This window comes from Solanum stenotomum, chromosome 12 (assembly GCF_019186545.1).
Source record: "Solanum stenotomum isolate F172 chromosome 12, ASM1918654v1, whole genome shotgun sequence".
NCBI classification, from domain to species: Eukaryota; Viridiplantae; Streptophyta; class Magnoliopsida; order Solanales; family Solanaceae; genus Solanum; species Solanum stenotomum.
Genome location: NC_064293.1, coordinates 37,425,244 through 37,497,023, shown reverse-complemented (window position 1 = coordinate 37,497,023; position 71,780 = coordinate 37,425,244). Strand labels below are relative to the sequence as shown.

The 71,780-nt window shown below is 31.8% G+C and overlaps 6 protein-coding genes across 15 annotated transcripts in view; 3 read left to right on the top strand and 3 right to left on the bottom strand.

Annotated features, from left to right (window-relative positions):
- LOC125848326 (lysine-specific demethylase JMJ25) overlaps nucleotides 1-1,075 on the top strand; it is a 9,352-nt gene extending 8,277 nt beyond the window's left edge. Inside the window, exons 11-12 of one of the 2 annotated variants that reach the window (XM_049528177.1) lie at nucleotides 570-689; nucleotides 995-1,075. In XM_049528177.1, coding sequence (XP_049384134.1) covers nucleotides 570-689; nucleotides 995-1,075 — 201 coding nt within the window. Of the gene's footprint in view, nucleotides 1-569; nucleotides 690-994 lie in introns of those variants that run through there. The other variant, XR_007444507.1, reaches the window with a different exon arrangement.
- Nucleotides 1,076-16,891: 15,816 nt separating this feature from the next.
- Nucleotides 16,892-18,490, bottom strand: LOC125847927 (transcription factor MYB74). The gene is made up of 3 exons (XM_049527650.1): nucleotides 18,233-18,490; nucleotides 18,006-18,135; nucleotides 16,892-17,836 (listed from the first exon to the last, which is right to left on the bottom strand). The coding sequence occupies exons 1-3, from the start codon at nucleotides 18,363-18,365 to the stop codon at nucleotides 16,990-16,992; spliced, it is 1,110 nt and encodes a 369-aa protein (XP_049383607.1). The 5' UTR covers nucleotides 18,366-18,490; the 3' UTR covers nucleotides 16,892-16,989.
- Nucleotides 18,491-26,978: 8,488 nt separating this feature from the next.
- Nucleotides 26,979-35,576, bottom strand: LOC125846513 (putative PAP-specific phosphatase, mitochondrial). Of its 2 annotated transcripts, none has more exons than XM_049525966.1 (9): nucleotides 35,397-35,576; nucleotides 35,205-35,307; nucleotides 34,108-34,210; nucleotides 33,415-33,623; nucleotides 33,174-33,233; nucleotides 30,650-31,032; nucleotides 29,109-29,187; nucleotides 28,160-28,231; nucleotides 26,979-27,385 (listed from the first exon to the last, which is right to left on the bottom strand). In XM_049525966.1, the coding sequence occupies exons 1-9, from the start codon at nucleotides 35,489-35,491 to the stop codon at nucleotides 27,236-27,238; spliced, it is 1,254 nt and encodes a 417-aa protein (XP_049381923.1). In that variant the 5' UTR covers nucleotides 35,492-35,576; the 3' UTR covers nucleotides 26,979-27,235. The 2 variants fall into 2 exon arrangements, with proteins under 2 accessions (XP_049381923.1, XP_049381924.1); XM_049525967.1 differs by lacking the exon at nucleotides 26,979-27,385 and adding an exon at nucleotides 27,686-27,935.
- Nucleotides 35,577-36,698: 1,122 nt separating this feature from the next.
- On the top strand, nucleotides 36,699-42,059 carry LOC125846511 (pentatricopeptide repeat-containing protein At4g13650). 7 transcript variants are annotated; one of them, XM_049525960.1, is made up of 4 exons: nucleotides 36,699-36,990; nucleotides 37,100-40,218; nucleotides 41,448-41,511; nucleotides 41,654-42,059. In XM_049525960.1, exons 1-3 carry the CDS (start codon nucleotides 36,940-36,942, stop codon nucleotides 41,500-41,502), a joined length of 3,225 nt encoding a protein of 1,074 aa, XP_049381917.1. In that variant the 5' UTR covers nucleotides 36,699-36,939; the 3' UTR covers nucleotides 41,503-41,511; nucleotides 41,654-42,059. The 7 variants fall into 7 exon arrangements, with proteins under 7 accessions (XP_049381917.1, XP_049381915.1, XP_049381916.1 ...); XM_049525959.1 differs by having other exon boundaries at nucleotides 36,700-36,990; nucleotides 41,645-42,055; XM_049525964.1 differs by having other exon boundaries at nucleotides 36,701-36,990; nucleotides 37,100-40,302; nucleotides 41,654-42,055.
- Nucleotides 42,060-43,943: 1,884 nt separating this feature from the next.
- On the bottom strand, nucleotides 43,944-51,005 carry LOC125846514 (putative PAP-specific phosphatase, mitochondrial). Of its 2 annotated transcripts, none has more exons than XM_049525968.1 (9): nucleotides 50,811-51,005; nucleotides 50,577-50,679; nucleotides 49,657-49,759; nucleotides 49,144-49,352; nucleotides 48,445-48,504; nucleotides 47,279-47,655; nucleotides 45,417-45,495; nucleotides 45,297-45,347; nucleotides 43,944-44,238 (listed from the first exon to the last, which is right to left on the bottom strand). In XM_049525968.1, exons 1-9 carry the CDS (start codon nucleotides 50,903-50,905, stop codon nucleotides 44,089-44,091), a joined length of 1,227 nt encoding a protein of 408 aa, XP_049381925.1. In that variant the 5' UTR covers nucleotides 50,906-51,005; the 3' UTR covers nucleotides 43,944-44,088. The 2 variants fall into 2 exon arrangements, with proteins under 2 accessions (XP_049381925.1, XP_049381926.1); XM_049525969.1 differs by lacking the exon at nucleotides 43,944-44,238 and adding an exon at nucleotides 44,386-44,576.
- Nucleotides 51,006-60,622: 9,617 nt separating this feature from the next.
- On the top strand, nucleotides 60,623-65,535 carry LOC125848915 (vesicle-associated protein 4-2). The gene is made up of 7 exons (XM_049528878.1): nucleotides 60,623-61,036; nucleotides 63,780-63,850; nucleotides 64,018-64,099; nucleotides 64,239-64,357; nucleotides 64,789-64,866; nucleotides 65,028-65,147; nucleotides 65,247-65,535. The coding sequence occupies exons 1-7, from the start codon at nucleotides 60,766-60,768 to the stop codon at nucleotides 65,307-65,309; spliced, it is 804 nt and encodes a 267-aa protein (XP_049384835.1). The 5' UTR covers nucleotides 60,623-60,765; the 3' UTR covers nucleotides 65,310-65,535.
- The last annotated feature ends 6,245 nt before the right edge of the window (nucleotides 65,536-71,780 follow it).

Below are 71,780 nucleotides of genomic sequence, written 5' to 3'. Positions count from 1 at the left end.
TATGAATGATTTGTCATGATTAGGAATAGGAATTTCTTTATAGGGTGAATTAGGATTAGGAAACTAGAAATCCAGTAAAAGAAAATAAGTCAGCATACCTGAATTTTAATAAATAAAATTGCAACTTTGCATCTGAATCATAAAATTATGGCTTTGCACTTGATTTTACAATATATTTACTACTATATCTTCTTTTTTTTTACCCCTCCCTAGTTGCTCCCTTCCTTTTTTTGTTCCTTGGTAAATCGAACTCACAACTTTCAAGTTGGAAGTGAGAGATGCTTACCATCCGAGCAACTCCCTCCCGTCATAGATTACTATATCTATTTTACTTTATCATAATTTTCAGTTCTGTTATCCATATTTTCTTGTTCTGATTTGACATGCTGTGAACTGTTCCATAGTTTCTTTAGCTCTTCTATGTCTTAAGAAGCCTTAAACCAGCCTAACATCGTTTTCTTTTGTTCATACTATATACTGACGCGATCCTAGTCTCAGATATAGCAGTATGGGACTTTATTTCTTTTAGTGCATAATAACTAACAAAAGATTCTATTCACTGACCGCAGTCATGCATCAACGTTGTTCTGCACTTCATCTCGCCTGAAAATGTTGCTGAATGTATCAACGCAACTGATGAAATTCGTCTACTTCCTGAGCACCACAAAGCCAGGGGAAAAATGCTGGAGGCAAGTTTCACAACGCTCCTTCTTTTAGTTGCTAGAATTAGGTTCACACTGCTATAATATAGAAATCTAAGCATGTCATCGTTTGATGAATTTACAAAAAACTTAATTCTGGGAGTAGGTATTATGCTTGTCTAGACTTCTGTTATCATTCATATTTGGTAGCGGAAAAGCATGTCTATTAGTCCTTCTCAAAAGAAAATGCTCCTTCATCAAGTTCTTTAATTTATGACAATGTCTATTAGTCCAAAATAGATGTCATGTTCATTTTCGTTTATGCTATCTAACTGTTATAATTTGACCAGCAGGTGAAGAAAATGGTTATTTGTGGGATGAAGAATGCAATTGCAGAAATTTGCGACCTCACGCGTACCAAACAGTCCTCTTGAAAGATGCATCTTTGTCAAAACTGATTTGATGCAGACTTTGCAGGTTCGTGCTTACATACTACTAGGGAGTAGGATCTACTTCTTTTTTTTAGACAAAAGGAGGGATGACTGGATATTGATTGCTTAAGATCTTTGTCACTCGGCAAAGATTTACTTATGTATATATATATTAGAATCATTAAGGTGCAACTCATAGATCTACCCAGTGACAGATTTAACTCATAAAAAGGCAATGTAAACATATAGTACTATTTAATATTGCATTGTACATGCTTTGATTGGCAAGCCAAACTAAATCCGAATTCGGGCTAGAAAGTCTCACATTACGCTCTCTAACAAAGGAGCCCTTGGGTACCCAAGGGGACTCGAATTCGAGATGTCTGGTTAAGAATGAAGGAGTACTTCATTCCACCACAACATTAAGGCAACTCTGGATATAACCAGGTTGTTTTTTCCCTCTAGAGAACTTTAGGAGACAAAATTGGAAAAAAAGTTCAAATATGCCATTGAATTTTAAGAAAAAACTTGTTTATTTCATTCGTTAAAAATTTGATCCATTTTTGTTTGAGAAGAACTCATCCATACCATTATCCATTAATAAATAATGGCATGGATGAACTATTCTCAAACAATAATGACATAGATAAATCAAACTTTTAACAGAGATATAAATAGCCCTTTTCTCGAAGTTCAATACATATGTTAGCTTATTTCTACATCCTATGCATTGTTGCCTCCCATGTGAAGTCAATATTCTTGAACACAAGAAATTATGTCAACTCAGAAACAAGTCATTAGATCAAACAGTACATGTATGTATTCTTATATATATAATGCACCTTACATAGACACAACTATGCTTAGATACTGATATATGCAAATTAAAGTATCAGTACAATACTAACAAGCATAAGCTAGTAATTACGTACATTGCTATGTATAGACTGATTTATGGTTGATACACCTATATGTAGCAACATGATAAATACACATNATATATGCAAATTAAAGTATCAGTACAATACTAACTAACAAGCATAAGCTAGTAATTACGTACATTGCTATGTATAGACTGATTTATGGTTGATACACCTATATGTAGCAACATGATAAATACACATTGTAAAGAGCTAGTGATGTTCCTTGTGTGAATTAAAGTAGAGAGCAGCCATAGGAAGACCAAGTCCATTGTCACTTGCAAACTGGCGAGTCCTTGTGGTGGTTTATGGGCTCTGCCTAAACAGAGTGAACACGTATCGATGTATCCCTGCTGGTGGCTGCGGTCCCATATATTCCCTCCCTGCACCAAGTGAACAATTAACGCGTAACAGTTTAAATTATATGCATCGACAGATAGACAAACGATAGAAATATTTAGATTGAGACAATGATAGTAATATGCATTAATATAACAACTTGGTAGCTACCCTGCAACTAGAAACTACAAAATGTTGTAATTAATGCTAATAATAATCTCAATTAATGTACCAATGGAGCCATTCTCTAAAAGTCGGTTCACTCGGGCTAGGAGCATCTGGATCAGCCATTACCTGTGAAACACAGCGGACCAAATAATAAGATCTTCTTGAAAAAGACACTCAATTGCATATTTATTTATTTATATCTAAAATAAAATACTCTAATTTTATGATCTCTCTTAAATGACTTAAGTAATTGAAATAGTAAATAATTAATCTTACAAGGGTGTAAAGATTATTAGAATTAGTAAATAATTAAAATGGGCAAATTATAGAAATAACATACTTTTAAGGCAAAATTACAATTTATCCCTTAAAAGTTTATAATTACAGAAATCCCTCAAACGGATACAATAATATAAGCGTTGATACATTAATCTGATGCGCGAGATACATTAATCGTTAAGTAAGATACATTATATTTTATACATGATACACTAATCTTATGCGCAATATACACTAATTTGATGCGCGAGATACACTAATCTGATGCACGAAAATGAGGGAATTTGGAGATTTGTAAAACTTATAAGGGATAATGGTAATAAGTAAACTAAAAGGTGGGATTTCTGTGATTTTTCCAATAATTGATCTTCTGCCGGTTTAATTTCAACTCCATTATTCCATATTGGGTGCTTTATGAAATTGCCCAAAAGATAATAAGGTGGGCTCAACCCAATACTAGGAAAAACATTAGGTACTCGTACTTTTTGTTGGGCCTAAAGTAGAAATCATCTTTTCTTAATATTGGCATCTAACACTTTAACTGATCATGCTTTTTATTTTTAAAAAAATTATTACATTGGAGGTAGAGGTAGGGGAAAATGGGAGACGAGGATTCGAACTTTCTCCAACATAGTGAAAGTTCAGATAGTCAATCAACTGACCTACTAAGATTTTTCCTTTAACAGATCATGCTACTTCGTAAACAATGGGAGATTTGGTTTTATAGCATTTACAAACTAGATTTAATTTTTTTGTCTTTTTTTACAATGGATCTTCATTTGTACATATTTGAGATCTGAAAATGTCTTTCATTTTCTTTTATTTAATTTGTAACTTGGTCATAAAAAATTATTATAGTTCAACATTCACCAATAATACATTAATGATAATTAGATTAAAAGAGTTATAACAAAGAAAATCAAAGTGAAATCTTTGCAAGGACGTTTCTAAATTAATCCCAAAATAAAAATCAAGACACATTTTGTGAAAAAGTTTTGTCTTGATTCTCTCCTGTTTCACGTTTTGTCTTTGAATAGATCTATCAAGCTAGCTAGTCTGACTAAAGTTCCACTAATTAATAGATATATGTCATTTTCTAAATAACAACGTTACATTTTTGGTTATATACACTGAACCTAAAATATTTTTCAACCAAGTGAAGATTTTGGTGATGGATGATATATGGCCGATTGATAGCTATGTATGGATTAATATAACTTTCATTAAATGTAAAAAACTAATAATTTTTACTGTCATGTTTATCTTAATCTATATGTCTTAGTCATAGAGTCAATTGTTGTGTTTAGGTCATGACATAAACAAAATCAAAGTGCATCCACAAAATCAAGTACATATATAGATTATCTATTTTATTTGTTTTAAATAATATATCTTGTTAGCCTCCCCAATCTGTTCTTCTTTAGGAGACCACAGAGGATAAATGTTTAAAATATTAAATTTAGTCATTTTGATTTATATATTGTCGTCTGATTTTAAGTACACTGAGTCTGAGCATGGTTTATAGATGATAATGATTAAAATGTTCAAGTTGTGGTTGATGAGCAAAATGTTTTTTTTTTTGGTAATTATTTTTTTATCAGTAGGAAAGTGTTGTCATTATACTTTTTGATACTAGCAAAAAAAGTCGATAACTTAACATTTCACATTGATTGTGTCATTTCCATCCTTTAAGATACCTCCTCTATATCCCCCTACGTAATTATGTCCCCCTATACCTTTTATTTTCACCTCCTATACTATTATTTCAGACCTTATATAAATATTTTTAGAATAATAATTTTTATTTATATACCAAACATAAAATTAAAACTATTTTACTAGAAAATGTTTTCAAACCGCATCATACCGAACACACCTTTTGTCTTTTCTTTTGAATTTGTATTGCATGCACTATCGAAAAGTTGATCCGTATTTTTCATATAAAGGCAATGACTATATGCCAGTAATAGCTAGGCATACATGTTGCTATCATGCCTAGATGTTTTCTTCGATTTGATTTTTGTATTATTCGTTGTTGATATTGTTATTTTTATTTTTTTCATAGCTTCTTCATTACTATATTTTTCATTTTTATGAATTTTGATATGTTTTATTTGAATCGAAAGCCTATTCAAAATAGTTTATCTACCTTCATAAGATAGAGATAAAATTACATAGGCTATGTTACTATTATTGTTATATTTTTGTTCATTCGAATTCACAATCTTATGTAATTATCTATAGATAAACTTGGTAGGCCAATTTAAAAAACAAAACAAAAAATATCTTTATGAATATGTTAGTGTGAAATGAAAAGAGAAGTGAGAAATGTAATCAAGTTATCTTGGATTTAATCAAACTTGAAATGATCCACAAAAGTTTTTGCTCTTCATCTTTGACTATAACTGAGAAATATTTTTAAAAAAATGTTTTGTCTATGTGCGGCAAAAAAGGTGCGTAAAAAAATGCCAATCATTTTCATGATTTTATCTCCTAGTTGGAAACATTGAATAGGTGTCATGTTCTTTTTCTTTTAGGCCGCAATTTCACTTTGCTTTAAACATGACTTTCATCGAGTGATCAAATCAAAAACCACGTATAATAAGAATTAATCAGCGGTATGTACAAATCTTAAAAACTTAATAGCGGATTAAAAGATACGTTATTTAAATATAAAATTAATACATAAGCAAAATGATATATCATAATATATAAATGTGATATGATAATATTTGTTTTAATATTAATTAAAATACTTAGGAGAAGAAATTTTAACTGCGTATTTCAATTTAAAACAGAAAAAAGGGTTTTTTTTTTTAATTTTATTTCTATGGACGGCCGATCGAGAGAAATAAAAGTATAAGAATATGACTCTTTTGTATGGTCGGTTTATCCTGTTTACTCCTACAATAATTAACATTTTGACACGTTTACTCGTTGATTATTAGTCTTATAAATCATTGCTATTATAAAGTTTTAAAAATGTTTGTATTAGTAAACATTTTGACACGTTTACACTTTGTAAGAACTACGTACGCTAGAGGGTCAATACACATCTTCTTTACGTAATGACTTATATATTGCGTTTTCGACTCATTTTGACATTAGCCTTTTTTAATTCATGTGTTTAGAGACTCCATATATAACGACTAAAAATAAAAGAGATGGTATAGTGGTGATATTTTCTTTGTTTATCATAAATATTTATGTGGTTAAAACAATTATTTGCTTAATCCTAACTCGATCGAGAGATATACATGTTAAGATGATATGAAATACTCCCTCTTTAAGTTTTTATAACATTTTAAAAAATATTTAGTAACTTTTTATTCTTAATATCCCGCATTGCATATTTAAAATCACAATATTCAATGATATTTTAATATATTATACATATCTTTAGTTTAAAAGTATATTTTTTTTATTATTATCTTTCCGTGTGTAAAAAGAAAAAGACACATAAAAATGTTTTATCAAATCAAGGATTTTTTTTTCTCATACTACCCTTAGTATTAAATAACTGCATAAAGAAATATTTGTCAAATTTAGAGCTTCAAAGCATCATTATTTTAGTATAATACACTTTTTTTAAGGGTGCATCTGGTCAACATGAGTCAAGTACTACAATACCGAGGGAGTAATATTTGGCTTACGTTTGGTTTACGTAGGGCTTACACGGCAAAAGTGGTGGGGTCTTATCTTGTAATTAATAATTAAGGGATGAAGATGACCTTAAGAAATACTAATATATCTTCGGATCGTACGATCAGTAGAAGGAAAATTGAGACACTTATAATTAATTCATGTGATGATTCATTGTTGTATTTATATGGTTTGTAGATGCTCTTCCTTTTTTTTAGTTCTTACTATACATTATATAGTTGACTATGTACAGTGTGTTCCACGCATGAATTTGGGGTCATACTTTGATAGCTTATTGCCTTTTCTTGTATAAGATCTCTCTCTTTTCTAATTTTCTTGCTATTGTATGTGTCATAGTTTGATCAAGTATAGAAAAAATTAAACTTTTATGGTCTTGAATTTTATGATTTGAACCAAATATATTTTTGAATTTGTGATCTTAACTACCATGTTATTTAATATGTTGAAATTAATTAAGAAATTACTAATCATAGAAAGTGATATATTCTATTTAAAATAAAAACTTGGTGGTAGATTTTGTCGGAAAAAGAATGTTTTTCAGCGGGAGTCTCATCTGGGTGGCTGGTTCAGTCGTTTTCGAGAAGGGTTTCCATTGGCTTGCATTGATTTGAAACTGCTACTATACTAAGCTGGCTGAAAGAGCGTAGTTTTGACCTAAATTCCTTACATGACAGGCTCCTCTCAATAAGACACAATATTAAAACGAAGTAATTAAGTACAATTTTTAGTGAACACGTGACCTTGAATAAGAATAATAATAGGGGAAAGGGAAAATGCTTAAGTACCCCCAGCCTATGCCCAAAATTCCTGAGACACACGTAACCTTTACTAAGGTCCTATTACCAGTGGCGGAGGCAGGAATTCTATCAAGGGGGTTCAAATAAAAAAAATGTTGTTGCCTGGAATTGAACCCGTGACACAAAGCTCACATAGGCTGAATCCTGACCCCCATAAACCATTGAGCTACTCCTTTGACATATGCTCAGGGGGTTCAATTTTAAATATATACACGTACACAAAAAAATTGATCTTATATATATAGTGTAATTTTTTTTCCGAGGGGGGTCGGATGACCCCCCTGGACACACTATAGATCCGCCCCTGGGATCGAGTAACAAAACAACCTTAAATCTATTAGAATTCATAAACTTTAAATTCTGGAAATTAAACAATTNAATTTATTTTTTTATCACTTTTCGACTTACGTGGTGCTAATTAAAAAGATTTACATCACATAATTGAGTGGTGCTAATTAAAAAGTTTACGACAAGAAATTGTTGGGATTACATATATAAGGGGGGAGGGGGATTTTTTTTGAGATAGTAGCATTGAATTTATTACTAATAATATAGAGAGTTTTTTTTTGTTTTGGTTAGAAAGCGTTTTACGCAGAATTTTTCGACACATATTTAAATTTAAGTGGGGATCTCCTCTAACTACAAATACCAGACGCAAAACCCCAAAAAATAAAATACCGATAATATAGGGATCAAGCTAGCGACATGTATCTCGCTTAACCCATGTAATTGCTTGGAACAATGTGTTGTCGGTAGGGGTGTTCACGGTTTGGATAAAAACCGATCTAAACCGAAAAATTGAACCAAACTGATAAAATAAAACCGATTTTATTTGGGTTTGGTTTTAGATTTTTGGAAACTGATAGTATTTGGTTTGGTTATGGTTTTATTCAAAAAAACCCGAAGAAATAACCGAACCAAACCGATGAATTATATACATATATTTTATTAATATACATACTTAAAAGATTGTTTTTATAAACAATTTTAAAGATCTTATACATATTTTCATTAAAATTTCTTTATAATTTACTTATTGAAAACAAAAATGCCTAAGATGAAACATTTATCTTATTGATTTCATGTATATGAGTGTCTATGACAATTCTTGTGGGACTGAAAATGTTATTGTCTCTTCCTTCCAGACAAATATAGTGAATTTTAAAGTTTTATTGATAGTAAATTTAGTGATCGAAAGTTCAGTAATAATTTAAGTCATTCTAACTATTTTCCGTTTTGAATGGATTGTTGTCACTTTTTTCACATTTTGAATGAATTGTTTCTTTTATTTTTGTGTATGGTTAATAACCGAACCAAACCAAACCGAAACCGATAAATGTATATTATATTTGGTTTGGTTTGGTTTTGATAATTTAAAAACCGATTAAGTTTGATTTGGTTTTGATTTTAATCAATAACCGATCCAAACCAACCCGTGAACACCCCTAGTTGTCGGCTTCTAAATAATTGTGTTGTCAATATCAAAATGTGGTAAAATATTTGATAACTTTTCACCAGAAGCAGGAGACTCGATTTCAAACTCAATAAATGGAAAATTTCTTATGTTTTATTTATGGAAAATCCATTTAACCTCCAGACATTTCCTCCTCTTGTACTCACAAACAATCAAGAAAACGCTTTTTCCTATGGCATGTAAGCAAGACCTAGTTATGATGAACAATGAATGAGAGGGGAAAACTAGTGAAACAAAACATCCTTTCTAAAGTAAATCTTGATTTACCCATAAGTGACAAAAAAAATGTTTTGTGAGAGACGTGTGGGACACAAAATTATTACCAAATTGAAACTTGTGGACCTGATCATATATGTCACGGTCAGACATGTTTATGGTTTGTCATAAAGACAATGTGTGCTTTCGATATACCACATCTCATCAATGATTTTCAAAATAAGGATATGTTTGATATGAACAAAATATTTTTCACTAAATATATTTTCTAGATGGACTTGTTACACCTAAATGGTTCAGCGTCCCGGGTCTATATGGTAAAGGGTGGGTGTCTGGGTCTAATTTTGGGGTCATAATATATATGTATAGATTATTTCTAAATGTTGTTTAGACAATATTTTCTCTTTATTCATCAAATAATCGAAAATAAGTAAGAATGTCTGAAAATATTTTCTAACTTTTTCATAATTAATTAGTCAAATTGTTTTATAAGGATACCTTGCTAGTAAAAAAATAAGTTTCTCAAAAGATAATTAGAACACTATTCATAAGTGACTTTCTACATTGATTATCTCCCTCACTCCAATTCCGGTACTCATCCCCACCTCCTGCCCCCTACCCACCCACCACCCCGAACACAATTTCCATGGATACCCTCATTTGGTAAAGGAATTCTATTCTCTTTAATTTTGAAGAAGAATCTAAATTTAAATATGATTTTTTGAATCTAAATAAAGTGCAGTAATTAAGAAATTTCAGTTGTGCTAAAAAATAATAATTTACCTGTTGCTTACTTGAAGTGTGTCATGGTCAAACCAGTCAAATCTTATTCAAAAATGCTAAATATTTCACAAGACTTTAGAAGTCTGCCAACTAATTAATTAAAAAGGGAAAGGAAGAACATAAGTCTATATGATAAAGTCCTTTATATTTTTTGAAAATGACACAAAAAATTAATTTAATAACATATAACCAGAATAATGGTCCACAATATTGATTTCGTAGAAAACAGGAAAATTGGGGTGTCTTTCAAACGAAAGGATAAAGTGGTTTTATTATATTGCAATTAAACATATATATTTTCACAATTATATAGGACTATTTTTCATGAGCAATGTCTTTTCATTTGATCTTTGTTGTGTACTGAGAAAAATATTCATATATTTTATAGAAAGTCATTGACTAAAAGCTCAAGGAAGTGGAATTACATTCTTCCAAATTCAACAAATTTTTGGTGCCAATATGTCAAATTAAAGAATAAATAAGAATAATTTAATCAAATTACCTATTTAGCTAATGTAACCTAAAGAGACACGTTAAAAAAATATGACAATAAATAGACCGATGAAAATAGTTCAATAGTCAAAACTTGACACTTGGAACAACGATATATGCTTATAGTAAGGAGGAGTGTGGTGAATAAAAGACTTTTGAGTAATTAAGTCTGCTAGTTAAAGTTTTGTCAACTCTATAATGAAATGAATTAATATGTCCTTACTCCTTACGCACAAGTGCTAAATTGTCAAGCACACAATAGTACAAGGACAAATAAAATTCAGAAAAAAACACTACAGCATTTTCTTCGAAAATATACCTCTTTATTTGAAAAATAAATAAAATAGATCTAAGACTTTCACCCCGTACGATTATTATTGGAGAATATTTAATTATTGCACTACTTGGTCATTTTGGTATTTGACTTTTGTGAATGTAAAAGTTTTTTGTTTTTTTTTTTAATATTTAATATTTTATGAGTGTTAAGTTTTTTTATTATTATTATTGTGTTTGGTGATGTTAAATACAGTAATGTTTTGGGTGAATTGAAGTGTATTGAAATTTGAAAGTAGCTACTATTTTTGTTAAATTACTAATTAATCCCTTTCAAGAAATTTACATGTAATGACTAAATAAATCACCTTGTTTTGTTTGTAAACATATCTTACCCCAGATAAAAATGAATCAATAAAAGAAATAATAAATGAACATAATTATGCAAATGTGAAAAGGGAATTATGAGATGTAATATAAGCTATGTAATATAAGCTAGTCTTCAATTATTACTCCTAGCTAGTGTAGCTATTTGAATTTGAGGTTGACCCCGAAAGGTTTTTCCTTTTGAGTTTTGTCTAACTTCATCCCATGCCGCCTATAAAATTGATAAGAAATAAATTATACTCTCTTCGTTTCAAAATAAATAAGATACATAAAAAATTAACTTAAAAGATAATTGACAAATGTATAATATGTAGATACTTGTATATAATCGATGTATACTGGTTAAAAAAAATAAACAATATATACATTCGACTATTTATGTAAGATCCCTTAAAACAAAAAACAAATATTAGATATAATTTACTATATTACCCCTATTAATTTAGATATTTCTTAAGAATTGAGCGTTATAATTAAGAAGAAATAAGTCTTTAGTATAAAAATATAGTTAAAAATAATTATTCGCTATGTTCCAATTTATGTAACACTTTATTAAACTTTGAGAATCAGCCAAATTTTTCTTTCATCGAAATTTCATCATATAACTATTTTTAGTTGGAAAAGAACGGATTTGGTTCCCCTCCATTACCCCTTCCCTCCATTTCGTCAAGTGCACATCTAGATGAGAGACATGTGTCTTATTTAAATTTTTAAGGTCAAGATTATACTACATTAACAAATATTATAACCATAGTTAAGTCAATCAATTTTGGAAAACTACCCCTAAATGTGGTAAGAACAAGATGTTTTCTATAAATTTTGATATTGATTGATTTCATTTTATATTTTTTACTTAAACATTAAATAGCACGATATTTAAAGTGAAAATCAATTAAATAATTTTTTGTGATAATAAACTATGTTCTTGAAATATTTTTTATATTAGAAAAACGAAATAAAAGATATGATGTGAATAATTATCAATGTAGACAAAAACCTTTAAAAAAAAACGGGAAATAAAAAAAAAAAAAAAGGAGGTGTGAAATATCAAAATTACCACACTTTAGTAAGAGGAGAAAGTGTGGCTACGTACTGCGTTTGAAGGGGAAAAAAAGAAGTATGTTTTAAAATTTGTTTGTTGGGAATAAAAGAAAATTCTAATATTTTAAATAAAAAATATAAAATGAAATGAATGAATATCAAATTTATAGAAAATATCTTGCTTTTACCAATTTAGGAATTAGTTTTTTAAAATTGGTTGACTTAACTATGGTTATAATATTTGTTAATGTAGTATAATTTTGACCTTAAAAATTTAAATAAGACACATATCTCTCAACTAGATGTGCACTTGACGAAATGGAGGGAAGGGGTAATGGAGGGGAGCCAAATCCAAAAAAAATCAGGTTTCTAAATCTCCCACCCACCCCACCAAAAAAAGAAAAAAAACTAGAAGTAGAAGAAAAATAACAGTTGAAGATCTCATATTGCAAAAAATGCGAGTGAAGATAGGTAATCATCCAAACAATTTACCAAAAAAAGAATTTCCACTAAAAGATACCATATATAGTCAATGTTTGTTCCTTTTGGATACGAATATATGCTTACTTCAAGTATGTGTTTTATTTAATTATTTTCTTGAGTGGTGTGCTGTCATCTAAAAGCTAGGCATGAAGAAAAAGAATATAAGAAACCACAAAGGGAAAAGAATCGTGAAAAATATATAGGTATTGGGAAGAAAAAGAAGAGGTAAATGGAAACGTAAATACAAATTAAAACAGAAAATGCACGTTTTATTCTTCTAAAAATTCAAAATACAAATTAGTGTTTTTTTCTTTGGACGGTCGACTTTTGATATAGTCATTGGTCGGTACGTAGTAAAAAGACTGGCTATCGTATCCTTTATCCTTTCTACTAATTGCAATTGCACGTTGACACCTATCTCTCGGTTAATCGTTCAGGAATGAAGCACATCGAGATTGAAATATCTTTAATACTTCTCTTTTTTAATATTTGTACTAAGTGTTCCTTTATTTTATTTTCATTATTTGATGCAGTGTCTTAAAAAAAAGGATGTTTTATTTAATATGGATCGAGTAAGCTTTGAAATACGAGGGCATAAGTTTTATATGAAACTTTAAATTTTTAATTCTAATATAGTAAAATAATATAACAATACAAAATTATAAAAATACACTAATAGTATAAAACTATTAAAAAATGCATTAAAATTCATAGAAAATAAGACTTTTAATATGATTTTACAAGTATAAATAATGTAATGTTATAAAATTTATTATGAGATACAAATCAATTCTAACATCTTAGCTTTCGAATAATAAAAATCACAATTTCTTAAAAATAAACTACTATCATACTATGCAATTTACCTCCCTAAAAGAAAATAATTAGTAAAGTTTATTAGTATTATACTATAACACTACTCCATCATAAATAAAAATAAAATTACTTTCAAACCGTTAAACAATAAAATACATGACAAAAATATGATGGATGCAGGGCGATGATTATTGAAGATATAAAATTTTACTATATATGTATTTTGCGCGTAATTTTTATCTGTCTACTAGATAGCTAGAAAATTTGTGTATGTTTAACTAATGTAACATTTTATCATAAAGTTAAGGTGTTCAACTAGAACATAACTTAATTTGAATTTTTAAGGAGTTGATTATGTATTAAACCTTTCGAGAACACAATTGTTTACATACGTATGTTTGACGTAGGGCTTACATGCATGGAGAAAAACTTTGTTTGACCTAAGATAGCGACGTATAATTACTCGGATCGTACGAGTAGAAGGTAAATATAGACAAACTTATGTGGCGAATGGACATTAATTGTCGTGTAAGATTTATAGAGGCTCAAATAATTCTTTCACCTATATGTACATAGTTGACTATATTTGAGGTATATATAGTGTGTGTACACATTCCAATTGATAGGTTATATAGACTTTGCTACAAGTTTAATTTCTTTGACCTTTAATTTAAACTTTACTAGTCAACTACAAAAAGAAATTAAACCCCACATCTTTAAATACTCCTTTTATTTCTATTTATTTATTAAATTTTGACTAGACACACTTATTAAAAAAATAATTATTGATATAATTAATGAATTTATCTTTTTATCTCTATTAATTGATAAGGTTCCGAACATGTTTACTCACTATATTTTTCAAAAACATTAATTCAATACTAATAAATGGAGGGTATAATAGGAAAAAAATATCATTTTTTAATCTATCAAAAATTTCATATAAAAAGAGAAATCAAATTAAAAAATATTTGACCTAGGGACAGAGGGAGAGAGTACTTTTGTAATAATTATTGGATTGATGAGGATGGGTGAATAGCTAGTCAAATAAGAGATGGCATATGAATTTGCTTCTTTTAATTATATATTTTTATGGTATGGTTTATTTGTTATTAGTTGCATATATTTCTAACAAAAATAAATAATTGAGAGGTGTTTCAAGAAAGAAAAAAAATAGAACTAAAATGTTTGATTAGGTAAGTAAGAAAAATGGTGCACTTTAATTTTTTAAAAATAGAAATTTAAACAAGTGGCATTGTTGAATATAATATGTTAAGACAGTCTATGTCGACTTAAATCAATAATTGATTGGAGTCCAATAATGAGTTAAATAGGCATCGTTGTTTTAATTTTGTCGACTTGTGAATTGTTATGTTGTCTGAAGTGACTTTTCGTCTATGCAACAGAAGCCAAACATGGTTTGTTCCTCTTTTAATCTACTAACTATGAGTTGGTAATGCCATTTTTTCCCCAAATTAAAGTAATGTATATATCATATATTCAAAAATTTCTTATGAGAAATGACAGCATATTTATTGTATATGAACAGTACTTCTTTTATTTCTTCATAGATGAATTATCCATCCAATTAGTTAAACAAGATACAAAATAATTATACTATACAACTAAACGGTGAAGTTTTGTGCATACACAAAATATTATGTATTCACATAGAATCACATTTAAGGAATTTGAGAGATCTAATATTTGCCGTCTATTTTGATATAAATATTTGTTGAATAATTCTACATTAAATTTCTATTTATGATACATGTTATTCAAATAGAGATAACTTTATCTTTGATCGATGCTCACACAAAATTATGACTATTAATCAAATAATGGGAAAACAAAATCATGTCCACATTACATACAACCAAGGAAAACCTTTATTATTCTGTAGATAGATTCTCAAAAACATTAAGGGACAAAGCCAGCCTTTTATGTGCAATGATGAATGGAAGAGAACATCTTGTGAACTTCCTTTCCAAAAGTGAAGGATTTCACATAGTTTTGGCATCACAAAAAAAAGTCGTACGTGACAAAAAATTATTGTCAAAGACGTACAAGATAAAAACAACTACTACTATATTATACTATATTATGTATCTTAATTAAGCAGCTAGCTGTCCATCTTCTGGTAAAGAAAATCACAAAATATAGTTAAAAAATATAAATAAAGGTTTTTTTTTTTTGATAATCTATGTATTTGCTAGAAAATACATTTTGCCTCTCCTTGATTATATATCAATTCCAAAGGAGTTAATAATATCAAAAATCAGTTCATCCCTTATTTTAAGGTTTTGCATTACCTGCTAAAATTATTTAACGGTCATATATTATAGTACTATCATTAATCAATGCCTTTGAATCTGCCATTGAAATCTTGACTTCTAACTTTAACGAAATTGGCAATTATACATGGACTAATTGATTAAAAAAACTGGATTTTTAGCATAATGATTGACATAATAGCTCATAAAACAGACTTTTAAGTTATTATAGTGATAATTACTGTACCAAAGGACAATTATTAAATTTTAAAGATATATAGGAGAGAGTCCATTTCTAAAACCGGGTCAACCAATGACCCACGTAAACTTTTCGTGGGCCCCATTTTGTATCATTGAGTCCACGTGTACTTGTGCTGACGTGCCCCACAGTCTCATTAATGAATAAGACAAAAAAAAAAAAAAAAAATAGCACAAGAGCCATGCCAATATTTTCAATAAAGTTTGTAATTATTTGAAGCTTTCTTTTTCCATAATTAATTTCATAATTTTTTTTTCCTTTTCCTTTTCTGTGGGGAAAAAAGTGGTCCCACGTAATGTAAACATTGCCACGTACAACTCTAAATGGTCAAAGCTTCAATTTAAGCTACCACTTTTTAATATCCCACAATCCATGCAATTATAGATTACTTTAATTTTACGTGAAATGACAACTAGCAAAGGACACGTGTCCCCTTTTTTTAAATCTCCGGCCACCATAGTCGGCGGCGTTGTCGCCGGTGTGTTGACTGTTGGGATCTATGAAACCATATTGGCGTACGTCTAATTAATTAGATTTAAAAAGATTAATTAGATTTTGTATTTCCATTATCAGAAAATTAAAGTCACTTTCCCACTGAGATGACATAATTTATTTGAAAATTGGAGTATTAAAGAAAGGCTATTAATTTATTAAAAATTATTAAAGAGTAAATAAGGAAAGTCTTTGATATGATTGTGACTTTGGTTATGAGCTGTCTATCCATGCCAATTATTAAATTATTTCTCTAATATTTTTTAGAGGACTCATGTCTCATGACACTACGTATGTAGTGTATAAGATAATATAATCTTTATTTTATATATAATATGTTGAAAATGATATATTAATTGACGGATGAACTGATGGTTATGGAAAGTATTAATTTGATACACGATAATATATATCGCCCTATGTTTATATATCAATCCAAATATATTAGTTATGTTGTTTCAATTAAAATAAAATTCATATAGCAAGTGAACAAAAAAATAAAGAGAGACAACCAAATAATGTAATCAACATTATTGTATACGGAACTTCTAATCTAGAGAAGAAAACAAAGAATGATTGTTACTCGTGATAAAAATAAGGTCAACAAAATAGAAATTAAGCACTAAACTAAAAGAGGTAACTTTTTTCTTTTTTTTTAGGAAATAACAACATGTCCAAAAGCTCAGAGGTAAATAAAAAAAAAAAAAAAACACCTCTTCCGAACTGTTTGTCTGTTCCATTTTTACAAAAAAAGAGTAAAAATTACATAAATTCATTAGTAGAATCCCAAATATTTGGAATATTATCAAAGTTCAACATGTTGCTGCAGTAGGTATCTCTTTCATCTTCAGTAGTTGTGCTGCTGCTATTGTTGAAGTAAGTTGAGTTTGAATTTAATGGCGTAGGACTTGATGAAGGTGTCGATAAATTCGACAAAACAACTGATTGGAAGTTAAAATTGTTGTTTTCGTTGGATTGAAATGTTGAACCATCGGATGTTAGAGGATCATAGTACCCATAATTTTGTAAAGGAAAATAATCATCCGTTACCCCATTGCTTAATTGCCACTCATCATTAATAACTTGGCAATCATTTTGTGAGTTACTAAAGTTTTCAAGATTTGATGAGAAATCCTCCATTTTTGTTGTTGGTGGCTGCATGAGTTGAGCTTCATGACTAGAAAATGGAACACATGAGGTTGTACTTATAGTTGTGCAAGTTGGAAAATCTTGAATAGGGGCTTGAATTTGGTTACTTTGGACCATTTGTGGCAATTGGTTTTGGCAAATTTGATTATTTGGGATCAAGAAGTTGTTTGAGTTTTGGCGTTGTTGGGATGATAAAAGAGAAGTAGCTAATCTCAAGACTTCAGGATTAACCAAAGGTTGCACATGGCCTAACAATCTTGAAAGATTCATTTGATGATGAGATGAATTATTGTAAATTGAATGGTTTAAAATGGAAGAAAGATCAAGAAGATCAAGGCGTGGACTGTGTGTCACTGGATCAATCCCCATTCTCAAAAGCCTTTTCCTGATGTGTGTATTCCAATAGTTCTTGATTTCGTTGTCAGTTCTACCAGGTAAACGTGCAGCAATAGCAGACCACCTAAATTGAAAAAACAAAAAACACACATGACAAATTAGAATCAATCTCTAGGAACAAGACAAAAAATACTTAGATAAAAAGTCCAAACCTATAGAGAAAATGAGTACTATATTATGACCCACCCCAATAAAAAGTACTAGTTGATTAATTAAATAAAATAAAAACTTACTTGTTGCCTAAAATACTGTGGAGTTGAATGATAGTCTCTTCTTCTTCAAAAGAAAACCTTCCTCTTTTAATATCTGGCCTTAGATAGTTAGTCCAACGAAGCCTACAACTCTTTCCACATCTTTGAAGCCCTACAGTACACACATTAAAGCAAAAGAATTATTAATACAACTTTAAAAAAAGTAGTATATTATAGTATTGATCAGTAGTAAGAAGAAAAATAAATACCAGCATTCTTTGGAAGAGTCCTCCAATTACCATATCCATGTTTTTGAATGTAATCAATGAGCTTTTGATCTTCTTCAGGTGTCCATGGACCTTTTTTAAGTCCATTTTTGTCACAACAAGGAGCTCTGCCCATATTGATGATGAGTAGTAGTAGTTTATTTCACTTGTTTTTTTTTGTTGTTGTTGTGTGTGTAAAAGATTCCAAGGAGAGTAATTTATAAGTTTTATTTTTTTGTTGAGAAGAAAGAAATGAAAGTGCAAGTCGATGAAAATATTAATGAGAGGGGTTATATATATATAGAATTACAAAGGAAGAAGAAAATAAAATAAATAGGGAAGAAGTCAAAGGGATTCGGTGGCCGTCCTCTGTTTATAAGTTTAGCAACGTGTCCCTTTTCTTTTCAGCAAAAAGTGTGAATTCAACCATCTCTATATATCCAGCCCCCAAACAAACGCGCAAAATAGTAGAGGGTGCAGTATAATAAAGTAAATTACATTTCTACCCTTAATAATTTTTTATTTGTATTCAAACTTCTTATATAATATATAATATAATAAAAAATAATGTATACAATCCTGGTGATCTCAATTATCACATTCTAATAATACTCGTTCTCTCAATTTATGCGACACACTTCTTTTTTAGTTCGTTTAAAAAAGAAAATTATATTTCTATAATTGAAAAAAATTAATTTTATATTTTTATTTTTGATAAAATGATTTATAGTCACACTAATAATCAGTGAGTGTTTTAGATTATAAATTTCAAAAATCTTTCTTTTAAAAAAAATTACTTTGTCAAATCAAACTATATAAATGAAGAAACTTAGTTGGTTAACTATCTGAACTCTCATTTGTTAGTGAGGGTTCAATTCCCAACATTATAATCCTCTCCCCTACCCCATTTTTTTCTTAAATAACACATAAATTAAAACAAGGGAATATACTTTTTTTAAATTCCCTTATATAAACTTTTGGTTTCGCTGCAAGTACATGTTTTAGTTGTACTTAGTAGAGTGTGTATATATATATATATAGTTACCGTTAATTCACATTCTTGCATGGCTTCATTTCAAAGCCGGCTCATGTTTGTGCTCCATTTGCTCGTTGGCTTCAGTCTAATAATAACCGTCCACATAATTCTAATTTCTACGGGATTTATTTGTCCATGAAGATCAGAACAGAGAAAATATTATCTAATATTTTGTAAACGTTTGAAATTTATACTTGAAATTTTCATAATTTAATTTCAATCAACTTTATTAATCATTAGTCCATACTTAGGTCATTGATCTCTTCTCACTTTAGTTCACATTTTACAGTATTACCACTTTTATATGGGCAGTTTGGAGGTAAAAAAAAGGGGATTGAAGATTGCCAAAATATGATTTATTTTATATGGCGTAGTTTGTCTAATCATGAACAAGGAATTTAAAATTAAAAGAATTATTATTATTTTAAATATATCATAGTATTTATATGTAAATTATAATAATATTTTTAAAATTTATGATCTTAATTTTGAAAATATATTGTATCATTTGTATCGTTATAAAAACGTTATCACCACCGTTGGGAATATTGGATTTTTAATGAATAAAATAGGGAGGGCTTATCTAATTAAGTTGAATTTTAAGTTAACACTATAAAATGTGTATAGAAAAGAAGTTCAAAGTAACATACTAGTTTTTTCTTTTTCTTTTTTCAAAAGCCATCACCAATAGGTTGTGAGCCTAGGGTGTGGGAGGGTTTGGCTGGAAAATAAACCTACTCTATTACTAGTAGGTCGTGGGGGTGGGGGTTGGCTAGAAAAATAACTTACTCTATTACTAGTTTGTCCCAAAAAATTTAAAATATATTTTTTCAGAATTCTCATTTTATCGTTAAAGATATAATTCATAGCTACATATATCTATGATTTATTTTACAACACAATTTTTAAATTCTTTCTTTTTATGGATCAATTAAAACAGGGAACATTTAACTTTATGTTAATTTCATTGAAATAATGGGCTGATTAGTAAGAAGTGAATCAATCATTGGAGTTTTCAAAACTTAGCATCATAAGAAATGTTACTGAACTAGCATTGAAGAGAATACAATGTAATACTTATTATAGTCAAACATGGAAACAAAGTACAGAAAATGACTTGCACTGGTATAAAATATAAATGGTGTGCAGCAAGAACATGTTACCAAGCCCTTACCAATTAGTCTTTAATTGGAACCTTACTTTATGTCATTTATATAGCTGTCCACACCTCTAAATGTAAAATTTCTTCCATTAAGTGCCTATTTTTCAACACAAAAAATTAGACTAAGAACTTGTTTTGTCGTCGTGTCTCATCATAAATTCGATAAGATGGATAACTTATTCACAGTTTTGTTCAACAATAACATATCTAGTGAAATTTCACAAGTACAATTTGAGGAAATTAAAATAGAATATACGCAGATCTTACATTTTCTTTTGTAGGATAGAGAGGTTATTTCCTATAGGTCCCTGACGTAAAAAAAGTGTACTCAAAGCCCAATAACCACAACAAAAAACAAGATAAACAAAGCAAATACTACAACATGTGATAGTAAAAAAGAAAAATAAAATACTACATGAATACTAAATAAAATAAAGATGAGAAGACGAAACTAGCACTCTGCCTCTCCCACAAATCCTCGACCTCCATACCTTCCTATATAGGACTATGTCCACAGTAAGCTGAAGATGTGTCATGCATGTCCTGTCTAATCACATCTCTCAGCTCTTTTTCGGTCTACTTCTATCCCTCTTAAAACTTGTTATAGCTAACCTCCTACACCTCCTTACTGATGAATCAACACATCTTCTTTTCACATTCTGAACCATATTCACAGTTTTCCTCAAACCTTTTATTTTCATAGAAGACTATTACAAAGATTTAGTTTTTACAACGATTTGCATTATATTAGCATAATCTCATACTTTAATAGAATCATACTCTTTTAATTTGTTTCTTTTCTCCTCCTTTTCACTTGAATAAAGTATAAACCCTCTTAACCCAAATAATTAATAGTTGATCTATTTCGTTTGAGAAAACTAATTCCACATGTTTAAGTTAATAGGATTCACATTAATCCGTTATTTTCATAATGGAGAAAATACATATTTAAAACCCCTACAGAAAAAAAATCAAGTTAATTATTAATTAGTAAATAGAGCCTAATTAAGTGATGTCATATAATTTGTGTTAATTAATGTTCATAGATATATGAAGCACCCTCAGTATTGTTTTAAAATTAAAAGAAGTCAATTTATCTTTCCCGTCACATGGAAATTAATTATATCGATTTTGAAATGAAGCAAAATGCTATTGGATTTCAAGTTTTTTTTGACTTTGTATGCCTGAAAAGAGACTTAACTATCCAAAGTCGCATGAACTGTGAGTGCACTATACCAAATACCAATAATTAGCTATCCTAATGACATTCTTAAGTAGACCGCATTCACACTACGTTAAAAATGATCTTTAGTATCAATTAATTAACGATAATAGCTTAATTATCACTAAAAATAATTTTTTAGTGGCATTTAGCACTCTTTATAAATATCTCTAAAGTCTATAGCGACACTGAATCCAATGACAATTAACTAATGTCGATAAAGACAAATCACTTTTTGTTAATGTTAATGTTAATGTGTGTATATATATCATTTCTTAACTTCATTCAAGTCATGTAAGGCTACTATTGACAAGCGATCGATGGCTTAAAGCTAATATTATCGGCTCGAAAAGTGGCTCGATTATTTATTAGACAAACTTAATCAATATATGGAAATAAATAAACTACTTCAGTCGTTTCTGAATTCTGATAAAGCACAAGAGTGGAAAAAATAAATTAAAAAATCATGGCTTTCTAGGCTAGTATTATTATATATGTATAATCCAATCCGATTAATCAACACCACGTCATTGTTTCAGAATTATTTATAAAAATAAATGTGATGCTATTATAATTATTTTTTTAATTAATAATTGTTTTTAAAAAATTAGAAACCTAATACGTGTCCTCCTGCAATACCCTTTGCCTCTTCATAGTTAGGACCACAAGCCAAGATGACAAATCAATCACATATATACGTTTTATGATGTGAGAGTTCATAGATTTAAAATTTCGATACTTTCTCCTTCTTGTTAGAATTATATTTTAAAAGCTTCTAGAGTTATCATACCAATTTTAATTTGTTTTGATCCTATCTTGTTCTTAAGCGGCGCTTTGAATATCTCGACTAATTTCATGAATATCTGTTAATATATCCCGCCAACAACATATATCAAATAACGTTGTTACCAAAGTTCAAACATATGAAAGAAATTATTTAGTATTTTTATCTCTATCAAATTTAAATCTGAAACTTCATGAATCTCAAACTATTTAACGGACCACACCTTTAAATGCAACATAACTATAAATCATTGCGAGTCATAAAATTTGGTTTGAAATTATGTTTTTATTCTGTAAGTCCAGTTATTATAAGAAATTAGTGTAATCATATGAGCTTCATAGGAACGATACTTTTATATTACACCATTAATATTAATATAAGATATTTAATCGACGAGGTCTATTAAATGGGAAGAAAAAGGACAGAAGAGATTTGGCAAAATTTGTAAGATTGAGACACGTGGAGATAGGGACACGTGGTGTGCTGTAAAGGATTGTAGATTTAATTTGTAGTATTTTGATTTGAATCACAAGAAGTCGGGCGCCTACTATATATGATGATGGTATTATTTTTAGACGTGGAAAGGTAATATTTATTCATGTGAAATACAAAAGTTCATAATAAATTAAATATACAACTCATGTGCAAAAGTATAGTGTTTTCTCTTTTATATGTGTCTCACATAAGATAACATATAGCCCCTATATTAAGATTTAGGTCAAATATTATTTTAATATCCAGTATGATTTGTGCTGTTCATTTCTCATGCAAACTGTTCATTTTGCCACCCCCCCCCCCCCTCCCCCCCAAAAAAAAAAACTCTTTGCTTGTGTCCCCTTCTCACTCCTTAGGGATTGTTTGGCGTTACATACTACCTTTACTAAGTAATTTCGGAGGTAGAGTCAAAATTTAAATTTTATAGGTTCAATTTTTAAGATTTCTAGTTATGATTAATGAAATTTATTGTTTTTTAAAGTTATATATAGGTCCATATATAATAGTATTATTTATTATGATTTTAATGAATTTTCATGCATAAATTTATTTTTTTGGTTGTATATACTACGTTAAGATGAACTTAAGCGGTATGTATATACATCAATCATTTTGTTATTTTATGGAAATTTTAATGTTGTGATTGGTTATGATAATACACCAACCAAACGATCCCTTATATATATAAAAATTACTGTACTTTGCATTAATATTTCTTATTTAAATACATAATATATCTTAAGCAGAGATACTTAACGGTGTATATTAATCACATTGAAAGTGTTCAACCCAATATTTTGTGTAATATCTTCAGATTTTGGTGTTGTACGTGGAGGTATTTCTAGATTATTAAATTGTGTTTAGAATGCTGATTGTGCAGAATAGTACAATTAGTACTTAATTAAGGAACACATAATCCTCAAATTGGCAACCACTTGTCCAGAATATAAAGTAATTATAGAGCAAGTTTGACATTTAATTAACAGATGGTTACATCATAATTACTTCTTATTAAGTTAAGCATTATTTATGACTTGTGTCTTGCAAATTGTAAAAGAACCTCCATTTCAACAATTCAAGATACATGTAATATATATTCTCAAGAAAATCGTACGATCTTGAAAGAAAATAATTAAATTATAAATATTTTGAAATCGAACATACTAAAACAGGAAGTTACTTGTCAGATAATTATAGAGAGTAGGTTTGGTAGTTAATTTAACAAACTAATGCTTAATTTCATGCAAATACTCGAATTAGGTAGTATACATGTCCAATTATTTAGGTGGATTCTATCGAGAAAAAATAAAAATGGAGATGTGTCGTTTTATCGGGTGCATAGACGGATTCAGAAATTTATAAATTTTCATATAATATTAATTGAGTCATAGTCAAATATTATATACTCTTTCGTGAACCATATATTGTAGTTTAAATAAGTCTCATGTTGTGGTGAGCTGTTCAATTTTTCTAACAAACCCTTCAATATATATAACTAACCCTGAATAATAATAATCTTCATCTTATTCTTCGAAATTAAATCTATTTTTTAATAGGTTTTGTTGGCTATTTGTGGGAGCAAGACCAAATTAAAGCGCTTGTGGATGGCACTTTTTTGTTACTATTTTAAGAAATCCCACCTTATTATAAAAAAAAAAAAAACATTATATTTGTATGGTGTACCAAGAGAGTGACACTATCATTTCAAACAGGAGCCATGCATATAATAATATTTTACTCAATGACCATGCAATATAGGAGTATATATATATTTTTTAATATATATGTACTGCACATATCTTCCCTTTCTTCCATTTTTATCTGCCTCACATAATTCCATATCCCTCTATATTAATTTATCCTTAATTTAAACCAATCATTACAATAAACTTTGGTAAACTAATTATATTGGACCAAACATTATTTTATGGATGCACTGAGATTTGCTATTCCTTCCTTTCCCATGCGAGCGGTTTATTTTGACTCAACCCTATCCGGCCTCTCTCCAATAATAAAGTCGGAACTAGAATTTTAAATTTATTATATTGAGTTTTAAATAAATTATTTATATGTATCAAATAAATTTTTAATCAGAAATGTAGGATCTAAATTAAAATTATTGAGTTATGTTAAATCCGTTATGAGCGGAATTGTTACTCAAAAGCGCTCTTTCTCCTTTCGCTTGCTTGTTTTCAGTGTTTACGCTATTCTCATGAGTTGGTAATTTTAGAGAAGAAAATAGGCAATTTATTACTATGAAAGTGGAATTTGTAAGTAAATAAAGGAAATACTTTATAGAATTAGAAATTGAAAAATATGTAATATATAGAATTAACCAAGTAGATTATATTAATTAACAACCTACTAATATTTTATTAATCACATTACAATAGGCACAATTTTAGGCTAATGTCGCAGGTTTTGGTGTCATCAAAGGATTTTTTAATTATAAAATTAAGTGTAGATTGCTGATTATGCAAATAAGTACAATTAGTAGCACTTAATTAATTAACGAAGGCATAATCTCTCACACACTCAAATGTGTCCACGTATATAATAGAGTAGATTGTAAAATTAATTTAACAAATGCTCACATATATTAATACTTGGATCATTAACTACTTGTCCAAAAGTTAGTGTTGGCCAAAAATACATTTGTTGTCTACATTTTAAATTGACCAGCAAACGTATGCATTTTACGCAGAATTTACCATCAAATTTGAAATATGTTTTCTTTTTCTTTTTCTGTGGAGCATTATTCTGTGTGTATTATCTGTTACAATTTAACTTTAATAATGATTTACAACTACGTAGATATTCAGGATTGTTTTTATCTCAAATTTCAAAAGTCTTCCTTTCTTTTATCAAATATGATCATGTCAAGTCAAACAGTATCGAATAAAATAGGACGGAGGGAGTAGCTTATTATTTAAGCCAGATATGTGTGTGTTGTACCAATAGAGTGGCAGAAATATTTTAAGCAGAGCCATGCACATAATATTTTACTCAATAACCACATAATCTATGTAGATGAGAGCACATAATTGGTGAATAATACTATATTGGGATGCTTAGAACTTTGAATTAATTAATTAAATAATTTTTAAAGGACTACAACTGGCATTCATGAAAATTCGAGATCTTTCTAAGTAATAGGGCCCTCTAAATGCTTAATTTACCAGTTTCTTATTACCATTTTAATTGGGTATACGTGGATAACTTCAAAGAACAGTTGACAATTCTGGAATGATCCTACGAATTATATATGATAAATAATATAAAATGATCATAAGTAGAATTTCCATCGAAAGAGCCAATAAGTTGATGACACATTGTGACTAGTAGTCCATAATAATAATAATAATAATAATAATAATAATGATAGTAATATTTAGGGCGCTTTCAATGCAAGAAACACGAACCTCAAACAGTGTTGTTGTCTCATGAAGGACAAAAAATGGGGAAATTTAATATTGTCACAAGGATTGGGTCTAATTGGCCAGGGCCAAAAGTGCAAATAATTATTTTATCATAGTATAAATTTCAATATTAAAGGGATTTGACTCTAATTATTAACAGAACTTTAAATTTGGAGAAAACTGAGCCTAGAAATGCACGCTCATGCATTCCCATCATTATATAGATATTTTGAAATTAGCGAAAGCTGATTCGGACATCACAAGCATGCATGTCCTTTATTTTATTTAAATTAGTATCTTAATAAAAGATAAGACGATAAGCATGGACGTATCAGCTGCATAAAAGTCATTGCACCTTACAACATCAAAGATAACTTAAAAAGATTCCACGTTAATTGTGTAGAAATTAGATGCTTGGTTTCAAGTTGAAGTATCTTCAATATGCTCGTAACGAGAGAGGCCAAGATTTCTTAATAAAATGCGCAGATTTTTAAAATGACAGTGGACAATGTTGTTTGTTGAGAAAAAGATTTTTTATTGTCATTTACACAATAGAAAAAAATGACATTTTTGGATCGTTATGGATAAAAATGAGTAGCAATGCTTGTGTTACAACACGACAGTCCACTTCTGAAGTGATATATTACTAGATGATAAATAAATCATTCTCCATGAAGATCCCTTACTTGAAGGATGTTTAAGTGGAAGAGTTAGCCAACTGAGGCCCAAAGAATACAAGTATATATGCTAAGAAACAATGGCAATCTACTGTTCAATGGCCTGGATATCAGGGTTTTAAAAAAAAAAATACTGTTCTATGGCTTGGTGGAAGAAAATACAGATTACAAAAAGAATTTGAGGTATTTGTCCGCCAGAACACCTGAGCCATCAATTGATTGATGAATTTGAAGAGATGAGTCCAAGTATCTCATTATGTAAACATTGATTCGTCACTAGAAAGCCACCAGACGGAAATATAGTTCTCCGTGCAACTTCATCTGCTGCAAAATCAATTGAACTTCCTTCCCAGTCAGTCACCTGAAAAATATTTGCAAGCATGCTGAATAACTACGATAATAGACTTGTTTATTTTTATGAATGAAAGAATGCTGCCAAACAAAGATTCATGTTAATTGATGTAGTATACACATTTTCCCTGAATCAGAAAGGAAAAGGATAAATAAAAAATCTTTACAAGCAATGAAATCAAAAGTGCTCAAAAGATTTCCCTCGCTTAGTCACTTCACTTCCATTTTCCTTATCACAAAGAGTATCAGGCAGAAATATGAAGACCCTTCCTTGCACTTCACAGATGTTTTAAGCCAAATGTTCATGATTACATCACCATGAGAAAGATAATGTAACCTGTCTTGTTACTCATACTGCTCTCTTAATAGGAATATGCAGTGTCTATCAAATATAAAAATAAGTATCTCCAAAGGATTAAGGATATATGGGCCTTAATAATTTGGGAAACTCTGTTTTCTTTTAAGGCAAACAGCAGGAATTATGCTCTGTGGTATGAAAGATTTCTCCTCCCAACCAATTTTCAAGTTCTCAAATATATCCATTAGACCTTGATATGAACCTGCATTAGACGTGGCCAAAAGAAAAAGAAGATTGATGCCTACATCTTGAGTTATACAAATCCAAAGGTAGTTATACCAGCTGTTTGTTTTCTCCCAAGAACTGGTTATAAATGGAAGTTATAAGCAGATAACTTAAGATTAATGCGTATGCAGAAAAGAATACCTTCAGAGAGACGCATAGACACTCACAACAGAAAAGGAATACCAATAGAGAGACACATACCTTTCCCCCAGCTTCATGAACACATATGATTCCAACAGCATGGTCCCAAGCAGGGGCATAGCCAGAGATTTTCTTCAGTGGAGTCATATGTTCATATCAGAATATTGAACACCCAAAAGAAAGAATATGCTAACACATTGATCTAGTGGTGTCAATAGATGGATGGTTGAGTAAATCCAGTCAACTTGAAGTAACCAACAAAGGAAGAAAAAAACAACTTTACGACAAAATTATCAAATTTCCATGAAATTATTTTTGTTTAATTTTGCTCTCTGGCGCCAATAATTGAAGTAAATTGTTATTCAAATGTGATAGCATAAATGCATTTTTAACAATCTGTAAAATATATATATATATATATATTGCTTGTTATGAAGTTGTAATGAAAACCTCAAAAGGCTCGTTTCTGCAAATAGTTTGGACCACAGACTATAAACCCAAATTAGTATGCCTTTCTCATAATCTCAAGAAAGTTTGCAGTATCCTATTTTCCTCTTGTTCATGGAAATGTGTAGCATTACCAATGTAACTCCACTAGTTATCTCAAGAAAGTCTGCACTAGTTACTCTTTATTACAACAACTAAGGCGCAATCTCAAGCTAGTTGGGGATGGCTATAAGAATCAGTACTTTCCATGGCGCTCCATATGACCCGTCTCAAACCAATATTTATAATCAGTTTCTCTACTACCAGAAGTCTCTAATTTTTACTCGTGCGTAAATCTCAAACAAGGTTGAAAGACTCCTAGCCAACTTAGACATACAGTAAACATACAATTTAACTCTTATTGTTTGTAGAAAATTAACCAGGGTAAAACTTGTGCTAGCACCATAAAACATCTTAACAACAAGGGGCTCCACTAAAGGATCACAAGCCTACAACTTTAATGACATGAGGCACAAGTTCACTTGACTGCAGTTATCTGTAATGTGTGAGATTAAAAAATTACCTTCATAACTTTTCTGGTTGTTGCACGAAGAAGAAAAACTGATGCTCTACCAGAAGCCACCATCATATATTTGCACAAACTGCGGAGCAGAAGAAAATTGCATTAAAAGAATGTGCAAAACCCATAAAAAAAACGTGAAAACATAACTAGTTTCTAACCCTAAAAGGAGAGTCAAAAAACATTATGGTAAATTCACCACTGAACAATTCATCCAATGGAGTCTAATTTGGAGCATCACAGAAAAATATACAGAATGTGACTGTCGTGATTCTGTCCAGAGGTAATGTAAAATAGTGTCCCTCAATCTCTAATGGAAGTAATTCACGAACCTCTGTCGAAAATGAATTAGATGATGATATTCCACATACAGCAAATAACAAAATATTGCTGAAACAAACAAATTTCCTTCATAGAAAAATGGTGTGCTGGTGTTTGGTGGTGCTTCACAAAACTAATCAAACAGATAAATGACAAATATAATCATCTTAGATGGAGATCAATAACAGAAATAATGTGTGGTCACAGAGGTCAAGTAACGAACTGTGGATTTGAGCTTTTTCAAGTATAACAAGAATCTGATGCTATATAAGTAACTTGAAGACAACTAATGTAACCAATATCCTGGTCAAATAGTTTCAGGTATGATGGACTTTACTCAAATAGTTTCAGATATGATGGACTGACATTGAAGAATAACAGACACCAAAATATCGCATTGTTAAGTCAGAAATTGCAAAAGGCAATAGACTCCCCCTCCTCCAGAATATTATTCCAAGTAAAACACGAACTTTGAAGAAAACCCATTGTACACAATGAAACAACTATCTGGAAGATGCCTACCAGCACTAATATCTCTATAGTTGCAGCAATTTTGGTGAAGAAAGAAAGCTTAACAGTTACAGGCACAAATAAGAATCCTGAAACCAAGGAAAAAGTTTTTTTTCTAAGTTCCTGAAACAGAGAAATACAAAGATCGAAGGATAAAATCAGGTGGTGGTGAATATTCTCCCAGATGTTACCCTTCCCATCTGTGGTTCAGACAATTTGATGATCATGGACAAATACAATTCCTTGTACAAAGGTACAATTATTAAGATATTCACTGCATTTGTATGTATAAGATCCGTGATAATAGAGTGTTGTATTATGCTCAGAGTATATCATCAGCTCAAATCATATCACAAACCACAAATAGGTTTCCAACATGATGTAAAACCAGTTTTATCGCATGTTTGACTACTTTAAGTGTGCTTGTGACCAGCATTCAAATTGAAAATGCTTTGATAGGTTCATTCAGCTATAGTAATTTTCTTCCTCAGCTCCACATTTATCTAACCCTTTTTTTTCTAATGAGATTAGTATCACAATTCATTTGATTGTCTACTCCTATTTCAAAATGCATCCACATTTTCAGAGGTCTATCTAGTTTGAAAACATTACTTAAATGTCAATTGTAGGCAAGAGACAATGTTCATCACACATCTAAGCACCAATCTTGCTAAAATAATGCCTGAGAATTATCTTTGACAAGAAGACATCACCTTCCACAGCATGCAGGAACAAGAAGGATGTCTCCGTTCCCTATTTTTTCAGAGTCTGTTTTTGCATTAAATGAGGATGATAGAGGAAAAGATTCCCACTTTTGACTTTCTGGAGTACAAAAACGTGCCTCCTTAAGTACTTGGCATCCATCGACAAAGCATCTTGTCCAACTTTGAGACAACTCAATGGTTAACATGTCCGATAACCTTTGTTTCCACGTTCCACAACCCACGTGAGAAACCATAATCATCCCTGATCTGGAGAAATTGTTTCCAGTTTCTTGGACCCCGGTGACACAATTAACAAAGTAGTCTTCATCCCAGTTAGGGCACCCCATAACTCCCAAGACAATCTGTCCTTCAACCACAAGAGCCAAAGCCACCTAACAACAAAACCTAACCAAATAAATTGAAGAAATGGCAAGAGGTATAATCTCAATTCAATCAGTTCACAAATCCTAAAGAACATGCTATGATGGAAAGCTATGTAAATAATGTCGGAGACTCTTTGGTTACGAAGACTTCTTTGTGGAGAAACATTGATTACTTTAACCTGAAACAACGTGTTGTCAGGAAGAAGAAAAGGAACGAAACCAAAGAGGATGAGAGAGACAAAAAGAGAAGTCTGATACGAGTGAAGCTTGAGATTAACCACACCACGCTGTCCACTGTAATTCCAAAATAAAGGTTTCACCCTTATAACATCATTCCTCCCATCCTTCACCAATTGATATGAATTCTTGCCCTTTTGATGAGTAGGGAGAAATTATTGAAAGCAATGGAACTAATACCACCCATACTATAGAGTAATTTCATTGAAAATTAGTAAGCTGCTGGAAATAGTTGAGCTATAGCAGAATACATCAAAACCTTAAGGTGAAAAGGATAATACCAGTAAATAATCTGCATCTTTCAGGATTATTCCCTGTTAAGTGAAAAGTAGCCTTTTGTGGGTAACGAACTAGGAAAAATCAGTACCTAATTCTGGGACACCAAGGTTATAAAAAAAATAGTACCTAATTCAGATTCAGTGATGCTCCATGGCCAGACAATTTGGTACAGGGTTCACCAGATGGGGAGTTAGATCAGGTGCCAATCACGTCCCGCCTCAGTCTTGGGGCGTGACAGACTGCTAGCAAGAAAGAGAGTGGTCTGGGCATTAGAAACCTGAGGCAACTTAACAACAGTTTAATGATGAAATGGCTGTGGTGATTTAGTTCAGAACAACATGTCTTGTGGAAATAGGCAACTGATGAAAAACTGTCTCTAAAGGACATTGATATTCAAAGGTGGTGCCTGCTCCTTATGGGTTGGGGATTTGGAAAATTATTAGAGCTTTATGGTCGAGTTTTTTTGAGTGATATTGGTTTCAAAGTGGGTGATGGCAGGAAGATTGCTTTCCATAGTAGTAACTGGATTAGCTATGGTCAATTGATTATGTATTTTCCGTTGGGATTTACTTGGCACCGAGAGGACTTTGAGATGGAGGCTCTCCCTTTAGTAGAGGCTTGAAAGAGCAGTTCCCTAATTTATTAGGACTAATTTTGTTATCTGACACCACTTTGCTCACTAATACAGGGCAGGATGGATGGAATTTCAATTTCAGAAGACATTTGAATGATTGGGAGATGGGCAGACTTGCTGAATTTTTGAAAGCCTTGGAATCCTTTCAAGTTTAGCTCATTGTCAGGATATGATGTATTAGAAAGCTCCTAATAAGGGATGCTTCACAGTTAAATCCTGCTACTCGTCTCTAAAAGCTGGTGGTCAACTGGGTAATTCATGACCATGGAGGCAAATTTGGAATGAAAGCTCCCTATTAGGAGGGCATTCTTCTCATGCTTCGTTACCAAGAAGACCTGTTTGACACATGAAAACCTTCACAAAAGAAGCTTTCATTTGTGCTCTGGAGGTTACTTATGTGGTGAGAAGTCAGAGAGAGTTTATTTAGCATCTGTATTTGCACTCTAAAACCAATCAATTACGCAACTCGTACCTGCTATCTTTGGACATAGTCATGGAAAACAACCCCACATGTTAGTTGTTCTCTTTACTGAAGTTCCTCCGAGATGGTTAGCTTGGGCACTAAGCAACTGATTAGAATTATGCAGGTACTAGTTATGCACTTATGTGGGTATAAGTTAAGCAAGTATTAGTTATGTAGGTATTAGCTATTCCATCTTCTATCCCGCATAAGATAATACATCAATTCCCTCATAACTTATACCTATATTAGTTTGCGGATTTCTAAATTGCAAACCAGACGTTGTATTAATTTTATACATGAATAACTTATATCCTAACTAACTATCAAACGTTGTATAACTTACACACAAATCAATACATCGATAAGCTACCTCTTTACTAGCTACTAAACGACCCCTAATGGTATTTTATAATTAGAATACCTAGACTAGTGACAATCTTCCCTTCTTTCTTTTATGTTGGTTAGAAAGAAGAAAAGAGAAAACAAAAGACGGCAAGAAACAAAGAAAAATAAGAGAAAAATAGATTAAAGGCATACCACATAGAGAGCTTCAACACCTTTAACAAACCCTCGCGTCCCATCAATGGGATCCAGCACCTGTACCAGGACCATGAAATTTTATGAAAGGTGCATGACAAAAGGTATCCCCCAAAGTGGAATTGGAAAATCTATTATTTCCTTTCACAGAAATTCCTTCTTAATGTAAAGGTTTCAAAGATTGTATAGAGTTTATCTGTGAAAATTAGTGAATACTACTCTAGAGTCAATCTCAACTTACCCAGTACGTGGCTGGGTTAGGCCCAAAATTATAAGCATCCTTGCCCCCTCTGTCAATTGCTTTCAAGACACTATCTTCTGTTACTTCGTCTCTAAAAGTTGCTTTATTCGCGACCACATCAACTACTGCTCCTACTAGATTAGTTGACCGCAAGAATGATGAGTCCTCTTCAGCCACCAAAGGAATGGACGGGAAGAGTCTGTTCATCTCTATCAGAGAAGGAAGTGATAGAGTAAAAGAAACGATTCAGCTCTGTGCTAAGAGGATAATCAAGGGTGTCAGAAGGGAAACAAAACAATGTCTGTCATGACTGATCATTCTTATATTATTTGATAGTTCATTAGGTACATCTTCGTGTAACAAGAAAAAAGCATGTCATGAAGAGAAATCAATTGCAGCAATGTACGGAAGTTGACTCACGAAATAATACTCATCCTGCCACCTTCATCTTACAGTATCAATGCATCCTACCGTATTTACTCTATGAGGCAGAAAGCAACTCGAGAACTATAAATAGGTTGAAAAACATTCTTACTAGAGGAAAAACTATGTGGTGAGACAAATTAGACCTCCAACATGCTTGTTGTCTATTCTCCTTCCAATTTTACAAAATATTGTTGAAAACTGATCTCACTTTTAAGTCAACTAATCAACGAAGATGATAAAGAATTCAAGAAAATAAAAATGGATCACCCAAGCTGACCAAAGCCTGCACCCCGAAGTCTGCAATAGTGACTGGGGTTTGGTCATTTTTCTCAAGAATCCTATCATCATCGGAGAACAGCAAACTCTTCACCTAGCAACCATCAACAAAAAATGAGAAAACAAGAAGCTGAACTTTCAATTGGTGACAAAACTTGACAAGCTGCTGATTCCCCTCCTCCTCCCCCCGCAAAGAAGAAGGCTAGTTTGATACTAGTTATAGTAACATTTCACCAGAACTAAACGACTAATATCATCTCTTAGAAAAGCTAATATCTTTTGTCTCCAAAATCTATGATCTTAAACATTGAGTACGCTGTAGAACACTTCAAATACCAAAAATTCCATGTACTAAATCAAATTATACATAGCAGAGAGGAAGTTACTTATTACAAATCCAACCAGTCTTTCCACATATGTGTTCTATGGAATTACAATAACATTAGCACGATGTTCGTCAATTGAAAGAAAAACTTATTCTTTTCGGATAATACACTAAATTGACTAACAGTAATTAACCAAATGCACCTCAAATAATAAGTTAACACAATCAATCAACCAAACACACTGTATGCAGCCTTTGTAAGGATTCCTTCTACTCNCCCCAAGAAGAAGGCTAGTTTGATACATACTAGTTATAGTAACATTTCACCAGAACTAAATGACTAATATCATCTCTTAGAAAAGCTAATATCTTTTGTCTTCAAAATCTATGATCTTAAACATTGAGTACACTGTAAAACACTTCACATACCAAAAATTCCATGTACTAAATCAAATTATACATAGCAGAGAGGAAGTTACTTATTACAAATCCAACCAGTCTTTCCACATATGTGTTCTATGGAATTACAATAACATTAGCACGATGTTCGTCAATTGAAAGAAAAACTTATTCTTTTCGGATAATACACTAAATTGACTAACAGTAATTAACCAAATGCACCTCAAATAATAAGTTAACACAATCAATCAACCAAACACACTGTATGCAGCCTTTGTAAGGATTCCTTCTACTCGAACTCATTCCATTCCATTTCAATAATAAGTAATCGATATAAGTAGTGAGCTAAATAAAAGAAATTTACATCAACGCAGAGACGGCAAGCTCGCTCGACAACATCAACAGCAGCTTCCAATTCTCTATAATACTTGGCTTTCTGCTCCGGGAACGGAAAACTCAAACTCGACCTGCAAACGCAGAAAGAGTGAAAATTTAGAATCGGTTAAGGAAAGTGAATTTTTAGCAGCGGCGCGGAGATTAATCAGCTGTGAGAGACCTCACGGCGGCGAAGCATGGGCGAATTTCCGTACGGAATGGACGTCGGAGATGAGTTCTAGGAAACCGGACGGCGGAGCACCGGAGGAGATCCATCGAGGTACAATAATTACTGCGAAAGGTACCTGGTTTATAATGCAACGGATGGAGTTCCGACGGTAGAAATTGGCAGAGACTCTCACGTGCTCTCCGCACGTGCTCAGCACAAGTTATATCTTTTTCTTCTTATTTTATTAAAAACGTTTTAGGGAAAATTTATATAAAATAATTCAAATTAAGTGTTATAACCACAGTTTCATTTAATTGTAATCCGTAGCAAACGTTTGTCATTCGCCTCTCTCCGCAGAGAATCTTGCTCGCCACTCTCACTCGTATCTCTCGCCTTATACAAACACAAATGTATAAATTGTGTTTGTGTTTGTATAAAGTGAGAGAAAATTGTATATACAAATGCAAATACATATATTTTCGTCCTATACACTTATAATTATACAAATACAGATCTTTCCCTACCAATTCTCTTTTGCCTTTCTCTCTTTCTCGCTTTATACAAACACAAATTATACAAATTACAATGTATAATTTGTGTTGTATAAAGCAAAAGAGAGAGATTTGACATACAAATGTTTTATTTTCTATTCAATTGTATACAAGTTCAAATTTTATGCAGATATACAAACACAATCATTGATACATATACAATTATCTAACTGATATACATATACAATCGTTGCGCTTTTATACAAATGAGAGGTCTGCCAGCGATTTATACAAATATGATGCTTAATACTTCCTCTGTCCCATTTTATTTGAGGTAGTTTGACTCGATACGGAGTTTAAGAAAGAAATGAAGACTTTTAAAACTCATGGTCCAAAATGAATGATATAAATTTGTATGACTGTAAATCATTTCATTAAGCGTAAAATAGACATTTTATAGTTAAATTGTTACTTAATATGGAAACTTGTCATTCTTTTTGGAACTGACTAAAAAGGAAAGTAAATCACATAAATTGGGACAGTGGGAGTAGCATATATAAAATTTGTTATGGAGCACAATTATACAAACTATAAAAATACAAATATAACTTTTTATGTTTGCTAAACCTAAAATTTACTCAACATTTTATATACTCATCTATTAGGAAAAAGAAAAGTTTTTAACTGAAGTTTTAAATACAGAAAATACATTTTCTAACCCATAATATGTAGTAGAAAATATTTCAATTTTTTTCGAAGTGTCTTTTCTTTGTGGATTTATAACTCGCAAATAATGAGGGTTTTCAGATTACATTGCCTGCTATTTGTTTCTTCAACTGTTGCTTGAGCTTGAACTTACAACTTGATATTATTTTTTAAAAGTTAGTTAGTAATTTGAAGGTGTATTTCGATTAAGGATTGTTCTATCTTCTAAATTGTTGAAGAAAAAAAAATGTTGTTTAAAACCTTGCTCAGATACCACAAAGAAGAGGAGAAAACAAATTGGAGCTCAACTAGGTTTACAAAAGATGAATTTAGTGGAAACCCAGAATAGAGCAAAATAGATGATGAAAATTATTCAATCCTTTTTCAAGTCTTCCGATTGTCTTCGCAAGGTAAAACCTTTAAAGAAAAATTCTTTCTTTAACATTTTTTTGTTTTGTTGTGTCAAGTTAGCTACTTTTTCGGTTCCCAAATATTTTTCTTTTCTTTTCTAATTTGCAGGAAATTTGGAGTTTTCAATATGGTAAACCAATTAGATTGAAGAACTGTAGTTTTACTAGTTGTGCAAGTATAAATTCACTGGTTCTTGATGATTGTTCAGATGAAGAAAATGAATATTATCCATCTATTGTTCATCAGCGGGTAGTGAAAGATAATGGGTATTTTGATCATACTTATTATCTAAGCCTACTAGATTGTTGCTTGAGTGAAGGGTCAATTGTAGATGCCAAGAAACTACAAGGGAAGTTGTTGACATTGGGATTTGGCGATGACTATAGGATTGGTGCTAGGTTTCTTGATATTTATGTTGCTGGTGGAGATTTATCGAGTGCATTGCAAATATTTGATAATTTGCCAATAGGAATTAGAAATGTGTCTTGCTGGAATAAATTACTGTCTGGTTTTTCACGGATAAAAAGAAATGATGAAGTTTTCAATTTGTTTTCCCAAATGATAAGAGAAGATGTTAAACCAGATGAGTGCACATTTTCTGAAGTTCTGCAAGCTTGCAGTGATAACAAGGCTGCATTTCGTTTCCGGGGTGTTGAACAGATTCATGCTTTGGTTACACGCTATGGGCTTGGCTTGCAGCTCATTGTTTCTAACCGTTTGATTGATTTGTATTCTAAAAATGGATTTGTAGATTCTGCTAAGCTAGTCTTTGAGGATATGCTGGTAAGGGATAGTTCGTCTTGGGTTGCCATGTTATCTGGTTTTTGTAAGAACAACCGAGAAGAGGATGCTATTCTCCTATATAAGGATATGCGTACATTTGGAGTTATTCCGACTCCATATGTTTTCTCGAGTGTTATAAGTGCATCCACAAAGATAGAAGCATTTAATTTGGGGGGACAGCTCCATTCTAGCATCTATAAGTGGGGATTTTTATCTAATGTTTTTGTTTGTAATGCCCTTGTTACATTGTATTCTCGCTGTGGATACTTAACATTGGCAGAAAAAGTATTTGTTGAAATGCCGCATAAGGATGGAGTAACCTATAATTCCCTAATCTCTGGTCTCTCTTTGAAAGGATTCAGTGATAGGGCTCTACAGTTATTCGAGAAAATGCAGTTAAGTTCATTAAAACCTGACTGTGTTACAATTGCGAGCCTCTTGGGTGCTTGTGCATCATTAGTAGCTCTTCAGAAGGGAAGACAACTGCATTCTTATGCAACAAAGGCAGGTCTATGCTCAGATAGCATTATTGAAGGTTCTTTACTTGACCTTTATGTTAAGTGCTCTGACATTGAAACAGCCCATAATTTTTTCCTCGGAAGCCAGATGGAAAACATTGTTCTTTGGAATGTGATGCTCGTGGGTTATGGGCAGATGGGTGATTTGGATGAATCATTCAAAATCTTTTCACTGATGCAGTTTAAAGGGCTACAACCTAATCAATACACATACCCCAGTATATTGAGAACTTGTACATCTGTTGGCGCTCTGTATCTTGGAGAACAAATACATAGCCAAGTATTGAAAACTGGCTTTTGGCAGAATGTTTATGTGTGTAGTGTGCTTATAGATATGTATGCAAAGCATGAAAAATTGGATGCAGCAGAGAAAATCTTTTGGCGTCTGAATGAGGAAGATGTTGTATCTTGGACATCTATGATAGCTGGATATGCTCAGCATGACTTCTTTGTTGAAGCTCTTAAACTTTTTAGAAAAATGCAAGACCATGGTATTCGATCTGATAACATAGGATTTGCAAGTGCAATCAGCGCATGTGCCGGCATTCAAGCACTCTATCAAGGGAGACAAATCCATGCACAGTCAGTGATGTCAGGCTACTCATTAGATCATTCAATAGGCAATGCGTTGATTTTTCTTTATGCGAGATGCGGCAAAATACAAGATGCATATGCGGCATTTGACAAAATTGATACAAAAGATATTATTTCGTGGAATGGCTTGGTATCAGGATTCGCCCAAAGTGGATTTTGTGAAGAAGCATTAAAAGTATTTTCTAGATTGCACGGAGATGGAGTGGAGGCTAACATGTTCACATATGGATCTGCTGTTAGTGCCGCTGCTAATACCACTAATATTAAACAGGGGAAGCAGATTCATGCTAGAATAATAAAGACTGGTTATAATGCCGAAACAGAAGCTTCCAATATCCTGATCACATTGTATGCGAAGTGCGGAAGCCTTGTGGATGCCAGGAAAGAGTTCCTTGAAATGCAAAATAAAAATGATGTTTCATGGAATGCCATGATAACAGGCTATTCTCAACATGGATGTGGCAATGAAGCTATAGAACTGTTTGAGGAGATGAGACATCTTGGTGTGAAGCCAAACCATGTCACTTATTTGGGTGTTTTATCAGCGTGTAGCCATGTGGGTTTAGTGGATAAGGGGCTTTGCTATTTCAATTCAATGAGTAAGGATTATGGTTTAATGCCAAAACTAGAACATTATGCATCTGTTGTAGACATTTTAGGACGAGCTGGCCATTTGCAGCGTGCAATGAAGTTTGTGGAGACGATGCCAGTAGAACCTGATGCAATGGTTTGGAGGACCCTCCTAAGTGCTTGCATAGTTCACAAGAACATTGAAATAGGGGAAGAGACAGGTCACCGCCTCTTAGAATTGGAGCCTCAAGACTCAGCAACTTATGTTTTATTATCAAACCTATATGCAGTTCTTGGAAGATGGGACTCTCGGAACCAGACAAGGCTACTGATGAAAGATAGAGGTGTTAAAAAAGAACCAGGTCGTAGCTGGATTGAAGTTAAAAACACTATCCATGCATTTTTTGTTGGGGATAGACTCCATCCACTAGCAAATCATATCTATGACTTTGTGGAGGAACTAAATAAACGGGTAGTTATGATTGGTTATGTTCAAGACAATAATAGTCTTTGGAATGATCTGGAGTTAGGACAAAAAGATCCAACTGCTTATATTCACAGTGAAAAGTTAGCTATTGCATTTGGACTTCTAAGCTTGCCTGAAATGATTCCCATACGAGTGATGAAGAATCTTCGCGTCTGCAATGACTGCCACAATTGGATAAAGTGTGTGTCGAAGGTTGCAGATCGAGCCATTATTGTACGGGATGCATACAGGTTTCATCATTTTGCAGATGGTCAATGTTCCTGCAATGATTTCTGGTAATTGGAACTATTGAAGGTTGAGACGACATAGTAAACTTCCAGTGTTTGAGATTGATGCTCTGGTTACCTTTATCAATAGAGGTATTAACACTTTATCTTGATGATCATAATGATTATAGCCTTGGTTCAAAAGTCAATTTAACTAAAATCCGTAATATTCATCACTTTTCAATTATCAAAAGTTCCCTAGATATTTCAGTGCCCATTTTCTCAGATCTGACAAAGCTACTGATTTAATTGCTATGATTAAGCGTACCATTTTCCCCGTCAGGAAGCACAATTATAATTAGGTGTTACTCTGATCTGTAAAAATATAAAAAGAACCTCATGCTAATGCTATCTTCTCGATAAACTCACCAGTACTCTACATTCGTTAGTTATAAAACTATGAAGCATAAATACTTCTATGTCAATGTTTGCATATTATTAGAAGTTTAAACCTCTGGAGTATGTAAGCTTCCTTCTTTTGCAGTCGCCAAAGGATGACTGGTTTGCTCAGACCATGTGTAAACATATCCCTAGTGATCAATAAGGTTGTATGCACTTCTCGCTCTTGGTCTAGTGGTAAGAGCGCAGTATCGAAATGTGTGGATTAGTTGCACATAAGGAGTTTGAATCCACGGCAGACAAAAGCCTAGTATTTAAGTGTAGAAGAGTAACCCTTCGGGGTGGCCCAGTGGTTTGGGCTTGGGACTTCCATGTTGGAGGTCTCAAGTTCGAAACCCCTTGCCAGCAAAAGCAAGGGGTTTGCCTTCTGGGTCGAGCTCGTCGCACCGGGTTTGCCTAGTGCGGGTTACCTCTCCTATGTGGTTTGCGAGCTATTGCATAGGAGCGGGAGTTTTACCCTGTGCGCACCCAAAGGATAGCGGCTGCGGGTTTTCCTTGTCATATAAAAAAAGTCATAAGTTGGGAACCCCNAAAAAAAAAAAAAAAAGTGTAGAAGAGTAGAGGGGCAAGTCCATTGTCCACCAAACACCAAGGTTTGAACCATACGCCGCGGCCCCCGAGTATTTCTTGGCTAGATAAAAAAGGTCTCAAGTAGGTTACAAGGTTGCCAAAATTACCATGATTTCATGTCTCTCTTCCGCTTTGGCAACCTCGCTCTCTTCTAGCTCCTCTTTCTTTTAGTGTCACTCTGGCTTGAAACTCTTTTGAGAATATGTATTGACGTGTATACACACATTAACGTGTATACATGGTTGCTGACTAGTTGCTGTCAACTGCAGTGCATTAGTTCCAAACAACTGGACCAAGAACTGCTTCATGAGTCCTCACTGGTGATAGCTGCTGGTAATGTTCTTCACTCTTAGTTTATGTCCTTCTCTTTCAAGTTGTAATTGTCTATTTGTAGCGGAGTAATTGTGTCATGCAAGTATTTTGTTCAGATTTTCTTTAGTCAATGTCATAGTAATCAAATTTGCAGAGCATCCAGATAAAAATGAAAAACCGAAGGATCAAAAGAGTGAGCTGAAGTGAAGCTCAAAATTATGAGCCTCAAGGTGAAAGGACCAGTGGATATGTATCTGAACTGGTTAGTATATTATGTTACCATTGTCTGGTACCTTCACAGTGTTTTTCTTTTTAATGAGATGGTGTCTGGCCAGCTTGTACACACCTAGATTATTCCACCAACACATGTACCAAGTAACTCTTTCCTCCAAGGCTCAAGTAAGATAAGAAAAAAATCTCCTGGTGATTTTTTTTTTCTTTGCTTCTGCTAGGAATCCACCAATGTATTTTTCAATTATATTGTGAACAACATAAGTTTTGGGGGAAAAGCTGTTTAACGTTGATTCTTTTGATGGACAAAAGAATCAAGTAACTATAGAGCAAATACTGTTGGTTATCTTTCTCGATAGGGAAATCCTAACCCAGTAAGAAGATATTATTATAACATATAAACAAGTATTTAAATCATGATGCCATGTTTTAATTAGCTTGTACCTTACAAATATGGAAATGCATCCTTTATATAAGGACCTGCAGGGTGAGAAATAAGGTTGACAAAATGCTATTTGAAGTCGTTAAACATTTTATTTCGTGAAGGATTTTGAAAAACCTGCTGTTGAGGCTCGCAAGAAAAATGTGGAGGATGCAGGCAAAGATTAATGGTGAATGACACGTCAGATATGGATGTTGAGCAACCATTTTAAGATACAGAACGAACCTTGTAAGTTGTTTCTGTCCCAACATCATGTTTCACAATTCTGTTTTGTCCCACATATGCGTTGTAGTAGATAAAAGAGAAGGAAATACCTAGCTAGGAAGCAAAGAGGTAGTAGACTCACGGTCTGATGCAATTCGAGATCTGTAGCTTTGGCTGGAAAAAGAGTATCACTCGTGTTGATCTAGGTAGTTGGTTGTTATGAGAGATTATGTTCTTGGTATTTGATAATACAAATTAGTGTTAACATTCTCAATGTCCAACGACTGTTACTTGGCATAGCTACAAAGGGGAGGTTTTCAGTTTTGTAAGACCTTGAAATTCAAATCTATGCCCTTTAGCAAGTTTCCATATCCAAAATAACTTGCAAATCTCACAACTCATTGTTATGAATTGCTGGACAAAATACAATATGAAGTCGGTATCTTAAGGAAGACAACATTGCATATACTACGATAATATCTATGCACCTCCTAGTTCACCAATTTCTGTCTCTGGGTGAGGAAAAAACTTTATGATCGAATATCGCGTTTCGTATGATTGATCACAGGAAAAATAAAAATTGACGTAGAGTTGAGTGAGATTAATCTTGAAACCAAAAAAAAAAAAGAACTTATATTTTGATTGAATTAATAACATCTTGATTTGAAGACGGATTGAATAAAACAGAAATAATCCCTTATTATTCTGAAGTGGTAATTCTACATAATATCCAAAAGGGAAAAGAAAAGAAAACACACTCATAAAAAAGTTTTAAGGTGTTCTTTTGTGACCTGAAATTTCGATTTCTCTTGACCTACCTACACAAAAAAAGTTGACTTGTTGCTTGCCTTTTGTAACTTGTTGATGCAGGGATCGTGGTAGTTGAACCTTTTTGCAGCAATCACAGCCTTCCACTTATGGTATCGTCCTTTCGCTGAAACCAAACAGTTGCATTAATTTATCCATCGAGAGAAGGGGAGGGAGTATATATGAAGCTTTGACGTCAAGAGAAAAGAGATGTGAATTGTCGTTATTTTTTAGACTTCGTAGGCATATATACTTGTGATTTCAATCCTAATCCTAAGAAAAGTGGGACATCAAGTTCCAAATTCACTGTTTTCCAACATTGGTTTTGATTAGGAATTTATGTGTGTGGGGTTTCCTTTTGTCCAATTAGAAAACGGTGGAAGATTAAAATCAAATTTAAAAATAACACGGCTAAAAGGTTAATAATGAATGACTGGAGAATTGACACAGCTCGACAAGTTTCAACTTGGAATGGCGAAATTTCGCCTGGAACATTAAAGACTTGTTAAAGTTCTTCACTGAAAATGAAACTACTTGGATGATTATAGATTCTGACTGCAGTACAGATGAAAAGAGAAATATCCTCACTTCATCGGACTACTTTGCGAAGGGAAGAAACAAAAAGAACATAGATTTATAAGCTATACATTCTGCAGTCATGAATCATCTCCACACCATTTCAGTATATTATCTGTCCATAGAGACCGCAAGAGGAAAGATACAAGTATTGATGAGAAACAGCAGAGAGATACTGATGACTACGAGGAGGAAGAAAACGGAGAGACATTGATATGTATACTGCTATATGCTGTGATTCGTCAAAAGAATGCAAGTATCATTAACAATTGATGAATTGGCGGAAATCTTCATTAGTATCTGATTATTGATTTGTCACAATAATGCCAAAAAGAATGTCAAAGAACTGATGAATTTGAAGAGATCATTCCAATAATCTTGCTATGTAAGCTCCCATTAGTTACAAGAACACCGCCTGAAGGAAAGATGAGTCTCCGTTCAGTTTGATCTGCTGCAAAATCAAGTGAACTTCCTTCCCAGTCAGTCACCTGACAAGTAAGGTGCATAGTAAATAACCAGGAAATTGAGCAATCTAGTCTTGCTTATCTTTTATGAATGAATCATGCACATGCAATTACTATAGCGCATAAGTTGTAGAACATAGGATAAAGTCAGTCATAACCAGGAGTAGAATCAAAGACAAAACTTCTTAAAAGGTGGGCCTCTGCGTTGGGTCCAAGTGGACAATGTCATATGCAGAACAATTATGTAGATCGAACATAAGAAGAAAGAAAATTGATGCCAGTGAATACTGCATTGAGTAGGGGAAAGAAGATCTTTTGCTTCATGCATTTGCTTAGTGTCAGCCGTCAGGAAATATAAATGCCTGGATATGAAGTTGTGAACAACTTTTCAGTAAGCAGATAAGTGGAAAGCAGTAGGTGGTGTAATGTAGGATAACACATTCTCCTCCCGTTGCTGCTATCTCTTGCAGTGTCCCAGATCTTTCAAATCAAATATGGGTTGATTTTTTGTTAAACATACGAGAAAGTTTAAGAATTTAAAGTAACAAGAAATAAACCTATAAAACGAGCCTCTTGTCACTTTGTTATTCTTCATAAGTAAATAAAGTTTGTGTCTTCTAACATGGAATTTTAAGTTCCATGAATCACTATTTAGGACCCTCACTCAATGCTTCAGATAATATAATTTTTCAAGGCAAGCCAATCAAAGCATGAATCAGTCAAGCAAGAGAGTCAACCTCCAGAATTTGACCAGTTCTCATTTTAAAAAAAATTCCTTTAAAGCAGTGATGATAAGCCTTCAAATTACTATATCCAGACTAAAAAGGAAAAGATAAAAGCTATATCTTCGAATCTGCAATACCAGAGGGTGTACTTTACATGACTTGATTTGTTTTATTAAAGAGAAAAATGAAAAGCATGTTTATTACATGCAATATAGTTGACAACTGTTTGTGTAATAAATAAATGATATATCAGCAGCACCGACTTCTCTTAGGACTGGCTGTAAGATGGAAACTGTTGGCGGGCAAGTAGAGATATATAAGGTATGTCAAAAAAGAAACCAACAGAGAAATGCATACCTTCCCTCCAGCTTCATGGACACATATGATTCCAACAGCGTGGTCCCAGACCTACATTCAACAGATATGAGCATCATACTGCTCTACTAATTTTATAATTTCTCGAGAATATACTATCACCTTGATAATAGATGTCGCCTTCTTCCCCTGAATGTAAACCGATGCTCTACCAGAAGCCACCATCAGATATTTGCACAAACTGTAAATTTAGAAACAAAAATTGAAATAAAACAAATGTGCAAAAACCATCATGAAAATTGAAATAGTACTTTGATTGCAGCCCTCAAAAGAAGAAGAAAGAAGACAATACAAAAGTAATTACAACTCAGCTGTTCAGGCTAAAAGGGAAATGAATTTTATAATCACTTGAAGAATGGTTCTGAGGGCACTCTGTTTCCTAGAGTATTAAAATAGAGCATTCAATCTCTTCTGGATGTGAATGATAAGCCTCTTCTCCATTAAGTTGACGATTGTTACAGAGTGCCAGTCCAAATTCCAACTTGGACGCCAAAATTTATTATAGAGCTAGTTTCATTTGGAGAAGAGGTTTGTGATGTTACAATGACTAATCAAATTCTAAACAGATAAAGGGAAAATGACAAATACTCTAGTAGAATTCTAAACATATATAAGAGAATGGTGCGGGATTAGTATATGTACAAACTAAGAAGAACTGCAGATTTGTATGCTTTCAGATCTAACAACAGCACATGCTATATTTGTTCGAGTCAAATAAAAGGGGGACAATGAAGACAATATAAGAGGTTATGCAACCACAAGCAACTTTAATTTTTTAAGGTACTGAATGACATTCCAATAATGCACAAAGTCTGCAGAAAACTTTATGTTGCTGAATCGCACATCATCAAGACGCAATGAACATACTTTCTCAGTAACTACAAGACCATGACCTGCAGTTTACAGAATATGTATCTATTGAGTGCCATTCAACTCAAGAAAGACAGGCACCAAAAAGTTTTACCAGCTTAGCCTACTGTAAGAAAAGAGTTGTTGGGCATCATATTAAAGACATTCCTAGAACAACTGCAATTACTTAGAAGAGAAAGCAAGCTTGCATTCCTAGAACAAGTGAAGCAACTTAAAAGATAAAGCAAGATAATATTTGCTGGAACAAATGAAAAGATCCTGGATCATTAAAATAAAAAGACCATAGGGAAAGATAAGGCTGTGAGCTTGAAGGAAGACTTCACCCACATTTTTTCTTTCTATCTTGGTGGACTGAGAAACGCTTAATCAACACTTGGTACACTGCACAACTAAATAAGGTAGTCCAAAGTGTATTTTGATGTCTAAGATCCATGATAGTGCAGTACTGCTCAACATTTTCTCTTTCTCAGAAAGTAAACTTAAATTCTATATAAAAGAACAAATATCATCTTCAACGAGATGATTAAAGTTAAAGCAAATTTGTAGTAATTGACTTATTTTATCAAGTAAATTGAGATTTCATTAATACTGCATCCAGCAGATGCCGAAATGTACAAGCAAAGGGCTGCAGTAGTTAACTTATTTATGTGCCTTCTAAGGAATTTTTTTTTAATTTCTATTTAAAAAAATAAAATAAAATAAATCCTAGTGCCATGGATTATAAGTTCACTTGAGGCGATGATTCTAATTAAAAATGCTCTTGATTGATAAATTCTATTAAAGATGCTCTTGATTGAAAAATCACCTCAACCTTTCCCCAGCCCAATCTTTATCTAGGTCCAATTTGCAAAGGAAATCATTGTATCCCATTTATTTTTTATTTCATCATCAACCCCTCTGTATTGAATTTCATCAACCAAATTGGAGCCCTATAGAGGTAAAAACTTCCACGACTGCGAACAGCAGGAAAGAAAGATTTCACACCACAAATCTAAGCATCCTTTCTTTTCACATCAGAAATCTACATATCCTTTCTTTATCTAGGTTCACATATGTTAAGAATATGAAATTTGTTTTTGAGAAGAATAATTCACCTCCCACAGCATGCAGACAGAAGAAGTATGTTCCCTTCTCCTATGTTCTCAGAGTCTGTTTTTGCATCAAATAAACCTGACAAGGGTAAAGATTTCCATGTTTGACTTTCAGGAATAGTAACGCGTGCCCCCTGCACCATTTGGCAGCTGTCAACAGAGCATCTGGTCCAAGTGTGAGGTGACTCATTGGTTAGTATGTCTGACAACCTCTTTGTCCATGTTCCACAACCCACATGAGAAACCATGATGATCCCTGATCTGGAACTTTGATTTTCTTGGACCCCAATGATAGAATTATCAGAACAGTCTTCGTGCCAATTGGGGCAGCCCATGACTCCTAAGACAATCTTTCCTTCAACTACAAGTGCCAAACCAACCTGAAAAGATACAATATTCTTGGCCAAATAAGCATGGGAAAGGTGAAAAGACACAACTCTAATCCAGGCAGCTAAAAACTCCTATAGAACCAAGTAATAATACTTAAACCTACTGTAATAATGTTTATGATGTCATCAATTTAGTTATCAGCTCTCTTATTTGCAGAAACGTTAATTACTTCATGATAAGTGAATCAGACTGCACTCTTTTTGGTGAAGGAATTAAATTGTATTAGAAAAGCATCAAGGAGATGCAAAGTTACAAGGAAAATGAAGAGCTGCATCAAAACAAAATAAACATGACTGCACTTTATTGAGGCGAAATAGAAAGAACCAAAGACGTTTAGGACAAATGAGTTTAATTTTGCCACCACTGAGGCCTTTAGTTTAACAGCATCACAATCTCCGGTACAATTCCAAACCTAAGGTTTCTCTTTCAATATATATAATTCACATATGCATAATGTAATTTTCTGACGAAGGGTATTCAATTGATCACTCTTGGCCCTATATGGCTCTTCCATTGAGAACCTACATTCCCAGTTCCCAGTGGGAATTAATTGGAAAAACGGGCAGATGAAGAGAGTGAGTTTGGCGTGACCCTTCAAACTAATTACCCCTCTACTTTGGCCAGTTCCCTGGAAAACAACTTCAAAATGTTAAAATAGCTTTTTCTTTTCCAGTTCCTCTCATTCTTGCTTTTTCCTTTAATTATTTGGAAAACTAAAAAAGAAACAAACATAAAAGACTAATTACATTAAACAGAACGAAAAGGATTGAGAAGCATACCACATAGAGAGCCTCACTACCTTTAACAAACCCTCGTGTACCATCAATAGGATCCAGAATCTGTACGGGTTGGAAATTTATGAGTGCAGCCCAAGTAACTATGCAAGTATAAACTGCAAACATGCCTTTTTGTCAGCTGTTCAGGGCATGGACGATAAAAGTTGATTTATTTTAATCACAAAAATCATACAGAGTAAAGACAGACAAGGAAGTATTTCCTGATGTCATATTGATAGAAGTGCGGAGGGCTTTAAAATATTAGCCTTGGTCTAGTAAAAGTCAATGTACAAAGGAAGACTTTTCAACGAAAAGAAGGTTGTCCGAGGGGCAGGAAACTGTTCCCATATATTCTACCATCCATCCAACCCCCCACCTACCACAACCTGTTCGATAACCTTTTGAAATGTTTCCCAGGAGATATTAATGACACAATTCTAAATTAGCCAAAATTCTAGAAAGAGAATCAAATTTTGGAATTCTCCAGAACGAGGAAATTTTATATTCAACATAAAATTGGACAAATGATCATCAACTAGACGAATGTGTTTTTCACACAAAATGTGAAAAGAGCAAACCCAACATGAATTCAAGAATTCTAGTTCCCTTCAGGAACTTTCCCTTAGTTTGAAGCCTTTGGAGTACTTTAATCTCTTATCACATGAACTTAGCGAATATCTTTGGAAGCAGCATGAAACTCACCCAGTAAGTGGCTGGCTCAGGCGCAAATACATAAGCATCCTTTCCCCCTCTGTCAATTGCTTTCAAAATATTATCTTCTGTTACTTCATCTCCTAAAGTTGCTTTATCCTTTACAACATCAACCACTGAGCCAACCAGATTATTTGAACGCAAGAATGCAGAGTCCTCTTCAGCCACCAGAGGGATGGAGGGAAAAAGTCTGTTCATCTCTATCAGAATAAGGATGTAATCCAGTCAAGAAACAATTCATCTTAGCTCCAAGAAGAAACTTGATCAGGCAATTTGTCTTTTTAAAACAAAGAAGAAAATTTTAAGCACAAAAAATCATATCCATAATTTTCAGTATTGTTAAAAACTACATTCTGATTTCATCATTCTTCAAGAATTATACTCATAACTTAATCATATTACTTCCATGAATATCACTGCTTCTTCTTTTTTTGAGTAATGGGGATGTACTAGATAGCTGAAACTGCATTCAGTAAATAAAAAGGAACATACAGTATAATTTACCCAAGCTAACTAAAGCCTGCACTCCAAAATCTGCAATGGTGACTGGGGTCTGGTCATTTTTCTCAAGAATCCTACCATCACTTGAGAACAGTGACTTCTTCACCTAGAAATCATAAAGAGATCACCATTCTTAGTGGCTAAAATGGTTGCACTACTTGACATACGGACTACTGAAAATAAGAAAAAAGATGACTATTGGAGAAATGCTTATATTTAAACTCAACCACTTCATGAGTCAGATGTATAGAAGTAAAGCAAGTTTCACCTAAACTAAGTGACTAGTGTGCCTTGTTTGAGATGAGGTGCAGACAACTTGTTTCAAAAGTCTTTAATTTTAAGTACCTCAGAACAAGATAGTATTAGTTTAGCAATGTGCATTAGCTATGAAACTACTGATACGATAGGAAAACCTGCATGCATATTGAATAGCAGAAAGCAGTAAGCAATGCCTTTTTGAATCCACATTGTAACCAATTCCAAGAACTTTAGTCTAAAATTCATCATATCTTTCAATTGAACTCAAGACTCTCTCTAAGACTGTGGAACGAAAAAGTAGCTTTGAAACTCAAACTATTTTTGGTTGATTAGCTCCAACAGTAGTTGCCAAATTAAGGCAACAGAAAACTGAGCACTACCAGTCCCAATTTGTATTTGATACCTTCTAAAACGTTTGATACAAATCCATTTCCATACAACTTTGAGAGAATCATCTTTGCATAACTTCAATATTCTCTTCTACTATCACTACTACAGTAAATAAGTCAAATTAAATTCAGAATTTGTGTTTAAGTCTTAACATCCTTCAACTATTCTACTTCAAAATAACTTTGTTAATAATTTTGTATCTACTCAAATACTGTCATATAAAATGGAAGTGAAGGAGTAATTAGCTAATTAATCAAAATGACTGGAGAAATTACATCAACGCAGAGACGACAAGCTCGTTCGACAACATCAACAGCGGCTTCGAGCTCGCTATAATACTTGCCTTTCTGCTCCGCGAACGGAAGGTTCAAACTCGACCTGGAAGAAGAAAAAGCACACTCATATATCAATCAATTTGTGTCTCAGTCTCAAACTAATTGAGGTCGAATATATGAATTCAATAACTGAAGAAAAAAAAGATATGCAGAGAAGTGTCGGCTGTGGGAGACCTAACGGCGACGAACCGCCGGCCAAGTGGCGTACGGAAGGGAAGTTGAGGATGAGCTGCAGGGAAGCGGGAGGCGGAGTAACGGAGAAGATCCATGTAGGCAATGAAATTGGAGTCAAGTCAGGTAGTTGTTAGTTGTTATTCCTGGAATGTACAACTATTACGGCGAAATGTACCTGGGTTAAATTTGTTTACTGGAAGAGTAGGCTTCTAATGGTGGAAAGCGGTGTACCGAAGTTTTAGTCATGATTCAATAGCTAGCCGCTAGGTCCACTTATTTTTGTTGATTTCTGACCTTTAGAATCAATTTAGTTGGTATAATGAAAAATACAAATATTTAGTAGGCATTTGGCCATTCTATACCATATCGTGTCGTGAGATAGAATCAGCATTTGAATATGTAATTTTACGCTAATTTTATCTCATGATTCCATATAATGAGATGTAATTTCATATTCTTCAAAAACCATGATATGAAATTATATGAGAATTTCATATCATGATTTGAGATATTTTAATAAAAAAATTGATCTACGAGTTTATATTTTGTTAAAACAACCTCACATTTATATCTACTAACCATTTATTTCATATGTAAATAAAATTTATAATCATATCATTACTTTTTAAAATTTATTATTTTCACCGACATAAAATTTATTATTCTCACCAACATATAGTCACTTTAACTCACACCAACCGATTGTTGAGTAATAAATTTGTTCTATTCATTTACTGCAACACTTAATTTATTACTTTTACCGTTTTGTATTTATTACAACTATAGTTATATCTATTTGAACATGGAGTGAAAGATCATTTCTTCATTTTTACTCTAATAAATTGATATGAAAGTTAGGTTGGTCAATATAGATGTGGATGATATTGACCAACAAATGACTCAAAGTAACAATGTTGGTTCGTCTTCTCGGTCACATGATCGAGAAATGCAAATTCAACGTGAGGAAATTATCTGTACTATGTGGGAGGATTATATTAAAGACTGGTACACTACAATTTATGTTCAATTTTTTTTATAAAATTAAAGTTAGATGAAACAATTATTTAAGTGGAGAACAAATAGCTTTGTAATAATTTACTATGCGATTTTATAAATTTTTGTTTATTTAATAAGATTGAATAAACANTTACTTCTACCATTTTGTATTTATTACAACTATAGTTATATCTATTTGAACATGAAGTGAAAGGTCATCTCTTCATTTACTCTAATAAATTGATATGAAAGTTAGGTTGGTCAATATAGTTGTGGATGATATTGACCAACAAATGGCTCAAAGTAACAATGTTGGTTCGTCTTGTCGGTCACATGATCGAGAAATGCAAGTCAACGTGATGAAACTATCCGTACTATGTGGGAGGATTATATTAAAGACTAGTACACTACAATTTATGTTCAATTTTTTTTATTAAATTAAAGTTAGATGAAACAATTACTTAAGTGGAGAACAAATAGCTTTGTTATAATTTACTATGCGATTTTATAAATTTTTGTTTATTTAATAAGATTGAATAAACAATTGGAGCTATTTTAATAGTTTTACAACTTGTGAAATTTTTATGTTTATGAGAAAATATACAACACAAAAATTTCATATCGCATGTCCAAACAAAACTTCAATTTCATCTCATGATTCCATATCATGACACCATATCTCATGGCCAAACAGGCCCTTAGTAATTCAATAAATCTTGATTTGGAATCTACCTCTTTTTTAATTTTCTATTTTAATCCACGGCTTCTTGCTAGGTGATGTTGAGAAGGTACAATACATATAAATTGACACCTCTACTTGTATTTTTAATTGCCCTCAAATTTATTTTTAATTAAACATTATGATTAAAGATGGACGGGATTCATATTAATATTGAAACTGTCAAAACATAGTTAATCAAAACACATTACACATTTCTTAAATATATATGTCACGTGTGTTATTTACTCTAAGATGAATAACAACACATGCAATATATATGTCAAATAAAGTATGACATGTCATCATCATCTTCGTTAGTCAAACTAAAATAAATCCTTGGAAGACTAATAAAATAATTAATAGAATGCCAATAACAAGAACAACTGGGGTACCTTCTGGCTTTGTTACTGGTGTGCATTCATAGCAAAGAAGCTGAAAATGCAATTTGAAATATATATATATATATACGAAGGCATCTAAATTAATTAACATAGTCAACAGGAAAGTCAATATACAGCCAAAACCTCGTAATAATAATAACATTTATTTTAAAATTTTATACAATTTTTACAGTAAAATATATACAAAGCTTATAATAAAACTGGTTTAATCTTGATTTACTAACTTGGAATAAAGGACCTTTTTAAGTTTTCTTTCTTTATCCGTGTGTAGAAGGTTCTAGTAGTATGTAGAAGATAATAGTACTAAACTACTAATACGAAGAGAAATATATCCAAGTATTTTTGCTGTAAGATAAGTATGTAATTTCCACGTCACTATATTTTATCTTATTATTTGTAATACTTAATTTACAAGATTGATTAATGTAGGCCCCATCATGTTTGACAAATATCCTATTCATTTTATTAGCATCATTATCCTTCATTTATTTTTTTCAGATAGTATCATTATCAATATTGATTTACCTTTCCCAAAATGCTACGTCAGCAATTAGATTTGTTCAAATCCAAAATCTTAATGTATAACCGACACATGCCGGTCCTACGCGGAACCAAATACAACCAATCTCCGGTTTCATTGGCGAAACACTACTAATTAACCACATGTAATAGCCGGTTATTTTCATTAGTCAACGCATGAGCAACTCTTTATTTTCCTCTATATATATGATTCCCTTATCCTTGGAAATATTTACAAAACAGAATTGTGTTTCTGATACTGTGAAAACTACTTGTTACATGATCAGTAGAGTGCATCAAGGTGTGATGAGGGTGATTCATCAAGGGGTGAAGGATCATCAAGCAACAAGACGAGGTGACGGTGGAATCAAGACTCTTAAGGACTCGTCTTGTGGCGGTGATGCTGGTGGAGGAGGAGGATCATCGTCAAGGCAGACATGGAAATTATCTGGTGTTGTTGATACCAACGCTCTCATCAAAGCAGCAAAGGCTAAGAAGATTAAACAGGCGGAAGAGTCTTTTAGGACTGTCATGTTCTTGACCTGCTGGGGTCCTTAATTAATCTCAGTTGTTCTGCTGTCACTCATCCAAATGAGTCTTTTGTACAAAATGTCATATATGTATATATATATATATATATACTCATCTGAGTCTTGGTTTTTTTTGTATATATTATATATATATAAGGAAAGATCCAGAGAGTTTTGAGACTGGCTATAGTGCATGTATATTTGATAGTTGACAGTGAATGAACTAGAACTTTGCAGAATATTACAGCTTTTTCGATGGTTGTTAACCTATTGATTTGTGTTATTTCATTAGTTTAAGTAAAATATTTATTTAAATTTTATTTTATCGTATAATTAAATTTATCTTATGTACCATCAAAGAATTGGATATGGTGATGAGTTATTTTTCCTTTAATCAAATGTGTTGGGTTCGAGCATATATATGGAAAAATCCTAGTTAAGAAGCGCTATTCCTCAAAATGGGATTCTACTCGACAAGAATTCAGATTAATCGGTTTTTAATGTGGGGTATCATATGTTGGGTGAGAAATCTAGCTCTAATGTGGGGTACCAAATGTCGGGTGAGAAATCTAGAAAAAATATGTTAGGTAAGGACAAAATAATCATTTTAGGAATAGATTGATTTTGATATGATCATAGTTATCTTATTTTTTTATAATTTGTCTTTGTTTATTATTAATAAAAAAAAAATTATTTTGTATCTTATCTTTTTAAGGTAAGCCTACACCATATTCTATAAAAAAAAATTAAAAAAATTAGGGTTATACTTCAAATTTTTTACTTTTTATTTTATTTGAAGATATATATTAGGTACAATTTATTTAAATATTATATTTATCAAGATAATATAATACAATGAAATAATATATATATATATATGACAATCCTCCGAACCAGATATAATTTTCTCGTTAAAGATGTTCGGTAAAATTTCTAAAAGGAAGAGGTGGAAGTAGTTTTTGGAAAGAAATTTAATTGCTTCCTCCTTATAATTAATTCAATTAAATAACTTAATTTGATTAAATGTGAAATTTTGTTAGGAATTAATCTTTTTCTTAAATAAAAAAAAATTTGAATTTTATAATCTTAAATAAGTCCGGCAAAATATTGAAGGATAATATAAGATGGGATGGATTATAAGATTTGGGCTTTGTGTGTAGCATGGTGTGCTGGACCAACCACTAGCCCAATTTTGTCTCCTTTTAGTTGAGGAACGATATTTTCAATTTTGTTTTTGTGAATTTCTTTTAAAGAGAGTTGTTTTCATTGGTTGAAAAGTAATACTATTACTTTTGTCACATCTCAAATCTCATTGAAACGGACAGACATCTAATGGTCTAATAGCCTAAGAGAACCAACTTATAACACGAGTTTACTATGCATATAATCATGAAGATTATAAAGCTTTGACAAGTACAAATAAATTGCTTTAATAAAAAGATCAACACACATAAGCCTCAAAATACGTATACATGATTTGGCCACTGAGGCTACAAACTACAATTATTAATATATCTTAACATCAACGTTGATTATTTAAGATCAGGCTAGTATGGGGGATTAAGGGAATATTTAAAACGAAAATAATTTTCAGCCAACTTGTCCACAATCTTCATTAAATCTTGACAAAAAAGTTCCAATGACCAGATACAATCCTAAAATTATTGAAGAGAATAAGTCATAATTGGAATTGGATTAATGATCATTGAAAAACAATAAATGAAAGAAACACATGTAGAAATAGTTTAAACAAGAATTAAACAAGCATTTGTGCTGGTCTAAGCAGCAAAAAATTTGAATATTTGACATTATTCTTTCTTCTTCTTGGACTAAATAATTACATTTTCATATTATTCCAACCCATTCTAATTTGTTGGACTTTTCGTTTACCGATAATTAATTTAAGACATTTACATAATTAAACAAAATTAAATGGAGTATTGTTTTTGGAAATGTTTAATATTAAACCAAGCATTATTTCTGATATCAAGATGGTAATGGAATTAGTCAACTTAATTTGAATATACGAAACCTAATCCACTCATCAAATTCCATTTACTTAATCCACTAACGATAATGAATAACTAATAGTAACATCCACTTAACGGAAGCAAACTTTGAACTTAAACTTTGAATCTTGAAAAACAGAAAAGGTCAAAAGTTTGGGAAAGAGAGAAAATATAAATTAGTAGTCATTTTGGCTAATTGAATTCGTTTCACAATATTTGATGTTTTAGAAAAATAATAAGTTGTTTATTTATTTTTTGCTAGATCTACTATTACTATTTTCTAGTTAGTGCCTTAGTGGAGTGCTCGACACATTTAAAGAAAATATATAAATGATAATTTAGATGAATACTCTTTTTATTAAGATGCCTAAATAAATATTTTTTAAAAATATTGTTAGAACTAATTGATGTGGATCGGTCAGAGTAATTAAAAACCTAATCAATCCAGCTAATTGAGTGACCTTCCTAGACTAATACATAATACGTCCACTTAACAAAATAATATATTTTCACGTCCTTCAAAGTCAAACTTTTCATGCTAATTTTACATAATATATAAGTTAATCACAATAGGACATGGACCGAAAAATTTGATAGAATTATTTGGAGGTTGAGGATTCGAATGGAAGGATAATAGGTAGTTGAATATTGTCTAAATTTTTTATATCTATATTATAATTATTTTATTTTATTACTATCTTCGTCTTTGATTTTTATTATTGCTTACACATTATTATTTTTATTTCAACTATTATACTATTTGATATTACTGTATTTTCTTACTTACTATATTTGAGATATTTTACTTGAGCCTTGTAAATAATATCTTATCTTCACAACTCACAAGGTACGAATAAAGTTATATACATTTTCAAAACTCCTAATCACTTGTGAAATTACATCGAATATATTATTATTATTATTTTACAATATGAGTTAATTGTTTAAAATTTGAATTTCAATATGCTCACGCGGATGCTGACCTGGTCTCACGTGGCAAAGNTCTAATTTTAATTTCATGTATTTTTCATATGTATCTAGTATTAATTTGATGTATCTAGTATCAATTTCATACATTATATTCAAAAACGTGTATCTCAAATACATAGTAAGTTGTAAGCATATACATAAATTGTGTATCTAAATATGAAATGTAATTGAAACAATCGAATTTAGGAACAACTCACGATGATAGAGTATCTGTCTTATCACTAATCCAAAAAAAAGTAAAAAATTTCAAAATTCTTCCTTTATTTTAGCATCTGAATTTTTTCTCACAAATACATATAATTTAAACTTAGATACATCAACTCTTAACTAGATACATGTACATTTGATGTGTATCCAACATTGTTGCATATCTAATGGTGTATTTATTATGTTAAGTAAAGCTTGGCATAACTCTTTCCTCTTGGTTGAGTCGTTTTTATACTTAGATCTATTCTCGGCTTGAATGTTAACGGATGAAGAGTCAGTCCCTACAATGAAAAACTCATGAGTGAAAATAACAAATAGAAGTTGCTTGTAGTACCTTTAACAATAATCATCTGATTTTGAGAATGACCAGTCATCAAAGTATTTGAGAAACAACAAAATCAAAAAATATAAAACCTAATTTGTAGAACTTTTTAAAATTGAATGTCAGAACATTATGAACTTTAACTCAGATACAAAACCAAGATACATGAGAATAATAAAATAATAAAAACAAACATATATGTATAATGCTGATTTGAACATGCAAATATGTATTTAGCGGATGAAGGAAGAAAAAGGGAGAAGATGGAGGAAGAATGAGGGTTAGTGGAAGTGGAAGTGGAAGTGGAAGTGGGGTGGGGAACGGATTTATGTGATAAAAATTCTGAGTTGTTAATGTGGACCATTAATTAAGGAGATTAAATTTAAGATAATTATTCAATACCATATTTAAGAGATTTGTGTATCTAATTAAATTTTTTAAAATATGTGATATAAATATTAAAAGTGGTAGGATATGTAATTGTTTTAAACTAGAGGTAATTATTGTATATATGGTAGTGATGTATGTGTAGTTAAGTAGTTTTTCCTAATTAAAAACCTAATCAATCCAACTAATTGAGTGACCTTCCTTGACTAATACATTTTATACGTCCACTTAACAAAATAATATATTTTCTCGTCCTTCAAAGTCAAACTTTTCATGCTAATTTTACATAATATATAAGTTAATCACAATAGGACATGGACCGAAAAATTTGATAGAATTATTTGGAGGTTGAGGATTCGAATGGAAGGATAATAGGTAGTTGAATATTGTCTAAATTTTTTATATTTATATTATAATTATTTTATTTTATTACTATCTTCGTCTTTGATTTTTATTATTGCTTACACATTATTATTTTTATTTCAACTATTATACTATTTGATATTATTGTATTTTCTTACTTACTATATTTGAGATATTTTACTTGAGCCTTGTAAATAATATCTTATCTTCACAACTCACAAGGTACGAATAAAGTTATATACATTTTCAAAACTCCTAATCACTTGTGAAATTACATCGAATATATTATTATTATTATTTTACAATATGAGTTAATTGTTTAAAATTTGAATTTCAATATGCTCACGCGGATGCTGACCTGGTCTCACGTGGCAAAGACAATTCTCCCGCCAATCATGTCCTAAATAACAAAAGTGGTTTTCTAATTTCTACCCTACAACATGATTTAAATTAATTTATATTTTATAATAATAAATAATAATAGAAGAAATGAGAGAAAAGTATTTGGTAATACTAATGTAATTTTTCTATTCTTAATCAAAAGTTTTGGAAATTAAAAAACCTTTATAGATCGAAAGTACATCCCTTTAATAAGTCCAACATGAATTAGTAAATTTCGAACATCAAATAGTTAAAGCTAAAATAAAAACAGACTTCAATACAATATTTGAAGTAAAAAATAAATAAAACCCAAAACATAATATTAAAAGAACATTACAATATTGTGGTGGGACTTCTATAAAATATCGTTGATGAATTTGACCGGACTATAAAGTATAAACTATAGAAACTAAAAAAATATTTCATCTCTGATACTAATGAGACATTTCACATTTTGTTGTCTTATTTGGTGAAACACATTTTATTTGGAATATCCATAAACTGCAAAAGATAATTTTAAATCAAAATATTATAGATATTCATGTCATATATCTTTGCTACTATGACTATGATCCATCCACTATTTTCTGTACCCACCTCTCCACTATTTTATTTTATTAATTTCATGTTTAATAACAGTGATCAATTTAAAACTAGTCCATTACTTCCAAATGAAGTATCAATTCTTTTCTTAATTAGTTCCTGCTTTTTTGTTTTCCCACTGCTAATATCTCCGATGAAGTCCGACTAGTACAAATTTATCATGTAAAACCAATTTGTATTAGCACTCCCTACGGAAAAAAAATTTCATAACTAGAATTCGAAACTAAAACTTTTGAACAAGGAAGAAACAATCATATTCCACTACAAAAAAAATGTGAATTACATGAGAATTTTCCTGGAAATTAGTATAAAAATTTGCAGAAAAATAATCCCCAGTGAATTCACTGCACCTCTGCACCACATTCTTGATAATGTAAATTCTAATTAGTTCATGTTAAATATTCGTTTTTCCCGTATACTCCTAATAAATAATAAATATCTCACTATAATATAAAAGAGAAGTCCATAGACAATCTACATATTTTCTTTAAAGATAATTAAGAAATTCCTTCCTCTATTCCAAAAAGATAACATAGTAAAAATATATCTGTTTTTTTTTTAAAAAAAAACTTGATATTCAGATTATGCCCCATATAAATTGAGGTGGAAGAGTCCTAAAAATTTACCTTTCTCTTATATAAAAATAAGAGTTGATCTAAGTCATTTAACTTGAAATCAAAAGAATAATTATTTTAACAAAATATAATTTGAAACGAAGATTCTTTTTCTCTTATACCTGCTATTTATACCTCCCAATAACAATAAGTACTCTATAAGATATGAATCATTTTGTATAAACTTTTATCATTAATTATGATTAAATTTTAAATTAAATATGTACACCTTTTTCAACACTAGAAATAGTAGACTAAAATGCATAACCCCCAAAAAAGAGACTAAAATGCCGCGTGGTGTATAAGTTAAATTCCATGACTTATAAATACAGCTATATAAAAAGAAATTGATAATAATTCTTTAACTTGAAGCGAATTATTAGTTTTATCTATGAATTAGTGATAGTATTTAGATTTTCTCTTTTTTTGACTAATTAAATTTAGATACACTCTCAATCTTGCATTATTAGTGAAATACGTCACTAAATTCTTGTCAAATTTAGAAGTGTTTTCAAAATCTCTCTCAATTTTTATTAAGAGTCACGTGTTTTTACAGGAGTTTGAGACCATCTTATTATGTTGTGTGGTGGATCGAAAGAGTATCTAAATTTAGTTAATGAATTAAATAAACGTTTGTAAGGCGATCAATAATTCGTGAATGACTAATAATTTACGTCAAATTTGAATATTTTTAATACTTCTCTATATTTATTTATTTATTTTAAAAAAACTATACTGTATAAAAGTAATAAACCCCCCTCCCACATACTTCTCAACTTTGCCGTTGCATTTCCAAAATTCAACTCCCTGCTGTTCTAAAAAGTATTGTCAACACGCTGTCAATAAAGGAGACAGCACGACGTCGTTCTGAAATCTCCGAATTTCCGGCGGTTCCTTAATTTCCGGTATCTGATGGCGATCGCCGACGAGAAGGACGGTAAAGTTTGGGGACTGTTCAAGCTCCCTTTTCGAAACGCACAGTCAACGACGACTTCGCGCTCATCTTCGCATAATACTCTTCATTACCGCAGTCAACAACATCAATCTCTCGGAATTGCTTCTCTGGATGATGGATCGGTTCCTCGTAGCAACAGTTCCAGCTCCGTTTCTTCAGTAGCCAGGTCTTTACTTCCTGCACGCCGTCGGTTGAAACTTGATCCTTCCAATAAGCTTTATTTTCCTTGTAAGACTCTATTCTCTCTCCTTCTTTTTTGATTATCTGCAATCTCATTGATATTCGGTTGAAATTAGTGTTTGTGGAACTACTTTGTTAAAACTTAAAACTAGCTTTGATGGCTAGAATTAACAATCCGCCCATTTCGTTTTACTTGTCCATTTTTGGCAAATTTATTACTTCTTTCCCCGTATTAGCCGTATTATTAAATAACTACATAAACTATTAGCAGCCAAATTTAAATTTTCATAGCATTACTAACAGTTTAGTAAAATACCTCTCTAATTAAAAAAAAAAGTTAAGAGGGGGCCAAATAATATAAAATGTAGGGAGAAAGAACAACTTTCACATATAGCAAACATAAAAATCATATTTGTATGTTATAGTTATAGTTTGTATAATTGCGCTCTATAACAAACTTTATGTTTGCTATGGAGCATCAGAATGTATAATTCGCTGGCAGGAGCTTCAAATTTGTATAATTTCGCTAGCAGGCCATTTGTATAAATCGTTGGCAGCCTCTCGTTTGTATAAATCGTTGGCAGCCTCTCAATTCAATTTTATGGGTTTGTATATCTGCATAAAATTTGAATTTGTATACAAATGAATCGAAATAAAATATTTGTATATCAAATCTCTCTTTCGCTTTATACAACACAAATTATACATTGTAATTTGTATAAAGCGAGAAAGGCAAAAGAGAACTGGGCAGGGGAAGATCTGTATTTATATAATTATAAGTGTGTAATTATAAGTGTATAGGACGAAAATATATGTATTCGTATTTGTATATACAGTTTTCTCTTGCTTTATACAAACACAAACACATTTTATACATTTGTGTTTGTATAAAAGCGAGAGAGGCGAGGGAGAGACTGACGAGAGTGGCGAGCAAGAAACCTAGGGAGAGAGGCGAATGACAACTGTTTGCTACGGGTTACAATTAAATCAAACCGTGGTTATAATATTTAATTTGAATTAATAATTTGCTATTTTATACAATTTTCCCTATAATTAAGTCGTTCATCAGTGATTGGGTTGATAATTTTTAGGTAGGGATGCATTATATGATAATGCTAAATCTTAGATCATGACGTCTTGCAATAAAGTGTCATCAATTTGTGGTGAAGTTTCTATTCAGTAGTTTAGCAGTGATGCTGGACAGTAAAGGGAAACAAACTGTTCATCGGACTTGATATGGGAAAGGCCAACCAACCGTTGCCTTTTATTTTTGGAACAGACGGTTGTGTGTTATGATGCCCTCTCAATTAAAGCTTGCTTAGAGACATGCTATAGTTTATCCCTCGTGCATTTGTATGGAGGAAAACACTTGAAATTTGTTGCAGTGAATATCAGTAAAATGATACTTCTTTCATTTTATGTCTTAATTTGATTAGACATGAAATTTAAAAAAGTATGAGAGACTTTTGAATCTAACTTAAACTGAAGATGTGCATAATGCACCAAAATATCCTTTCATTCTGGCAGTTTTAACTTTTAACCATGCCATGTGGGATATAGGAATTGTAGAGTAACTATAAATATAGAAAGTGATTGTATTTTTTATGAAACAGACTTTAAAAAAACTAAGACATAAATTGAAAAAGAGGGATTATAACTGAAGATTTCATTGATCACTTGCCATATGCTCGGTGTATATCCTATCAGTGAGGTCAAATTCCCAAACCCACTGTGCAGAAAATAATTCAATATATCATCCTTAATTAATGAGTCTCACGCAGTGAGTGCTATGCAACACTAGGTGGTGTACTCTTTCCTTTTCTTATGTGAAAGTCTTTTTACTTTTATATTGTTTGACTCTTGCAATCTATCGAAAAAACATCATCCGATTCTTGTGAAATTAGATTAGTGATTGTAAAATGTAAAGCCTGTCCTCTAAATCCATTTTATCTGCGATGAATGATTGTGCATGAGTAAAGTATGTTAATTTGATTGCACATGTGTTTGATATAGTTATGTACACCTAAGGTAGCGTATACAAATTTCTAGTACCTTTTCTGTCAAAGCATGTTGCCTATCTCGGAGAGGAGTATATTCCAGACCCTAGAAGTTTGATTGGAATAACTAACCTACTCTAGTTGTCTCCTAAATAGTTGAATCTGTTTTGGTAGTTTGCGTTACATACCAGTATACTCTTCTCTTGATGTAGTCTGGTTTCAGGAATCTGACTTGTTGAATACAGTATTTTTCTTGAGAAAGCTCATTTGGGTTCTGGTTGGAGGTCTTTGAACGTTGTGTCTGATCCCATGACTTTACTAGTTGGTGGTTAGTGTAGTTTTATGCATCTGGATCTTTTGCAAATGCACTCTCTAGTGATCAACAAGATTGTATATACTTCTTTATGCTTGTCCTTGTAAGGGACTGTCTTTGAACGTTGTATCTGATCCCATGACTTTACTAGTTGGTGGTTAGTGTAGTTTTATGCATCTGGATCTTTTGCAAATGCACTCTCTAGTGATCAAAAAGATTGTATATACTTCTTTATGCTTGTCCTTGTAAGGGACTGCTTCCGAGTTTTACCTTTTTTCAATTTTTCTCTACTTCAGTTATGCTTGAATATCACCTGTTGTTGGCTGTCAAAGATATAGATGTGCATTACTGACTTCCAAAAGATTAACATTCTATTTTTTTTTCGTGGAAGTTTCCGGTTCTTAATAATTAAAGTTCCCCTTCTTTTCATTGTTATTGAACTTGTTTCTCATTTTATTTGATGCCTCTTTCGTTTTGCCAGATGAACCTGGTAAGCAAGTTCGAAGTGCTATCAAGATAAAAAACTCTAGCAAGTCTCACGTAGCTTTCAAGGTACTTATGATTTCTTGTCTCTTTTCCATACACGGGCACTTCATTCTCCCTTAGCTGTCTTTATTGCTTTTAGCTAGAAACTATTTTGAGAGTATATCTTGACATATTTATTTTATATGCATTGTTGTTTTTACATGGTTGGTGATGTTTGCCTGTTCTGCATTTAGTTCCAAACAACTGCACCCAAAAGCTGTTTCATGCGTCCTCCCGGAGCAATTCTCGCCCCCGGTGAGAGCATCATTGCAACTGGTAATATTCATCACTCTTGGTTTATTTCCTTTCACGTTCTTCTTGTGAACACCCTTATATGCAAGTTATAATTGTCATGTTGCAATTGAATAATTACATTGTGCAAGTATTTCATTCTGACTTTGTGTCTTTGTCATAGTATTCAAGTTTGTAGAGCATCCAGAAAATAATGAAAAACCAATGGACCAGAAGAGCAGAGTAAAGTTCAAGATCATGAGCCTCAAGGTGAAAGGACCGATGGACTATGTACCTGAGCTGGTTAGTACATTATTTCTCTGCAAGGAATTTCCTTTCCTTTTTAGCATGTGCTTCAACACTTCTAGTTTCCGTGATAAAAGAAGCTGGTTTTTAGTTTGTTCTATACTCCTATTACATTAGGTCAATTGTTTCTTTCTGGGGGTGCGGTGGACTGGGGGCTGGGGGCTTCAGTTATCACTTTTTAATGGCGAAGGCATACTTCTGATTTTTGTCAAAGAAAATTGGGTTCTGCCACAATAGGTGTTCTTTTCAATGATAATGTGGTGAATTATACCACCAAAATTGGCTCTGTGATAAACAGCATAGTCATTACACTTCAGCAAAGATGTTTTCATCCATGCTGAAAGATGCATTTTTAATTATGTTGAAAACTGCATAACTTTAGGGAAACCTGTTCAATTTATCTCTAATCATCGCCTCTATGTTCTTAGTTTGAAGAGCAAAAGGATCAAGTAGCTGTAGAGCAAATTCTGCGGGTTATCTTTCTCGATGTGGAACGTCCTAGTCCAGTAAGTATAAATTATAGTGAACATCCATATCATGATGCCACTTTTTGTTGGGTTTTCACTTCAGATTATGAAATAGCATCCTTTATATACGGGCTGTGTGTTAGGAAATAAGGCAGAGAAAAAACCGTCTCACAAGTCTTTGTTCATTTTGTCTTGTGAAGACTTTGGAAAAACTGAAGCGCCAGCTGGCGGAGGCAGACGCTGCTCTTGAGGAACGCAAGAAGCCTGTGGAAGATACAGGCCCAAAGATTATCGGTGAAGGGCTTGTCATAGATGAATGGGTAAGCTATCATTTCAACTTATAATTAGAATCTTGTAATTCCTTTTCCCGACACTTTTATGTTTCATAATCCTGTTTTCTCCTCCTCTGTGCTTTACAGAAGGAAAGAAGAGAGAGATACCTAGCCCGGCAGCAAGTTGAAGGCGGTGTGGAATCTGTATAACTTTCAGGTCTTGTTTCGACATCTTAGCTTTGGCTGGAAAAGTTACCAGTCTTATTGTTGTGTGTAATTGGTTGTTGCAAGAGATATTATGTCACTAAACACATTACTGAACATTCACAAGAGAGAATTTCAATGTCCCAATCACAGTTACTTGGCATAGCCTCAAAGCTGTATATAATGTCATTCCTTTAAGTAATGAGAGATTTTCAGTTGAAGGGACCTTGATTTTATGATTTACTCCTTTAGCAAGTGTGTGTGTATCCAAGTTTAACTGCACAGTTTTGAATATTCATAAAATGCAGACAATAGGTATACTATTCCTATACATGAAAAAAGAAAAGAAAACTGATAGTAATCAAAGAGTGACAAAATATATTCTCTGTCAAAGTCGTCATCTAATAATTTAAAATATAAATTGAACCGGGAACCAGAGAAGCAAAACAAGAAACGGGTACCAAAATAATAAAATTGGGTAAAACACTAAATTATGCTTATCCAATGTATAAGAGTCGCAGCAGGAAAATATGAGACCACTAAAATTCTATGGGCAAATTTAGTACTCCCTCTGTCTCAATTTATGTGACTTACTTTCCTTTTTAGTCCGTCCTAAAAAAGAATGATACATTTCTATAAAAGTAACAATTTAACTATAAAATATCTATTTTATCCTTAATAAAATGATTTACAGCTATACAAATTTCTATCATTCATTTTTGGACCATAAGTTTTAAAAGTCTTCATTTCTTTTTTAAATTTCGTGTCGGGTCAAACTACCTCACATAAAATGGAACGGAGGGAGTAGTTTTTTTNATTAAACCGGGAAACAGAGAAGCAAAACAAGAAACGGGTACCAAAATAATATAATTGGGTAAAGCAAGTTTATCCAATGAATAGAAGTCGCAGAAGGAAAATATGAGACCACTAAATTTCTATGGGAAAATTTAGTACTAGTATTTTTTTTCTTTTTACTTTTATTGGGGGCATGGGAAGTTTGTTGTGAAAGGGTGTTTTGGTAAAAACTTATTAACATTCGTGTTATTGCCAACTTAATAAATAAATAACACATTTTTTTTATTTTTTTCTATGATCATGGTGTTCGGATCAACTTTCACGTATCTCGACTAATTTCACGGGATACTTGTCACCTCTCACCAGTAACAAGTACCAAGTAATTACTCCGTCCACCCAAGCTAGAACATATAAGAATAATCACATAAAACACATTGTTTTATCACTAAATTATATTTAATCTAATCATTATAAGTTAATATAATTTAATATAAACATCGAAGGTAAGGAATTTCTATCATTTTACCGTATAATAAAAGACAAAATTGCTGATACATTCCCGGGCATAATAACTAAGAAAACAATCATGCACCAGGTAACAAAAACATTACATAATTCAGCCACTAGAAATTCTCGAAACTATGGTCACCCTTTATTTTATGAGTTTTTTTATTGTACCCAAAACCACTGCTCTACGCCAACGGATACCGCCCCTTAAATTCATATATAAACTGCACAAATCTTATGTACCAAATTAATAATATTTCAATCTTAGTGAGGAAGGAAAAAAAATAGTAGCAAAACAGAGGAAAATTAACAATATGAGTAGTATTTATCTAAGTAGAGTTTGTATGGCAGCTAGTGTAGCTATGGTTGAAGGACAAATTGATCATTCTTCTAAGTATACATCTAAGTTTCGACCACTTTGTTACATAGAAAATCCAAGATTACCAATTGGAAGTAGTAATAATGATCTGCAGGGTGAAGAAACAGGGAAACATGTGGATGAGTCTCTTCAACAAGTCATGTTTCTTAATTGCTGGACACATATCTAACAAGAAAGAGTGCGTAATAATTCATTGATCGAGCTTCTGTGCCCGATAGAGAAGCAGATTCAGCCTCTGATTTTTTTAGTGGTCATCTACAATTTTGCAAAACAAAAGGTGAATTTAGGCTCAACTGAACTTAACTTACTGCTTTCGGCTTGAACTATATGTACATATGGGAAATAAATGAATTGTATATTTTATAATAAGAAATGAAAGTCCAATTCAATACCAAGAGCAAATTTAGTGCCACTTGAGAATTCCAATAACAGGGAAGTTCATAACATAATGGATACAACAGATTAAACCAACCATAGTAACTTCATTTTACTTTAGAAAAAGCTTTATTCAACATCCAATTTTTGTTGGTGTGATAATTTTAAAACAAGGTGCCATCAACACAAAGCCATTGACCCACAAAAAGAGCAGTACAGTTGAGGTTTGGATTAATAGCATTGAACTCATCACTGCCCAAACCAAATGTATGAGAAACGTCAAAGCATGTGTCTCCATCCTTCACATTCACCACCTTCGAACATTCTATTTCACTTTTTGGACTCAGACTCGAACTCGAACCCTCTGTTTCAACAAAATAGGTTGGTTAGAGACAAATTCAAAATTTGAAACAAGTAGGTGCACAATCTTGTAGTGGAAAAAATATAATAATTCAAAATATCAATTGCTCTGGCCTAGTGATCAATAATGAAAGAGTTGAGAACTAAGAAATTTCAAATTACTCGATATATGTGTTGATGTTGATAACATGTACCTCATAAAATTAGTCAAAATACACGCAAAAGCAAGTTGAATGTCACTTGTTTGGAAAGTTGCACATATTCAAGAATAATATTTTATGGAATAGTGGACAAGTAAAGTAAACATGGAGAGTAATAACAAATTATTACTACAATTTACAACAATCTATATGTTATCCAATTTTTGTGAATATAGAGATCAAGTCTTACCATGAATAGTAATTTTGCTTTCAACCAAAGTGATGAAGAGAAGAAGTGAAAGAATCAATATGAAAGACAAAACTTTATCATTTGGCTTGGCCATCTTTGTATCTCAACTAGCTTAGTTACTTTTTTTTTCTTCTAAAGTATAGTTATTTTAGTTGATGTGATTTTCATAACAAGTAATGCTGCTATTATATATGTGAGGAGTTGAAGAATAAAAACAAATTAAAGATGTGTAAATAAAATTCTCACAAGAAAAGCCGGCAAACGGCAATTGGGTGAATTGTAACAAGAGAATCAAATAAAGGTTAAAGATGAAAACTATGATCACAACAACAAGAAAAAAAAAACTTTCTTAGTGTTGAAAGATCAGGATATTACTAAGTAAAGAGTATGATTCCTCTCGTCTTCATTTCATGAGTTTAAATTACTCATTCCCATTCTTATTTCTATTCTTAATTATTTAGTGTTGTAATATTTTTCATTGTAATTCAATAATTTAACAATTACCAATTCCAAAATTGGAACCATGTTATAGTTCTTATTGGGCCAATAAAATGTGAAGTCCAAATTTAGAGCTGGACTTCTATCTGGCCCCATTATGCATCATAGGAGAAGCCCAACCCACTTAAAGATTCTTCTCTTAAGGGGCATAAAATGTGGAAGTCCATAAATACTTCAAGACTCTTTTTGTTAGAACTCACAATTGTTCTTTTTCTTTTTGTTGTTGTTGTTGAGACTTGAGAATGTGGTATAAAATTTAGGGGAAATTACAGAAATCTCATACTTTTAAGGCAAAATTACAATCTATCCCTTAAAAGTTTATAATTACAGAAATCCCTCAAACGGATACAATAATATAAGCATTGATACATTAATCTGATGTGCGAGATACAATAATATAAGCGTTGATACATTAATCTGATGCGCGAGATACAATAATATAAGCGTTGATACACTAATCTGATGCGCGAAAATGAGAGATTTTGGAAATTTGTAAAACTTATAGGGGATAATGGTAATAAGTAAACTAAAAGGTGGGATTTTTGTAATTTTTCCTAAAATAATTTAAGATGCATAAATATTTCGGAAAATATTTTCAAATAAAATTGACTCACTACACAACACTATTTAAAACTTAGAAACTATATTTCAAAAGGACGATTGAAGAAAAATATCAGCAAAGAAAGCCATTTTTGCAAGAAAAAAAATTGTGTTTAATGGTAAGAAATGACTAATTTATTGGAAAACAATTTCGGAAAAATATTTTCCCTCCTACATAACACACCTTTAAGCAGGTCATCAATTTAAAAGTTTAAAACCTTTTATCACTTAGTTTTCAATTTTTTATGAATATCTTATCTGGTGAATTAGCTGTTATTGTTCTTGTTTCTTTAGTATTTTTAGTAGTTCCTACACCTGTCACGCTAGCTTGCTCCTTAGATTATTTACAAGTGGTATTTTCAAGCAACATGTAACAACATTAAATACCACTAATATTCTATTCCTATCCATAAAAGTATAAAACTCAAAATTGTTATACATTCTTATCTATCAAGAAAGTTATCACAAAATTGGACAAAAAAAAGTGCATGGAATCATATGATTCATATTCATCTTTCTTACAAAATCCGTGACCTAAATCAAATGTGTAAATAAATCCTCTTGATCTCCTCTATGTTATTATTAGTAGAGCCTAGAGGCCAAAAAGCAAAATCCAATTGCATATTTGCATTTAATACTATATATTAATATTTTTGAGGTGGATCATGAATCCATAGCAAACAAGTTAGGCAAGATCGTGACCAAATTGAATTAATAAAAAAAATCTTATCTACTTCTATGTTCTTTTTATTGAAAGGTACTTATATTAATAAATACTATGAAGGAGATATGTATTATGAACATCCACGTCATTTGTCACCTAAAAGTCCCACAAATTTATTAGTGACCAAAAGCATAGGTCCATTTAGATTCCCAGTTTCTAACAAAGTTGTGGATATAGAAAGCTTCTTACTAATGATATGTTTGTTTTTTTAACTTCAGTCTAGAATATACCAGTAAAAATAGCTTTTAGCGGCAAGCCGATAATTAATACACATATTAACAAAGAGTGTTTATCGCTTTTATCAACATTAGTTTATTGTTATTGGATCCAATGCCGTTATAGATTTTAAGGATATTTTCAAAGAGTGTTCATTGCTGTTAAAAATATATATTTAGCGACAATTAAGTTATTGTCATTAAAAGATTATTTTGGGAGTATAGTGTATCCACTTTTGTTGTAGTAAAAACATATTCTTGCAACTAATTAAACTGCAGTTTACTGCTTAGAATTCTGAATTTCCCATAGAGAGAAGAAAACAGAAAAATTAAACACATATTTTTTTATAGTAGAAAATATAAGTGGATAATGCCAATTTTACAACTACTTAGATATATATATATATATTCTTAAACGAATATTATGGAACAAAAGGCAAAATTTTGAAAAAGTGGTGGCCAATTCACTTTATTAGAAGCTTCGTGAGTTCACAACTTTAGGAAAAATGGGACCAAATTCACATGTTTTTTTTTTGGTACAAAATATGAATCAAATCAAGTATTACATCTCACTTTAATGTATGAAAAGAAGGATATTTATTTTGAAAGTCATAATGAATACATACGTACCTTAAAAGAGAAATAAATAAAAATAAAAAAGGTTGCTCTTCATGGTGGTCACACTTCTTTCTAATAAAGCTAAGAGTTTACTTGCTTCCGTGACCACCTCTAAAGTTTTAAGTCACAAAAAGGTTTTTACATTCAGAAACAAAGAATTTGTTATTTGGATTCAATTTTATTAATGCATAATACAATAACAATATATTCAGTATAATTTCACAAGTGAAATTTAAGGAGGGTAGAATGTACACATAACACATATATACCTTACGTCTATCTTATGGAGATAGAGAGATTGTATCCGATAGGCCCTAGCTCAAGTAAAGCAATTCGAAAAAAAAGAAATACAAAAAATGAAGGAAACATGATACTTTATGAGGAAAGCAGTACCTAGCCTAAAAAAAGAATAGTAACAACAACGAAATAATGAGATAATCAAATCATAATTAAGAATCAGAAATAATAACAGAAATCGAAGAGCACGATACTTTGAAAATAATGCTAGTACTATAGATAAGAAAATGGAAAAAAACACGAGCGATATGAATGATTATAAAGAGTACCCAATTAATTTCAGGATAAATATAAAAACGTAAGCAGGATAGCGGTATGACAATTGACAACCTCCAAATTTTGAGCTACCAAAATTACCAGTATTACTTAGCTTTAAGTTCATTTTATGCAACTTTTTGTTTTCATCCCAACAATAATAGCTAAATGCGTTTGGTAAATGTCTCATTCCTAAAATTAGCCTACACATCTCAAAGTATAGGACAAAGACACAAAACAAACACAAAAGAAAAGAAGCATTCATTTTTTTTCTTTTTCTTGAGTATCATTTAAAGCATGTTAGGCAAGTTTCCCTAAAGCCAAAAATGTTGGTTTTAATGTATTTTGAAAAAACATATGCTTATTTTAGAGGGTTGAAATGTTTGTCCCAGCATTTAGAAAAACAAATATTTGTTTGCTTGAAGATAAGTTATCTTAGTATTATATGTATTTTTTATTGATTG

What these genes read in the sequence shown, in the direction of transcription:
- LOC125848915 (XM_049528878.1), top strand. Translation starts at nt 60,766, where the DNA reads ATGGCGATCGCCGACGAGAAGGACGGTAAAGTTTGGGGACTGTTCAAG. An exon ending in CAATAAGCTTTATTTTCCTT is followed by an intron (nt 61,037 to 63,779) that starts GTAAGACTCTAT and finishes TCGTTTTGCCAG; the next exon opens with ATGAACCTGGTAAGCAAGTT. An exon ending in TGAGAGCATCATTGCAACTG is followed by an intron (nt 64,100 to 64,238) that starts GTAATATTCATC and finishes TCTTTGTCATAG; the next exon opens with TATTCAAGTTTGTAGAGCAT.
- LOC125847927 (XM_049527650.1), bottom strand. Translation starts at nt 18,365, where the DNA reads ATGGGCAGAGCTCCTTGTTGTGACAAAAATGGACTTAAAAAAGGTCCA. An exon ending in GACTCTTCCAAAGAATGCTG is followed by an intron (nt 18,136 to 18,232) that starts GTATTTATTTTT and finishes TGTGTACTGTAG; the next exon opens with GGCTTCAAAGATGTGGAAAG. An exon ending in CACAGTATTTTAGGCAACAA is followed by an intron (nt 17,837 to 18,005) that starts GTAAGTTTTTAT and finishes TTTTCAATTTAG; the next exon opens with GTGGTCTGCTATTGCTGCAC.
- LOC125846514 (XM_049525968.1), bottom strand. Translation starts at nt 50,905, where the DNA reads ATGGATCTTCTCCGTTACTCCGCCTCCCGCTTCCCTGCAGCTCATCCT. An exon ending in CGGCGGTTCGTCGCCGTTAG is followed by an intron (nt 50,680 to 50,810) that starts GTCTCCCACAGC and finishes TTCTTCTTCCAG; the next exon opens with GTCGAGTTTGAACCTTCCGT. An exon ending in CTGAGCCAGCCACTTACTGG is followed by an intron (nt 48,505 to 49,143) that starts GTGAGTTTCATG and finishes CAACCCGTACAG; the next exon opens with ATTCTGGATCCTATTGATGG.
- LOC125846513 (XM_049525966.1), bottom strand. Translation starts at nt 35,491, where the DNA reads ATGGATCTCCTCCGGTGCTCCGCCGTCCGGTTTCCTAGAACTCATCTC. An exon ending in CTTGCCGTCTCTGCGTTGAT is followed by an intron (nt 34,211 to 35,204) that starts GTAAATTTCTTT and finishes GATGGTTGCTAG; the next exon opens with GTGAAGAGTTTGCTGTTCTC. An exon ending in CTAACCCAGCCACGTACTGG is followed by an intron (nt 33,234 to 33,414) that starts GTAAGTTGAGAT and finishes GTCCTGGTACAG; the next exon opens with GTGCTGGATCCCATTGATGG.
- LOC125846511 (XM_049525958.1), top strand. Translation starts at nt 36,940, where the DNA reads ATGATGAAAATTATTCAATCCTTTTTCAAGTCTTCCGATTGTCTTCGC. An exon ending in CTTCCGATTGTCTTCGCAAG is followed by an intron (nt 36,991 to 37,099) that starts GTAAAACCTTTA and finishes TCTAATTTGCAG; the next exon opens with GAAATTTGGAGTTTTCAATA. An exon ending in TGTTCCTGCAATGATTTCTG is followed by an intron (nt 40,219 to 40,693) that starts GTAATTGGAACT and finishes CTTCTTTTGCAG; the next exon opens with TCGCCAAAGGATGACTGGTT.